At 32.2% G+C, this 72,089-nt stretch overlaps 4 protein-coding genes and 2 non-coding genes across 6 annotated transcripts; 1 reads left to right on the forward strand and 5 right to left on the reverse strand.

The window, feature by feature from the left end:
- Positions 1–4,632: 4,632 nt before the first annotated feature.
- Positions 4,633–4,738, forward strand: LOC121228743 (small nucleolar RNA R71). The gene has a single exon (XR_005926318.1). It is a non-coding gene; the product is annotated as a small nucleolar RNA R71 (small nucleolar RNA).
- Positions 4,739–23,008: 18,270 nt separating this feature from the next.
- On the reverse strand, positions 23,009–23,115 carry LOC121228792 (small nucleolar RNA R71). Its single transcript, XR_005926367.1, has one exon. It is a non-coding gene; the product is annotated as a small nucleolar RNA R71 (small nucleolar RNA).
- Positions 23,116–24,178: 1,063 nt separating this feature from the next.
- LOC107930134 (lactosylceramide 4-alpha-galactosyltransferase) lies at positions 24,179–25,944 on the reverse strand. Its single transcript, XM_016861705.2, has one exon. It carries the CDS (start codon positions 25,692–25,694, stop codon positions 24,420–24,422), a length of 1,275 nt encoding a protein of 424 aa, XP_016717194.1. The 5' UTR covers positions 25,695–25,944; the 3' UTR covers positions 24,179–24,419.
- A 3,290-nt stretch (positions 25,945–29,234) lies between these two features.
- LOC107930140 (bZIP transcription factor 60-like) lies at positions 29,235–29,858 on the reverse strand. Its single transcript, XM_016861709.1, has 2 exons — positions 29,653–29,858; positions 29,235–29,388 (listed from the first exon to the last, which is right to left on the reverse strand). Exons 1-2 carry the CDS (start codon positions 29,856–29,858, stop codon positions 29,235–29,237), a joined length of 360 nt encoding a protein of 119 aa, XP_016717198.1.
- An 8,824-nt stretch (positions 29,859–38,682) lies between these two features.
- Positions 38,683–40,858, reverse strand: LOC107930131 (lactosylceramide 4-alpha-galactosyltransferase). The gene has a single exon (XM_016861704.2). It carries the CDS (start codon positions 40,205–40,207, stop codon positions 38,975–38,977), a length of 1,233 nt encoding a protein of 410 aa, XP_016717193.2. The 5' UTR covers positions 40,208–40,858; the 3' UTR covers positions 38,683–38,974.
- Positions 40,859–50,080: 9,222 nt separating this feature from the next.
- Positions 50,081–53,742, reverse strand: LOC107930149 (putative GPI-anchored protein pfl2). Its single transcript, XM_016861723.2, has 5 exons — positions 53,316–53,742; positions 53,052–53,193; positions 52,153–52,267; positions 50,823–51,887; positions 50,081–50,735 (listed from the first exon to the last, which is right to left on the reverse strand). The coding sequence occupies exons 1-5, from the start codon at positions 53,443–53,445 to the stop codon at positions 50,475–50,477; spliced, it is 1,713 nt and encodes a 570-aa protein (XP_016717212.2). The 5' UTR covers positions 53,446–53,742; the 3' UTR covers positions 50,081–50,474.
- Positions 53,743–72,089: the final 18,347 nt, after the last annotated feature.

Consider the following 72,089-nt stretch of genomic DNA (forward strand, 5'->3'; position numbering starts at 1 on the left):
GTTGCCTCCCGAGAAGCGCTTATTTAAAGTTTAAGCTAGACTTTACCGTGTGAGTATACTTAAGGAGATTCGTGGAGTCGTAGCTCCTTCTTGTCATCTTTTAATTTCTCACCGTTGTAAGGTTTTAGGCAATGTCTTTTTACTTTGAAAGTACCTTGCGATGGGTGACTTATTTCTACGGTGTCGTATAGGAAAACTATTTTGACTATGAACGGACCTGACCATCGTGATTTAAGCTTCCCAGGGAACAATTTGAGTCTCGAGTTATATAATAGTACAAGATCTCCAACTTTAAATTGTTTATTTTGTTTTAACCGAGCATCATGGCGTCGTTTCGTTTCTTCCTTGTATAGTCTTGAATTTTCATATGTATAGGTTTGGGATCAACCTGTTTTCACCTGCAAGTTTGGGATCAAAGTTTAAAAATTTTATAGCCCAGAATGCTTTGTGTTCTAACTCAAATGGTAGATGACAACTTTTTCCGTAAACGAGTTTGTACGGTGATGTTCCTATGGGGGTTTTAAAAGTAGTTCTATAGGCCCATAGTGCGTCATCTACTTTTATTGCCCAATCTTTCCTGTTTAATCCTACCGTCTTTTCTAGGATATGTTTGAGTTCTCTATTTGTCACTTCGACTTGGCCACTAGTTTGAGGGTGGTAAGAAGTAGCTGTTCAGTGGTAAACTCCATATTTCTTGAGGGTCTTTTCAAATTGAGCGTTACAGAAATGAGTCCCCCTGTCACTGATGATTAATCTAGGTGTTCCAAATCGAGAGAAAAGTTTTTTAAGGAAACATACCACTACTCTAGCATCATTTGTAGGCAGAGCTTGGGCTTCAACCCATTTAGACATATAATCGACAGCTACTAAGATGTATTTATTTCCAAATGAACTAGGGAATGGACCCATGAAGTCGATACCCCAACATCAAATATTTCACATGAAAGCATATATGTCTGAGGCATTTCATCACGGTTAGAGATATTACCTATCATTTGGCATTTGTAACAAGAAATAACATACCTGTTGGCATCTTTGAATAAGGTAGGCCAATAAAAACCTGATTCAAGTATTTTATGTGCGGTCTTATTTCCACCGTAATGTCCTCCAGCTGGTCCTGAGTTGCAGTATTCCAAGATTTTTAATGCTTCTGTTCTTGTAACGCATCGCCAAATAACTTGATCTGAACATATACAGAAAAGAAAAGAATCTTCCCAAAAGTAGTTTTTCACATCAGTAAAGAATCGTTTCTATTGTTGATGTGTCAACCCTTTTGGGATAACGTTAGCGGCTAAAAAATTCGCGATGTCTGCAAACCAAGGTATCTCCAAAATTGGTTCTTCAGGGAACGAATCATTTATTTCCACTTCATCTAGCTCTTTAGTACTTGAATTCTCAAGCCTGGATAAATGATCAGTTGCGAGATTTTCTGCAAGTCGAATTCCTACAATAACAAAATCCATCGAATGAGTCGAGGTTTTGCATCAGTCTTAGTTAACAGGTAGCGAAGGGCAGAGTCGTCAGTATAAACGACAGCTTTAGATAATATTAGATATGACCTAAATTTATCAAATGCAAAAGCCACAGCTAACAATTCTTTCTCCATGGTGGTGTAGTTCTCCTGTACGGCTGTCAAAGTTTTCCTAGCATAATAAATAGGTTGAAAGTGCTTGTCCCTTCGTTGTCCCAAAACTGCACCTACTGCAAAGTCACTCGCATCACACATTAGTTCAAAAGGTAAATTCCAGTCAGGTGCTATTATAATTGGAGCATTAATCAATTTATCCTTTAGAGTATTAAATGCTTATAAACATTCCTGATCAAAATTAAAGAGCATATCTTTTTCTAGTAATTTGGTCAAAGGCTTAGCTATTTTAGAAAAATTTGTAATAAATCTTCTATAAAACCCAGCATGTCCTAAAAAACATCTAATAGCCTTAACCGAACTAGGAGGAGGTAATTTTTCAATGATTTCGACTTTAGATTTATTAACCTTAATCCATTTACTAGAAATTTTATGTCCTAGCACAATACCTTATTGAACCATAAAGTAACATTTTTCCCAGTTAAGTATAAGGTTCGTTTCCTCACATCTTATTAGAACTCGTTTTAAATTTTTAAGGCAAATATGGAAAGAGTTACCGAATACCGAGAAATCATCCATAAATACCTCCATGATATCTTCTACGAGTTCGTCAAAGATAGCCATCATGCAACGCTAGAACGTAGCAGGAGCATTACATAATCCAAAGGGCATTCTTTGATAAAAAAAATGTACCATATGGACATGTGAATTTCATTTTTTCCTGATCTTCAGGAGCTATTGGAATTTGAAAATAGCCAGATAGTCCGTCCAAGAAGCAGTAGTACATGTGCCTTGATAGTCTTTCCAACATTTGGTCAATGAATAGCAAGGGGAAGTGATCTTTTCTCGTGGCATCATTTAGCTTCCTATAGTCAATGCAAACTCTCCAACCTGTAATTGTCCTAGTTGGAATTAGTTCATTCTTCTCATTGGCTACCACAGTCATGCCTCCTTTCTTAGGAACAACCTGCACTGGACTTACCCAAGAACTGTCAGAAATAGGATAAATAATTCCAGCATCTAGAAGTTTAATTACCTCGGCTTTAACAACTTCCTTCATGTTAGGGTTCAGTCGTCTTTGAGCTTGCACAACTGGTTTATATTCACCTTTTATTAAAATTTTGTGGGTTAAAAAAGAAGGGCTGATCCCTTTAATGTTAGAAATTTTCCAAGCTATGTCCTTTTTACGTTCTTTTAATACTTGGATTAATTCCCCTTTCTCCTTAGGTTGCAAGTTATACGCAATAATAACTGGTAATATAGAATTATTTCCAAGGAATGTGTATTCTAAGTGATTTGGTAATTGTTTGAGTTCTAGTTTGGGAGGTTCTTCAATAGAGGGTTTTTGTTTAAAATCATCATTCCCTTTAATGTTCTCATATTCTGCTTGTCTTTGGGAAGATTCATTGTCATCTATCTCCTCTCCTTGGGCATGGCACAGTTCCAACATGTCTTTATGTGTGATTTCCTGAAAAGAATCTTGAGCAGCCTGATCAATAGTGTCAATAAAATAACATGAGTCATCTTGTTCCCTAGAAAATCTCATGGCATCATAAATTTTAAAAAAAAATCTTCGTCACCTACTTTAAGTACCATTTTACCATCACCCACATCAATAACAGCCCTAGCAATGGCTAAAAATGGACGCCTTAAGATTAAAGACACTTTAACATCTTCATCCATATCAAGCACAAAGAAGTCAACAGGGAATATAAATTTATTTACATTTACAAGTATGTCCTCTATAATACCCCTAGGATATTTAACAGATCTATCAGCTACTTGAATACTCATCCTAGTGGGTTTAGGTTCCCCAAGACCAAGTTGTTTAAACATTTTATATCGCATCAAATTAATGCTAGCACCTAAATCAGCTAGTACCTTATCGACATTAAAACTACCAATTAAGTAAGGTATAGTAAGACTTCCTAGATCTTTTAGTTTGGTTGGCAGTTTGTTTCAGAGTATAGCCAAACATTCCTCATTCAGTTCCACTGTAGATAAGTCTTCAAACTTCCTTTTGTTTGTTAGAAGTTCCTTTAAAAATTTTGCGTATGTAGGCATCTGCGATATAGCTTCAACAAAAGGTAAGTTAATATGTAGTTGTTTAAAGAGTTCAAGGAATTTACCAAATTGTGCATCCATGCGGTCTTTCTTCAACTTTTCTGGGTATGGAATTGGTGGTTTATATTCCTTCGGCATTGGATTGGCATTGCTTTCGGGTTTTACCTCCTTTCCTTTGCTTCTGTCAGCTTCTTGTTGTGGCTTATTTTCCGATTCAGCTAACACTTTCCCACTCCTTGCTTTTGGATCGGGTTCAGTGTTACTAGGTAGATTTCCAGGTACTCTTTCTGAAATCATCTTAGCCAACTGTCCAATTTGAGTTTCGAGCCCTTGGATCGATGCTTGTTGATTTTTGAGTGTCTTCTCGGTATTCTGAAAATGATTCTATGACACTGAGATAAATTTGGTTAGCATCTCCTCAAGGTTCAGCTTTTTCTCCTGCTGGTATGGTGGTTGCTGAAAGCCTGAAGGGGGTAGTGGTTTCTGATTTCATTGGCCTCCCCATGAAAAATTTGGGTGATTCATCCAACCTGCATTCTAAGTATTGCTATAAGGATTGTTTTGAGATCGAGGATTATTACCCATGTAATTTAATTATTCGTTCTCCATGCTGTGGCCATAGGATTGATATTCTGAATTACTTGATCCACCTCCACTGACTTCACAGTGCATTACTGGATGAAAACCTGCGAAGAACCAAGTAAACCATCAATCTTTTTATTTAGAAGTTCTACTTGGTTTGACACCATAGTAACCGAATCAACGTTATAAACACCTGCTGTTTTAGTTGGCTTAGTCCTCATGACTTGCCACTGATAGTTATTCAGTGATATCTCTTCAATAAATTCGTAAGCCTCTTCAGGTGTTTTGTTATTGATGGTTCCCCCGACTACTGCATAAATCATCTGTCTTGTCGAGGGGTTCACACCATTGTGGAATGTTTGAACTTGTAACCACCGAGGCAATCCATGGTGAGGACACGCAATCCATGGTGAAGACACCTTCGCAGTAGGTCTTTGTATCTCTCCCATGCATCGTAAAGAGTTTCTAAGTCCATCTGCACAAACGAAGAGATATCATTATGTAATTTGGCCGTTTTAGCCGATGGAAAATATTTTAATAAAAAATTTTCGGTCATTTGTTCCCAAGTAGTGATTAAACCTCGTGGTAACGAGTTCAACCATTGTTTAGCCTTATTTCTTAACAAAAAGGGAAACAACCGAAGACGTATGGCATCATCAGAAATGCCATTGATTTTAAATGTATCGCAAAATTCTAGTAAATTTGCCAAGTGAGCATTGGGATCCTCGTCCTGCAAACCATCAAACTGAACAAACTATTGTATCATTTGAATTGTGTTAGGTTTTAGTTCAAAATTATTTGCAACAATAGCAAGTCTAACTATACTTGACTCAGTTCCTGTTAAATTAGGTTTAGCATAATCATACATAGTGCGCGGAGTAGGATTCTGATTAACAGCAATCGTAGGGGGTAGTAGATTTTCTTGGTTTTTAGCCATCTCCTCAGTCGTGGTTGAAGTATCGTCCTCTTGCTCGTTTTCTGTGTATCTTAAGCTTTACCTTATTTCTCTTTGGTTTCTACGAACTGTGCGATTGATCTCACTATAAAAAAGTAATGGTCCTGATGGGTTTCTTCCAGTCATAAACTATAAAAACCTGCCAAGAGAAAGAAAAATTAAATTATTAAATAATAAAAAAATAAAATTAACTTGCAAGAAAAATAAATGGCTAAAGTAATAAAAATTGAGTGTTCCTAATATCTTAGTTCCCCGGCAACGGCGCCAAAAACTTGATCGTGATTTTGTGTGATAAGTTTTATAAATTTATAATTAATCGTTCTTGAAACTAACTATTATCACTATGTAGGCAAGTGTACCTATCGAAAAGTAGTATAGTTTTAGCAAGACCGGATTGTCGAACCCAAAGGAACTAAAAGTACTAGTAATGACTGTCTTTTTATTATCTAGCCTAAGAAAAAGGGAGTTTGCTTTGACTAACTAATTAACTAAACTAAGAACTCACAGAAAATAGAATTGAGAGATTACTTTTGGAAAACGATTGAATTAAGACAATACCTAAAGGAGAATCCACCTAGACTTCACTTGTTATTCTGACTCCGAATCAGACGATTTATTCATTTAACTTGTTCCGTAGAAATCCCTAAGTTATGTTATTATCCCTCTTGAGGTTAACAACATCTAACCCTAGGTTGAATAATTAAAATATCTTTCTAATTAACTCCCTAGGGTTGCATCAACTCGATCTATGGATCCCCTTATTAGGTTTTACCCTAATCCAAAAAAATCTTGTCACCCTATCTCTAGGCGCGCAACCAACTCCGTTTAATTATGACAAATGTACTACTAGACAGGGTCTATTCCTCCTCTGAATAAGAGCTTAACTTGAATCAATATCTTGGAATATCAAGACAAGAATTAAGAGCACATAATTAAGAACAAGCCAAATATTTATCAAACAATTTAGAAAATAATAACAAGATTCGTCTTAGGTTTCATTCCCCTTAGGTATTTAGGGGATTTAGTTTATAACTAAAAAGGAAAACATCTTAGAAGAATAGTGAATATAAAACATAAAGAAAACTCAAAACTCCTGAAGAGAAATTGAGGGGAGATCTTCAGTCATGATGATGAATCTGACTTCTGAGATGGATCAATCGGCTTCCTTCGAGTAATTCCTTCCTTCCTCCCTGGGCCTCCTCTTTTTCCTCCTCCTCTAGGGTGTATTTATAGGCTTTGGAATGCCTAAGAACCCTCAAAAGTGGCCTTTTCCGAATTGGACTAAACTTGGGCTCGACAGGGACACACCCGTGTAACATGCCCGTGTGCGATTACTTCAGGCCATGCTCGAGCCTATTAGAATGGCACGAGTGTGTGTTCTACCCGTGTTAGTCATGTGTCAATTTTGCCAAATTGATATAGCCGTGTGGTCTGCCCGTGTGAGGAAGTCCAGACCGTGTTGATTTCGTACGTTGGCCCATTTTCTCTGTTTTTGGCTTTTTTCTCGTTCATTTCGCTCTCCTATGCTCACCTAAGTATAAAACATGAAATTAAGGCATTAGGAGCATCGAATTCACAAATTCTAAGGAAAAAATCATCCATAAAATGTGTTAAGCATGGGGTAAAAATATGTATAAATCACGGTTTATTACAGAGTCATTGTCACAACGTTGGCTAATAGCTTGTGACATCCTAACATCAACTGGTTCGATGTCGTAACATGAATCATTGTCTAGCGACGTCACGACATGGGATTGGCTCATCCTGAAGTGGAGTCCAAATTTTCTAAATTTTACAATTTGGTCCTAATTCATACTCAGGTCATTAATAGAGCTTCCGTAAGCTCGATTTAGTCTCGATTTCTATTTAAATGACATCATATTATTATGATGAGATACGAGTGATTATTTCATGATTATTTTAATATTTTTAGTTTTGATTACAATAGTAACATCTTGTAGCTTGGTCCAACGATCGAATCGGGTAAATGGTGTAACACTAATAATAACATGCCTCATCATTCTTTTTAGATTGTATGAATAATATAGTATATCAAGCAACACCAAATTAACTCTTATGACTATATTTTAATTCTATTAAATAAAGAAACAAACAAATAAAATCAAATACTAAAAAGGGTTTGTCTATCCTCATCATCCATAAGTCCTAAGAGGAGTTACAACTAAATTTTAACCTAATATTTTTTTGGTGTAGTTTTTAAGATTGAAATTTAATAAAATTAATTTATTTCTTAATAAGATTCTAAAACCCCTAAAATCCTAGACCTGTGAATACAAAACCCTAAAACATATACTCTAAATATTAAATCTTAAATTTTATCCCTCATTAAATCTTAACCCCAACCTTAATCTAACATTTTTCTTAAAAACATAGTTCTTAAAATTCAAAATTCTAAAATATCATAAACCATAAATCTAGTTTAACATCAAAAAAAGTAAAAAATCTTGCATTATTATAATTATTTTTTATTTTATTTTTTTAGATAATATTGGGCTGGATAATTTATTAGCAAAATAAAACAAACAAAACATAAGGGCCCAAAACAACAGAACATGCCAAAAACTATAGAAACCCCAAACGATAACCAAAGTAGCATAAAAAATGCATAAAGGAAACCTTGAAAAGCAAAACAATTAATCATCCCAGCCTAGTTTGAAACCTATTAGATCATCTTCATTTCTATAACTCTCTTTTTGCTCTATAAACGAATCAGCTCCCCAAGCACAGGTTCCTTTTCAAATGAACTCCATTTCTGCACTCCTACACAGTTTCAAAAATAGTGACTCGCTTGTTTAGTCTAGTTCACGTTCCTAATGAGTCCTGAGGCCCCGTGACATCCTAGCAAAATTCGGCAACACATCCACTAGGTACACTGCTACTTTTTTTAAAACTTTCAGATGCAATATCATGAGCCAAATGATTAGATGATTTGGGTAGATATTTAAAATGTATTTCTTTGAAGACTCCCTTATTTTGTTGGATATCATTGATTATATTACTGATCTCAAATCTATCTACTTCATCTGATATGCATTTTTTAATAACTTCTAACGAATCCCTTTCTATCTCTACCTGCCCAACGCTACAGCTTGAGAGCATGCAAGTGTTTTTATCGCAAACGGAGATACAACTCCCCATGCAAAGTCAATTTAAACATAATAACTCCCCCTACCATTTCTGGCAACTACACCTGACACCGACCTATACTCTTTGGGGTCAAAAGAAGCGCCAAAATTTATCCGAATAAAAAGATCTAACAATGGAACCCATTCCAAAGTGAAACAATTCCTGGTAAGTACAAGATTTGCTAACCCATCTAACTCTAAAATGTATTTGTCTACAGCTTCTGTTGTCCATCGTCTGGAGTTTTTAGAACCCTCGTGAAGAGCTTTGTTTCTCTCGTTCCAAGTTACCCATAGCGCACAGCATGTCTTCCTACACACATTATTCGAACCGTTCTAGAAAACCTGGGTTAACCATTCCTTAATATTGAATTGTGATTGAGATAGAATCAATAAAATATTAAGCCTATTCCACAATTCCTTTGATACAGGGCAATCTTGAAACACATGATCAATCGTCTTTAGACCTTCTCCACATCTAGGACAAACTAACTTAACTCCAGTTCTTCTGTTGTAAAGATTGACTAAAGTAGGCAAGTAATTCCAAGAAATTTTCCATGTAATTTTCTATTTTGTAATTAAGTTTAAGTTCCAAAATTTTCTATAAAAGCCCTTCATGGAATTTTAAAAGTTGTAAAATGGGAATCTCGATTACAATCAAGAAGTAACATATAAGCGCTCTTTACCTAGAAGACTTCTAAAGGTTCCCCTCTCTGCACGATCATATCCTCGTGTTCCAACCTAGCTAAAGGAATTCTCAATATTTTTTCAGCAACACTTCCCTCAAAGGTACTCCTTATTAGATCCACATTCCAATTCCTACAAGAATGGTCAATCAAATCGTATACCTTAAATAAGTTACTATCACTAATATTCCCATAAAAATTGTAATTTGCAGCCCTAACCAACCACGTGCCCTCTCGAATTGAAATTCGGTTTCCTTTTCCACATGCCAACTAAGGTCATCTCGAAGTAAACCCTTTGCAGAGCATATACTGAGCCAGTATAAGAAGGAAGTCCCCCCTAACCTTGCCTCAAAAAAATCACAACTTGGATAGTGTTTTGCTTTTAAAACACGACTCAATAAAAATGCGGATTACTAGTAAGGTGCCAACCCTGTTTGGCTAACAAAGCAAGATTAAAAGAAGATAAACAGTGAAAACCCAAACCTTTATTCTCTTTGAGCTCACACAGCTTCACCTATTAACACCAATGAATACCTCTTTTACCATGACTTTTTTGCCACAAAAATCGTGCTATTATACTTTCCAACTCACTGCATAATGACTTAGGCAACAAAAAACAAAACATCGTATATGTTGGAATAGCTTGTAAAATTACTTTTATGAACACATCTTTACCTCTTTGCGACAAGAGCCGAGTACTCCAATTATCAATTCTCTGTTTGACCTTGTCCTTTAAAACTAAAAAAGAAATCTTCTTCCATTAGCCCACCATAATCGAAAACCCTAAGTACATTTCTATCTTATTGGATTGACGAACCCCCAACAAACATGAAGCTTGAATCCAATCCTCTTTAGAAGCATTTGGACTGAAACACAGTGAATTTTTCATAATTAATGCACTGACCAGAGTAGACTTCATATTCCTTCAAAATTTGTTTCATAGCAATAGCCCCTCTATCCGTAGCTTCACCAAAAAGAACACAATCATCTGTAAATAAAATGTGTGTTATTTACGAACCTCTTCTACTAGCCTTTACACCCTTAATCAATCCTTAATCTAAAGACAATCTCATAAGAGTAGATAAGCCCTCACTACAAATAAAAAAAATGAATTTAAAGGATTACCTTGTCGAAACCCCCTACTGGGCACAAACCTCTCCCCCATGATCCCATTTAATATCACCGAGTATGAGACTGATGAGATACACCTCATTATGGTTTCCAATCATCTACTAGCAAAACCCATACGTTTCATCATCTGCTTTAGAAAATTACATTCCATTCGATCATAAGCTTTACTCATGTCGAATTTAAGTTCCATAAAATTTTTCTTCCCTACCCTCTTCTGATGAAAATAATGTAAAATCTCATATGCCAATAAAACATTATTTGAAATTAAACGTATCGATATTAAAGCACTATGGGCCTCATCAATACAATCCTCTAACACCCTTTGGAATCGATTGGCTACCATCTTAGCAACGACCTTATAAAGAACCTTGCATAAACTAATAGGCCTAAAATTCACTATATTCATTGGGTAGAGAATTTTAAGAATAAGCATAATATTTGTAACATTTAAAGGAACTAAAGTTTTACCTTCATTTAGTACCTTCAAAAAATAAGAGGGAATATCATTCCCAACAATATGACAACATCTCTAATAGAATAAATCCGAAAGCTCATCTTCCACAGAAGCCTTCGTAGGACTCATACCATTCAATACCTCAAATACTTCTTTGTCTGTTAATTGTGCCGTCAACATAGTATTTGCGTCTTCAGAAATGCATTTTCTTGCCCCAAACAGAATATGGTCTATATTACCAATCCCTTTTTGACTAAAAAAGGGATTGAAAATAATTCCTACCAATGCATTCCATCTCAATCTCCCCTCTCATTAATCGACCATCCTCTCTAGTAATCCACCAATTCTATTTGTTCTCCTTCTGTGCGAAGCAAAATTATGGAAGAAAGTCGTGTTCTTATCCCTCAATCTCAGCCAATTTGCCCTTGCCCTTTGTTCCTAGAAAATTTCCTTTTCATCAATCTTCAAATTTAACTGAACTTTAGTATCAATCAACTCCACAATATTATTGTCATCTCTTTCCCTTTCCAACAAAACTCCCAGTTTCTTTGTTAATTCAGTTTTTATCCCCACTTTATTCCATCTAATTTCCATTACCTATCTTCCCAAGCCAACCCAAACCCTCTCCAACCTAGTAAGAATATCATCATCACCCCCTAAAGATTTTAAATCTCTTATTCAAAAGTTTCCTCCAACATCTACCATGCCTCGAAACGAAAATGTTTTGGTTGAAGATTGTATATTTCTTGCTTTAGCTGAATAAGAAGTGGAAAGTAATCAGAGAAAGAGTGTGGAAGCTAACATACCGTTGCATTAGAAAACAAAGCCATCCAACTTTTATTTGCTACCCCCTATCAATCTCTCTCTAATATTCGTTTACGAGAGATTACCTTTTTTCCCATGTAAACCACAGTCCAGAATATCCTACATCCACCAATTACAATCATTAAGAACCTCTCTAAAAGCCTCCTTTCGCCTTTCCTCCTTAGGTAGCCCATTTCTTTTCGAAAGAATATAAAATCTTATTCAAATCACCTCCCACAAACCAAGATAGATTTTGGGATTGACCTAAAGTCCTAAGTAAATTCCATATGCCATCAATACAATGCGAATTTAGAACCCCAATGAAACCTTTAAATCTCAATTTATTACCTTCCTTACCCTCCTGCACTTCAATATCAATATGATATTTCGAAAAGCTCCGTAGAATGATCGTGGCATTACCTTTCCAAGTAAGATTCAAAACCCGTCATGATCCATCAACTGCAACATCAATTCCATTCAAAAAATCACATCTCCTACGAAAATTCTCCATCTTTCTTGAATTTAGTTTTGTCTCTATTAATAAAGCAATTTAGGGATTATACACCTTTAGCATGTACCAAAGTCTCCAACAGCCCGTGACCTCCTCAAACCACGGATATTCCAATAGAATGTTTTCATTGTGACTGGTCAACTTGCCCTCTAGCAGTCGCTGATATAATATGATTACCTCCCAACCCCCTCTTACTCCTAATAACAAGAGATCCCAATTCCTCCCCATCAACAACTTTATCACCCTCTCTTTTAGGTCTCTTTTTCTCATCACTCCCTTCAATTATGCTCTCTTTCGAGTCATGCTCTATATCTGTCTGGTCATGTATTTTTGACAATCCCTCGCCAAAATGAGATGCTGGATTCAAATCCCCTTCCAAATTTACTCCTAACACAGGATCAATACATCTACCCAAATCGCAATCACCAAAAAAGTTCCCCATTTAACTACTTCCCCATCTTCTTGAAGCCACACGCTACTCATTGCAATGGCTCTTCTAGATTAGGCTTGTAGTGACAGATCCCAATCCATCTCAGCTACTTTAAACCCTAATGCCATTTTTTCTTGACAGAAGGAATCGATGTGTCCTAGTCGTCCACAAAAAAAAAAGAAAAAAAAGTGTCAAATGTTTGTATTTAAAACTAACATAGGAACAAACCCCAGTCGAAAACATAACTTTCTTCTTTCTTTTTAACGGTTTTCGAACATCCACTTATATCCTTATAGACAAATAAGAACATAACCATTTTCCCATATTTATGCCATCAAACTCAAAAAAATTCCCAAGAAAACCCCCGATTTGACATACTAAAATATCATTGTAAAAACCTGACGACACTCCATGAATTTCTACCAAGAAATACGCAAAAATTAATGGCACCTTAAGTGATGTTTCCTTCTTCTCCTACCGATGTAGCATCAAAAGATGATTATTGAAAGTCCATAGAGAACCCTTTAGTACTCTATCTAGAACCATCTTATGAAAAAAATTGAATAAAAACCTTTTATCCCCCAGGTCTGAGATTTGGACCCCTTTTACCAGATGCCATAAATTTTCCATTGTGCTTCTCATCGCCGAGAAGTGTATAACACTTGCCATAAAAAAATCCAACCAGACAGAGATAAATTTCCACAGGTACAAAGTCAAGATCCACCTATGCTTACAAAATCTCATCTTCCTCATCATCTAATGATAACTCTGCGAACTCTCTTTCCATATTCAAAAGATCAATAGGAACCAAAAAAGAAGACGAAAGAAAACCCAAAAAAACTAGCTCTGTAAAAAACCACCGATGAAAGATCACTAAAAAACAAACAAAACCTAAAAACACAAGAACATGTTAGAAAACAGTAGACAAAAGCGTGCTAGGAAAGTAGACTACTGATTGACTAATATTTTAAAATTTTTAATTTATTTAATTTATAAAAATTGATTAAGGTTAAAATATTGCTAAAGAGAATTAGTCTAGTATTAAAAAGTGAATGATATTAATTAAAAAAATTCAAAAAATACGAAGTAGCACATTTTTATTGAAGGCCTAAAAAATGACTTTTTAGGATCATCTCAATATAATTTAGATTTATAAAAAATATATTTACAAAGAAATTAAAAATTTTAAATATATATTTTTTAAAATAAACCGGGCTGGACTTTATAATAAAACAAATCAAAGTACAAGCTAAACCATTGAAGACTGGCCTACGAGGGTGAAGAAAAAAACATAATTAAAAACAAGAACCAAAATAATAAACAAAATGAAATTGAAAAAGAAAACAAATTAAAAGCCAGCCTAGACTTAACTGGCACCCACTCTTCAAAAGTAAACCCTAGAAGCTTGTGTTGGTGCCAGATTCTTAAAAGGCAAATGTTCCCAAAAAACTGATCTTTTACATTTATTTGCCTTTCCTTCTACCCAAACGTTCCCCTTTCTGCTATCAATTTTGTTCTCTTGGTCTGATGAGCAAAGATCCCACTCCGGTGTCATTCATTGTTCTTAAGTCCAGATAACTTTTTTTTTCCTATTTTTAGATATTTTGTTGCAAGGTTATGAGTGAAAATGTTTGCAGATCTAGGAACATAAGCAAACTTTAGTTGTTGAAATAATGTCTTTGTCTAATGTATATCATCAATGATAGCCCAAACCTTCGATCTGTCTCTAACACTTCTTTTTTTTTTGTTTATGATGGACTTTGCACCTCTTTCTATGACCACATGTTAGAGCTCCAACTAGATGTTTAACCATACTGCTAACAGACAGGCAAGGCTTTCTGCCGTGAACAGAGAAACTACACGATCATGTAGTTTCTATTTTGTGACTAGAACCACCCCTTGGGAGTCACAAATGACTAGTCCCGAAATAAATCTGTTCAAGTCTTGATGGAAAGTGGCGTCAAAGTTTACTTTAACTGACTGGGCGTTTGGAGGTACCCAGGCCTTTTCACTCGTAGATCTGGTAACATCCCTCTGTTCTAAACCATTTATTTCTGAAATATATATTTGGATCCAATTTACGATCTGTTTTCCCGTACAAAAGACTTATTCATGCTTTCTTATACTGTTCTTCAGTGTACTGGGAAAAAACCCAATTGAACCATTCTACATCAGGCATTTTAGGTAATGATAGTACCTACTGTAAGTTTAAGTTATTCCATATAGTTGCTGAAACTTGCCAATCTCTAAACACATGATGTAGGATTTTAGGACTACTACCATATTAAGGACAGAAACCATCCCCCCCCACTTGCCTATGCTACAAATTAACCATAATGGGAAGGAAGTTCCATGTTGCCTTCCACATATGAATTTTTGCTTTTGTGGGAATCTATAATTTCTATTATTTCGTATAGAGATCTTTAAGACCATAATCTATATAATTAGGGCTAAAGGTACCTTCACGTAATAGTTTATAGGCGATTTTGACTATAACTCGCCAAATGGGTCCCCTCGCCAAACCAGGACATCCTCCTTTCTCTCTTTCAGCAAAGGAATTTGCGAGATTCCGTTCGCAAGCTCATCAGGGAAGGTACTTCTGATCAGGTCTGCTTTCCATATCATGTTGTCATTATCAATATAATCTGTTACCACATTCAAACTCCTTAAATTAATATTTTCATAGATATGATAGGATGGTGAACCTGGTAACCATGCATCCTCCATTATGGAAATATTAGCCTCGGAGCCAATTCTCCAACAAAGCCCACTCACCAGTAGACCCTTCGCTGACCACATACTTTTCCAAGTAAACGAAGGTAAATTGCCCAAATTCGCATTGAGAAAACTAGAATTCGGATAATATTTTGGTTTTAAAACACAAGCTAATAACGAATTGGATGATTAATCAAATGTCAACCTTGTTTTGCGAGTAAAGTGACATCAAATTTAACTAGGCTGCAAAAACCCAAGCCTCCCAATTCCTTCGGCTCACTAAGATGCTCCCAAGAATACCAATGGATCCTACGTTTCCCTGGTCCTTTTTGCCACTAGAATTTAGCCATGATTCCTTACATCTCATTACAAAAAGGTTTTCGGAGTAAGAAATACACCATAGAATAAGTAGGAATCACCTGCAATACTAATTTAATGAATACTTCACGTCCCCCTTGGGATAAATAGCTAATACTCCATCTTTCGATACATTTTCTAAATTTGTCTATTAAAATCTGAAATGACTCCTTCTTGCATTGCCCCACCATGTTAGGGAGGCCAAGATACCTCTTTGAATCATCAAAATGTTGTACACTTAAAAGCCCAGAAACCAATTGCTTGTCATATGTAGAAGTGTAGGTACTGAAAAAACAGTAGACTTGTTGAAATTTATGAACTGATCCGAGCACTACTCATACTCTCGCAAAATAGTTTTTAGTACGTTTGTCCCTTGAGTTGATGCCTCACCAAACAAAATGGAATCATCAGCAAAAAGCAAATATGAAATCAAAAGTCCATTCCTACTGGCTCGTGCACCCTTTAACTAGCCGTCTCGAACAACAATTCTCATTAATGAAGATAATCCTTTACTACATAGTAGAAAAAGAAACGAATTCAAAGGGTCACATTGTCGGAGACCTCTACTAGGATGAAAACATTCCCCTACTCGACCATTTAGAAGAACTGAATATGATACGGTTGAGATACATCTCATTATAAGCTTCACTCAACGATTATCAAATCCCAACTGAATCATCATACCTTTTATGAAACCTCATTCAACGCTGTCATAAATTTTACTCATATCTAGCTTTAATGCCATAAATCCTTTCTTCCCTACTCGCTTTTGATGAAAAGTAAGTAGAATTTCGTAGACAAGTAATACATTATCAGATATTAATCTACCGGGCACAAACGCACTAAAGATTTTAAATATGAATAACTTTACACCACAAGAATAAAAAAGTTAAAAAAATTGTTAATAAAATGTCCACAATTTGAAAAAAAAATATCTAATCCAAATTTATTGGGCAACCATAATAAAAAAATAAAATTGAAAATTTTAGGGAAAAATCTTAAAATTATACATAACTTTGGTCCAATGTACAATGTTATACATGAATTTTGATTTGATCCATTTTCACAAATCACTACAATCATTATTGAGATAACACCATTTCGTGTTTACATGTTATATATACATATAATTATACTTATATAATATTAAAATGAATTTATGTATTAATTTTTTTAAATGTGTACAATTGAATCAAATCAAAGTTTTATGTGTATATTTCAACTAAAATCAAACTTTAATGTGTATAGTTGCACAAAATCAAAGATTATGTATCAAATTGCAAATTAAATCAAATTTTATATATAATATTAATATTTATCTCCAAATTTTATGATTGAAAAAAATTGAGAGAAATAAAATATTGGTAAAAAATTTAATGAGCAAAAAAAAATTACAATGAAATAAAACCGAGGGAAATTAAGATTGATTGTGTGAGGAAAGAGAAAATATTTTTATGAAAAGACTTATTGTTCTTGAAGTGTTTTTATAAGTTATTTTTACCTTGATTTTAATTTTATGGTGTCGTCTCTCTTCTTCTATGAATTTTTTTTTCCACTTTATGTATGAAAATAAATTAATAAAATTATTTAGGGATTTAAAATAATTTTAAATGTTTAATATTATATTTTTAAATTTATCTTGAAATTTCTAATTTAATAATCTAATTATTTAGATATAAAATATATTATTTGTGAAGTTGAAATTAATTCTTATTTAATAGATGTATATTTAAATTTTTTAAAAATAACAAATTTTTCCGCACACCACAACATGGATTATGAGAATATTCATGGCCAAATGGGCCTAACAAAAAATAAATAAAAAATGTATTTTACTTTCTAATACACATTTTCTTTCTTATCCAACTAATACAAATCTTTCTATATATAAAATAAAAATAAATATATCAAAGAATCAAAATAAACATTATACCTACACAAAAATACTCAAATGAGATAAAAAAAATTACCATGAAAAAATAAATATTGAAGAGGTAATGTTATATAACAATTTCCAAATAAAAATGACAGAAAATCTCAATTATTCATTTACGCATACCATAATTTCATGAGAAATTCATACATACAAAATTTTAGATGTGTTGATAAAACCACCTTGATAACTACTAACAAATAAGGGTCCAAAAACAGTGAAGAGTATAGGTTAAGGAGGGATAATGAAAAGCAGATAACAAGGGATAGCTGAAGTTGAATTAGGTTATTTCAAGCTGTCAGTCTTAACTTGTAAGCAAATTTTGGCCTTCACACCCTAAACATTTCACTGCTTCTAGTTGACCATATTCAAAACTTTTTTATATTTTTATTTTTGGTGTCCTGCTTTAGCCTGTTAAATAATAAACCAATTGTATCCTTACTTGGCAAGGTAAGTTGTTCATAGATTATAGTGCCATAATTCCTTCATTACCGTAGAAAGAAAGTAAGATTTAGGATTTAGAGCCACCAGTCTGCTGCAGCAAGGAACTGTATATAGAAAGAAACAAAAAAGAATAAAACTATGATTCTGATATAAGCAACCTTAACATGATGAGATTAGGGTTACTTTAAGGTTAAAGGAAGATTACCATAATAAAGCAAGTTGTTTGCTTACATTGGCATACTGTTTACATGTGAAAGCTGCCGTTTCATCAAATTTAGCTAGATCTAAGTCTTGGTATTTCAGGTTCGTCAGAAAGATAATAATAAAAGTAAGGAAGGCATTGGCTCTCTTGCAAAAGGGATAATTGCACCTTAACTTTGATCGTTTGGGCCAATTTTTTTAACTTGAAACTTTTTTTCTCAAACTGACCCAATATTTGAAGTGGGCTTGGACTGAAAAGACTGTTGGGATTGGTCCTAAAAACTTGAAGATTGTTATTATTAAACTTTGTTTCTTTTCTTTTGTAATCTTTCTTTGAGCCTTATATATATCCATAATTGGATGCTTAAATATGTTGTAACACATAAGTATGGGGTGGTTTGGTATTGCAGAGAGACGCTATTTTACTCTTAGAAGGGTCGAGGGACGCTTGTGTTGAATCAAGAGATGATGATAAAATCATGAAGCATCCCTTGGGGCTTGCTTTGAAGAGACTGTCTACGGCTCTTACCCCAAATGATTGTTTTGATAAAGCTTTAAGGGCTATTTGTGTTGCATTCAATCATCAATGAAGGGTTGTGGCACATTTTTCACTCACCATGAGAGTGGCCGATGAAAATTCCTTGATTTTTACAAGTTACTCGCATTATGTTGACATAATGGTGCATTTCACATCCAAAATTTCATGATTTTTACGGCATACTGAAAATTACATGATTATCCAATTGAAGAAGCTAAAAGCTTCTAAATATCAAATGTTGACAATCTTTCACTTCATATTGTCGTAAATTGTTAATGTCAGAACCATCCCAAATGCAAATCTCCAACGTCCAAAGACATGTCATAATCACCTTAACAATTTTTTATTTATTTTTTATTACATCAACTATTCTTCTGGTATACTTTTTGGTCAAAAATATTTAATGGTGTTCCATTGACTTTGACCAGCCAAAAAGTATTAAAAACATTAAAAGTGGTAAAAAATATTAAAATTAAATAATTATAAAATCATAAACATTATTAAACACTAAATTTTAAATAACACGAGTAAATATATGGTTAAAGTATCATGTATAAAAAGTTGAATTGAATTTTGTCCTGCCTATTTAAAAAATGTACAAATTAGGCCATATATGTTAAATCAAATATTAAACTGGTCTTTTTATTAAAAATTCTATCCATTTCTACAGTTAAAAACTAGTCTATGTACATCAACATGAGGTACAAGTGGCATGTCACATGTCTCTATTGGTTATTCCATTAGGCATGTTAGTTTTTAATAGTATAGATCAATGAAATTTTTAACAAAAATAATCAATTTACTATTTGTTTTAACATATAAAGATAAATTTATCTATTTTTTTAATAAAAAAATAAAATATTATCTAACAAGACTTCCATAATATTTTTACTGTAGAGAACATAAAAGTTAAACAACCTACTTAGAACCTTGAAACCATCCATTATATAAAACAGATTGAGATGACATATTCGGATTTTTTAGTGCAGGTATGATCTCTAATTTAGGGTTTAAGTCATAATTAAAATAAAATAATACAACAAAAGAACTAATTTCATATTCGTATCATGTTCTACAGCAGGTATGATCTCCAGCACAGGCAAAGATAGAAAAATATTTTAAGGTTAGAAATTAAATTTTAAATTTTAATATAACTTTTAAAGAATTAAATTAAAATTTTATTATTTTTAAGGCATAAAGTATAATTTTATTTTTATTAATTTAAAATTTTTAAATTTTTAAAGAGCATAAATAGATAAATTTTCATTTTAAAAGGAGGGGTTCCTACCAGCATGTAGATATCTCTAATAACATCTCTATGCATCAAATGAATTCTAAACACAAAAATGGGAAAGAAAATTTCCAGATTCCCGGTCTTCAAGCTTAAATTTCTGAAAGTTGAAATTATTTATGAAATTACTATCAGTAATTAAGAAAAGGAAAATCCCATTAAAATTAATTATGCATGCAAATGGGTTTTACGTTTCCAATTGAAGAGAACTTTATACTTTAAACGAATCCTAATTGTTTAATAAAAGGATGTTGAAGTGGTTGATGTGAAATAAGTGGCATTATTAAGAGATGAATTCCACCTTTTGCTCATTCATATCAATAGTGTCATCCATCAAACTTTTATTCCACCACATGAAATATATGCCCACTGTCTAATTCCTACTTTTTTGGGTATATGAATCTATTTCATATTCGGCCCAAAACCTACTCAATCCACACCCCGGTGAGGTCTCATTAAATTTTTTTTAAATTTAATTATTGTACAATTAAAATAAAATTAATATTTTTTATTTTAAACAATAATTTACAGAAAGCTTTTATGATTTTGTAAATAATTTTGCAATCTAATTATGGTGAACAAAATTATTGGTTATACATTAATATTTTATAATTATTAATTTTTATATTGTGAAATTTGCTATCACTATTTTCTTTCTCGTAGCTAAATTAAAAATATTATTTTTAAAATGCTTGCAATTCTAGAAACATGACTTGTGAATTAACTTGAAAGTGTAAAATTTATGTTACAATAATGATGACATTTGTTAATGCCACTTATGAAATTTATCCTTCTTATCCTATCTATCATCATTTACTACTTTGTAAAGAATTATTTATTATATTTTTAATTAATTACTAATATGTGACTACAATCTTCTTTTAATTATTTTTCAAGAAATTTTTTATTTACTTAATATTTTATTAATTTAAAAGTTTTAAATTAAATTGTGAATTAATTGGTTAGGTAACTTATACAAAAGTTATTTAACATCTGTAAATATAAATGTTTTTTTTTTATTTATTAATAGCTTAGGTAACTTATACAATTATAATATGAAGTTGACCATTACATTGTTAATTGCTTAATATTATTTTTATATCATTAATGAAGTTAAAATGCTTAATATTTGTCTCTTAAAAATATTATCTTCTTAAAACTCAATTTTTTTATCATTTACATTAATGAATAATATTTGATACACTATCAGTGGAATTCTTAAACTCTACAAATAAGATCAGGGGTTTGACAAGTGTTTTATAAGAGTATATGATAGGTGCTAAAAGTAACATGTTTTAGTCTCATTATTAATGTGTTTTTGGGTGATTATTCGATATTAATGGTGAATTTTATGCTTCTAATTCTTTAAATTCATGTTTTTATACTTAAGAGAGCATTTGACAACAAAATGAGCGAAAAATGGAAATTTGAAGTAAGGTACAAGAGCCACACGAGCTAACCCCTTCCACATGGCCTGTCCACTTTGCGATTTGCACTCTAAACTTGCAGTAAAACACGATTTTTTGGTTTTTTTTGGGCATTCTAAGACATATATGTGACAAAAATAAGAAGATACGAGTGAATCGTCATATAATACTCAAGAAAACAACTCGAAAAATACCATTGAAGCCTATTCTAAAACATATTTCCGTCAAGATTGAAGACTTCCAATTGATTTCTTAAGAGATTATTATGAGTTTCTTTATTTCTTTCGGTTATACTATCTTTGGGATGTTTTTATTTGCAAGTATGAACTAATTTTCTAAATACCTAGGGGAAACGAACCCTATGAGAGATTATGTCATTTGATTTTTATTTTACACAATAAATACTTAGATATTCTTCTCAATTATGTGTGTTTAATTCTTGGTTTGATATTTCTAAATTATTGATCCATGTTGATGTACTTAAATCAGAGGAGGAATAGACCATGTTTAAGAGTAGATCTTATGTAATTTAATGGAGTTGCATGCTATCATAGAAATAGGACAACTTAAATCAATCGGATTAGAGTCAAATCTAATAGAGGAATCCATAGCTTGAGTTAATGCGATAATAGAGGTTTTAATTAGAAAGAAATTTCAATTAATCAACCTAGAGTTAGTTGCTCTTACTCTCGAAAGATATATTAACATAATTTAGAGATTTCTAGAGATCAAGATATTAAGTAAAAAAATTGCGTAATTTAGATTGATAGTGCTAGATGAAATCTAGGTGAATTCTTTTCTAGGTATTATTTCGCTTCTTGGTTATTATTCGTTTATTTTCCTGATTTGTTCTTTGTTGTGTTTGTTATTTAATTAATTTTAGTTTTTAATCAATCACTCGAATTTATATGTTAAATGATAGAAATACGGTAATTACTAGTACTTTTAGTTTTTGGGAAGGGTATCTGTGCTCACCGTAGCTATACTATCAATTGATATGTGCACTTGTATTAGTGAGATTTTTAGTTAGCTTCGTGGACATCAATTTTTGGCACCATTGTTAAGGACTAAAATATTAAGAAAACTTTATTTCTATTAATTTAGTCATTTTTTATTTTTATTTTAATATTTTTGTTTTTAATTTAATATTATATTCTTTTTTTTGTTTGTTTAATTCTGAAAGGTTCTTTTGGTTTATGACTAAAGGCAACTCGTTGGAATTGTTAATTTTTTATAGTGAGATAGAAAAAACTGCTTGAAGAAGTCTGAGAGAAATTAGAGAAGCAAAGCAAGGTCAACAGGTTTTAGTAGACGATCAAGAGGAAAATGATATTATCGTGGAGATGGAAGATAATCAAATTAATCAGCAGCTTCTTGCAGCTCTTGCTCCTCAGACAATGTATGATTATCCTAAGCCCACTATGATTGGGGTTGAATCGAGTATTGTCAAACCGACTATTGCTGCAAAAAATTTTAAGTTGAAGCCGAATACAGTTCAGATGATACAACAGTATGTTAAGTTTGATGGGTTACAAGATAAAGATTCGAATGCTCATTTGGCTAACTTTCTAAATATTAGCGGCACATATAAGATTAATGGTGTTACTGATAATGTCATGCGCTTACGATTGTTCCCATTTTCTTTGTGGGGCAAAGCAAAATAGTGATTGAATTCACTTCCACGGGGTTTTATCACGACTTGGAATCAGATGATTGAGAAGTTTTTATTGAAATATTTTCCACTGGCTAAAACAACTAAGTTAAGGAACGACATCTATTCGTTTGCCTAAATTGAGCTTGAGACACTATATGATGCATGAGAGAAATTTAAGGATCTTTTGAGAAGGTGCCCTCATCATGGGTTTTCTTTGTGGTTACAAGTTCAAACCTTTTACAACGGTTTGAACCCATTAACTAGGTAGATGATTGATGCAACAACTGGAGGAACATTGAATAACAAAAGGCAACCCAAGAATTTATTGAAGAGATAGCACTGAATAATTATCAGTGGTAAGTCGTGAGAACAAAACCGATCAAGGCAGCCAGTGTTTTTAATATAGATGCAATTGCTATGTTGGCAAGGCAGGTGGAAGCACCGAGTAAAATCAATTCAGGAATTTATAATTTAATGATTTAATTGTAAGTTAACAAATTATATTTAAATTATTTTATTTTATTTTTTTAACATACTTAAATTGATAAATTATATAAATAAATTAAAATTTCATATTTAAATTTTATTAATCTTGAAGTAGGTTAACTTTCAAATCTATTTTTAAAAATTAATTTAAATTGAAATTGAAATAAATTAATAAAATTATACATTTAGATAACATAAATTTTATTAATTTAAAAAAACCCCAAATTATGATAAAATTAGTTCCTAAATTTCAAATCATTCTGGTTACATCCTTAAATTATTAGAGTTCTTTCATTAAGTTAACACATATCTATATTATATACTATTTAAGCTTTTGATACCAACTCAGTTGAGAAATGATGTAAAGATTATTCATTTTACAAAATTATATTGTCTAATGGTTTATTTGGTTCATAATAATTTTTAATAGATTTACTTTTTTTTTTTTACTCTAATACTTGGTGTGCCATATAAATATATTAATTTTATTTAAGGAATATAATAAACTTAAAATTTTTAATGCCTCAATCGTTCTCTAATTTTAAACCCCTGTTGAAACCAAAGTCAAGGTTCTTATGTCTCCCTTGTGCTTCTTCTCGATTATGATTTGGACTGCTTTGGTTCTCACCGCTAAACACACTACAAATGCACTCTCTTATTGCTCTTATCTCACTCGCATGTATGCTAAAACTCTTTCAACTATCATCGATTCATGCACTGATCATTTCTCACACTCTAATACACCATTAGGTGTGAAATGAAGTAAAAAAAAAAAAAAGTAGCATTGTTTATCAATAAAAACTGATTCCATAAATGAACCTTTGTTTCAACCAACATTCAAAACCAAAAAACAAAAGTCAACAATATTAAGTATTTCCTTCCTTTTTTATTTTATTTTTTGTATCCAATTAATCCACATTTAATTTACAATTTGAGGAAGGAAGACAGAGCACAGCTTTTGAATTCGGCCCTTTCAATGAACACACACTGTACAACATTTTGACACTAACAAGCCTTCACCATCTCTTCTAAGAGCTATATATATGTTTACACGAAACACAGTTCTGTGCCATTAATCTTTCCATTACACTTCCCTCTTCAACCACTAATTTGCTACTTTGCTTATTCCAGAGATGTACTCCATATGTTTGCCTCTTTAGCTGCTGCACCTTAACCTCTATCCATCTCGAGCCTGCCCTGTCTTTAGGCATCTTAAACAGACCTCCTATTTTAATCCAATCAACAGGATAAAAAGCCATAGGTGGTAAGATTGTAAAATTATAACCAGGTCTGCCTTCTACTCTGCGAACTACCCTGGAAACCATATAGGGCCCATTATGTCCCCATTTGTTCCCATCAAAAGTTAAAGCAAATTCCTCAATAAACTTGAGTACAAGTGGATGTTTCATATCAAAGACCAGTACTGCATTGTTCAATCTTGTCCAGTTCTTAGATACCACATCAATGCTTTGTGCTCCAATTGTGTTCTTCAACCCTTTAAAACTCCTCATCACTATGAAATCCGTATCCAAGTAAACACCTCCGTACTTGTATAACACAACAAGCCTCATCAAATTAGATAGATTCTGAGCCAACGGAATCACACCAGGGTCCTTTTTCCCACTCTTCATATCATCAAGCCAAGCTTCAGCAGGTGTATTCTTGACCAGAAATGGAAAGTCCGGTGCCACTGCTATAACTTTGAACCCAAGATCAAGCAACGGTTTAAGGATCCTGTAACCTTGCACTGAGTCCATCGTTCTCGATAGAATCATCAAGCAACCATTAGGGTGGGATTTGAAAACGCTTTCAGCAGCCAGGATTTCCCTTCTCCCAAAGGACGCTACCTTTGAAATCCATGTCATGAAGAAGTGAACCTCACACCCACGGTTGAAGAATTCAAGAACTCGGCCATGGAACTTCTTTGTCAACTCATCTGACATGAAAATCTCATGTTCTGGCAGTTTTCTCCTGAATTTCCCAATCCCATGTTTTTCTCTAACACCCAAGGAAGAAACTAGAGAATTCTGATGTTCACTATTACCATCAACGATGTTGTTTTTTGTGGAAACAGTCAGTGATAGAGGAAGAACAACATCCGACTTGATATTTCTTGTAACTGTTAGAGTCTGCAACGATTGGGAATCTTCTTTTTGAGTAAAGGCAGCCGATTCCAGCGATATATTAGAAACGATACTATCTGTTAACATAAGAAACATCAGAAGAGCAAATAAGATCATAAAAGCAACAGGGGATTTAGCTGGAATAACAACCGGGCAGACGAAAATTTTGGTTGTCATCATACTGAAATATGGGTTGTTGAAGAGCTTAAAGGTATCTAAATATTAAGAATTTCAGAAGTGTGGTAGAACTCCCAAGATAAAACTTTCATGGCGGTCAACGGGAAGACATTGTTTTTACAAGTTTAAAAAGAGACACGTTACAATAATATAATATATTAGGATGGTTCCTTGGCATTCATTGGTATTCACCTTTTAATTATTTTGGGTCTAAAACTTATGAAATAAAACTACTCTAAGAAAGCATTTTATTTGTTTAATATATTCGTATCTGGTAAGCTTGAAAAATGCCATAAACCAGTTGAAAACGAGTGATATGGTTAACAATTTCTACGGTCGTTTCTTCTCTTAGATGAAGCCATCATTTTACGGAGAAGGCCGAGTGTTATAATCTAGACACTTCCCTCTATTCATGCCGATTTATTTTATTTTTTATTCAATAATTAAAATTCAACCCACATCTCCAGTAACAAAATTACTCGCATACCTAATATTACATACATGAAAGGCTAAAAAAGCAAATAAAAATATTGCATATGAATTTATAAGGTTTTTCCTATTGTTTTTTTTTTTTACCCTTAATATAGTTTAGAGAACGTAAAGTAAAAAAATCAATCTTTTTTCTCACATGGCTTCCACTAGTTTTGAGTAAAATTTGTAATTTTAAAAAGGCTGCATGATCCATAATCCATTTGACAATCTTTAAATCAAAAAATAAATAAACAAAAAGGATTAAAATTTCAAATATACAAAAGTAGAATTAAACAATGTTGATATCCATTAGCGACGTGGGGATGTGGGTAGGGATTGTCGACGTATGACAGAGGCAACTTGCCCCATGTTCTAAAAACTGTTTATTGGCTTAACGTTTCTCGTGTCATTTTAAAGCAAAAATTGAAATTAAGAAGCCCTTGATTGAAACCTTAACAAATTTTGTTTATCATTGAATTTGAATGAGCATTCAGAATTGGTTCATCTCATTTCCATATTAAATTTGTTTGACTGCTTGTGTAGGTTTTTTATGCATTCTAAGAATCTATTGGTTTTAATTACAACAACTTGCTTTCATGTGCCTAAAACCATCCAGGGGATTTAGAAGAGGATTTTTTTTTTCTTTTAAAGAAATTACAAACACAATTACTCATATATTTTATAATTAAAGTATGATGGAATGGTGGTAATTAAAATAAGACCTACACATCTATATATGATTTATAGAGGGTAAAACTTGTGCTGTTAATATTGTCATTAACCTAAACACTCATCGACACCCATACACTCAGTTTTTTTTCTTATATTACTTTCGCCAATGTTTTGTTGTTTGCAAATCTTCAACTCATACTTTATTTGAATTATGTGTGAATTATTTCTAAATTTATTTTATCTTAAATTTTATCACATGTAAGTTCTCTCTAAAAGAATTCCGTATATTAATTTAATTATCCCATCTATAATATTTAATCTTAATTATAATTGATTTAGATATGTCTAACATGTATAATTTTATTTGTAAAAAGGAAAAACTTTTCCCTTATATTTCACAATAAAAACGTTGTCCATGATGAGTGACCAGATTTGGTTCAATTCTACTCATTAGTTGTTGAATTATTATTTAGTTTAATATTTATAATGGTTGTACCAATTAATATAATTGTAAATTAGGAATTTTTTTTTTAACTTGGATTGAATTTTAAAATTTTAATTCTAATCCGAAGACTAGCAATTAAATTCATTAGTTCAAATTTTGGTATTAGTCCCATATATGTTAAAATAGTAGATTTAGTTCATGTTCTCTAATTTGATTAATTTTAATATCTTTATACTTTTTGAATTTTAAGTCTAGACTCAAACAATAGGATTAAATTTATTAATTAAAATAATGTATTTTTTTTGTGAGTATAATGTGAAAATAATAAATTGTCATAACATTACATATGTAATAATATGTAATAACAAAATTTAACTTATTGAACTTAGAGCTTACTGTTTTGATGAGGATTAAAAATTGAAAATTTTAAAAATTTGAGCATAAGGAGTAGGAGAAATTGAGCAATTTTATATGATTCCTCGCCGACAAAACCAGTTAATAAAATTATTCCCATTTTCACATTAAAATCACAGGGTTTATATTGTTTGCAATCATGATAGAAGATGAAATTGTTAATTGTGGGAAACAAATCTGGGTTTTTGACTTTATAGGATTGGATCAACATTTGAAAATGAAAATCAAGAAATTTTGTAGAATAAATTATGAAATGAAAACACCGTCGGGAATGTCTTACCTATAATATTTAAGTCATATCCAAGTGGGAAATTTATGTTGCAATTCCATCAGCTCAGTAAATGGAAAATTCATTTGGAAACCAATACATCTAAAATAAAATATTATTTATTAATGAGCAGATGAGAAGTCACTTCCTATATCCTTTTAAGTGTTGTACTACGCAGGATTATTTTACGAAATAAATTATTAATTATTGTTAAAACTACTCACTCATCATGGCAATTAATATAATAATTACATCAATTATTCTTATGCTGTGATTTTTTTTAAAAATATTTGTAAGGTTATGTCACAGTACAAAATTATATTTATAAAAGATTCGGTTGTTAATTAAATTCTAAGTAAATATTAATTTTGGATTTCATCCTTACAATTTTTTATTTTTTTTATATATAAAAATAAGAAAAGACAAAAGCATCTATATAATATCATTTATTAATTTTTTAAAAATAATTTTTTTAATTCACATAAGTTCAATCAACCACATTACAGATATGCCAAATTTTATAAACAAAAGAGTTAATGTATATTTTTCCTTTGAAATTGGTCACTTGTATTTAACAGGCATTTACTTTTATTTTGAATTTAGTTCGTATTTAAATTTGAAATTTATCACACACATTATCTTAAATAGTTAGCACAATTAAATTTTTGATAGCGTGACAATTATACCCTATTATAAATCATCACTTGTATATATATAGATTTTAAATTTTTTTATTTTTCTGTTTCACATCTAAAATGAATCTAGACATCATTTATTTATATTCATTCTAGTTATGCACTTTTTCAATAATTTTATTTTTTATAATTTCAAAAAATTAGAAAAAAAATCAAGTATTTTTAGAAATTTTTTATTTTTTAAAATTTTTTATAACCTTACATTTTTTTAAAAGATTTTTACATTTTATATTTTTACTTTAAAAATCTAATAAAATTAAGGGTACATTATACCAATAGTCACTCAACTTTGGGGTAACTAACAAAATAGTCACATTGATTTCATTTCAGTTACTCAACTTTAGAACAATGACAAAACAGTAACTAACGTTATCAAAAAGTGACAAAATAATCACTTAGTAACATTTTCAGTTAGTGTCTTAACGAGACCGCTAATGTGGCCAGTTAACTTGCCACGCTGGTGAAGCAACTGAAGGGTCAAGGTTCGGGGTGGGTTTAGGGAAAAATCTAAAGGGTTGGGTCGGTTTAGGGAAAAACAACAGAAATTGGTTGTGATTAAGGGAGTAGGAAAAGAAAATCTAAAGAGCTTGACTCTCAGCAATGAAGCACTGAAGCACACGACTCAATCGTCTACACTCCTCTTCTAAATACCTACTTTTCATCTCAAGATCCTTGACATACATCTTCTTCCTCTCCCTTGATCTCACAGTTGCATCACCATTTCTCAGTTGCCTGAAAAAGAAACCATTCAGATCCATCAATTGCAGTAATACCCTTTATTATCTTCAGTTTTGGGTATTCGCAAAATACTTGGGTTTGTATGAAAATTGGGAAGATCAATCAAGCTTTAAAAGTAAAACTAGATTGAGCTTGAGTTCCTTAGGTAAGTCATTACACCTCTACCTCAAATTAGACATGCAACTAACAAAATTGAAACAAAATGAGGTTTCAAAGAACAATAGACAAAGATGATAAATTGGGAATATCAATTTATACCTACTCTGTTTCTTAGCAATGGGATCGTCTTTATTGACGTCAGTATGGGTCTGGCTATGTTTGTGCAAATCACCACTATCGGCGCCAACCACATCGTTGCTGCTACAAGGAGGTGAATCAACTAGTAAATCGGCCAAGAAATCATTATTGGGGACAAGCTGAGTCTCAACTCTATGATCAAAATTATCATCCTCCATCAAAACCATTTCAATCTCCCCAATCCACGAAGACACCGCCAATTCCTCAACGGGATTCTGGGTCAAACAAGGTTGAGGAGGAGGTTTTGTTACTTGTTCCGATTCATTATATAAGATATCCCGGAAATCGGGTAAGTCAACCTCGAGCAAAAGTTATCCCAATTGTTTTCCTCCATGAAAACCCAAAGATTTATGAAAGGGAAAATGAAGTCTAATAGGATTTACAAAGGAGGGGAGCATGTTTTTCATTTGTTTAATCTCTAGGCATCTTCATTTTCTCTTCTTCTTCTTCTTCTTCTTCTTCTTCTTCTTTTTCTTCTTCTTCTTCTTCTTCTTCTTCTTCTTCTTCTATTGTATAAACCCTAAATTGCTGTTGATATGACTATTTAAATTGGTGCTAACTAGCCAGCTGGACGGTTAATGACACCAAGCAAGCCATCATATGGCATGTCACTTTTTCGTTATGTTTGTAACAAAAAAGGCAAGAATGATTATTTTGTCATTTTTCTAAAATTGAGTGACTGAAATGAAACCAATGTGACTGTTTTTTCAACTATCTCAAAGTTGAGTGACTGTTGGTGTAATTTACCTTAAAATTAACTAAAAAAATATTTAATAATTTTCAAATTTAAATATCAATTAAATTTTTAAAAATAAGTAGTAAATGAATCCCAAAAAGCACTAGACTCCTCCGGTTAGAAGGTACTTTTAATTTGTTTTTTCAATTTGTTGGCTAAGAAATCTTCTTCTTTTTCTTGCCTTTTGTATGGAATGAAAAGAAAACATGGCAGGATTATTTTATTAGGAAACAAGCTCGTGTGATTAAATTATTGTATATCTAACTTGGAATTTATCCTGAAAATGGGCTCCATTCAATTTTCCTTTGCTTGCATGAGAATTACGGCGGCCTACGCAACCATTGCATTGACCCATTCAGCAACAAAAGGAGTAGGCTGCAAAACTAGATTTCAACTTTATTATTGCTGGACCCATGGCCGCTTCACAAAATAAATAAATTAGGAAATGGTTTAACCAAATTAATATCACAATATCAATTTTTTTTTTTTAAATGTTAATAAATTCATATCAAAATTTCTTGCATACCAATATTTTTAATAGACACCAAAATTGAAGACAAATTTATGGGGAAACACGCATCAACAAAAACAATGTGTATTAACCCCAACATTAATATCCCCTTACATATTTTGGTATTTGGTTAAAAATTTTGTATACAAATTAGTGCCATATTTTGATATCTCAAAATATGTTTTAGTATCACATTATATATTTAAATAATATTTAAATATGTTCAATCTTGTTTATTATATATTATCTTAATAACTTCTGTATCAAACAAATTTTGAATTTTGATATAATAATATTTGTTTATACTAAAATTTATTAATAGTCATCAAAATTTCTAAAAGATACCCAACTATCTAAAGAAATATCGAAATTTTTGAAGAGGTATCATAATTTCTAATAGCGATACCAAAATTCTTAACCAAGTATCAAAATTTCTAAAAGTATCTTGTTAGATGTTTTGGTATTCATTAAAAAAATTGGTATCATGTTAGAAATTTTAGTATACCAAAATATCTTATGAGATGTTAGTAAAAATTTTGGTATCGCATTAGAAATAAATGTAGTCATTTCAATATGACTTTATATTTTCTCTTCTAACAAACATTACTTTAATACTCCATTCTTTTTAAGATACCTCTAAATTATCAATGTCAATAATTTCCTTTATTTTTTTGTAATTTTCTTTAGATGATACTTGATCGAAAATGCTTAAGCGTTAGATGATATTTATATTATTAAATCTTAATTTTAATTAGTATGTAACTTTAACACTAATTAAGCAATAATTAATCTAAAATAATATCTATTATTAATAGTTAATATGATTTATTGTTAATAAGTTGAATCCAACTTCAACTCAATTATATAGATAAAAATTAATAACAACTCTAATATATTAATATAAAATAAAAAAATACTTTTTTAACTTTAATTTAATACTTTAATAAACAATAAAAGTTATTCTTTGTCGATTCAAAAGTTTCTCTCAAACTCATGCTTATATATATACTATTATTTAAGTCTCTATTTAAGTTGGTGTCATGAGTCAACCCGGCACCAACTAACATTTGTATTCTAAGTACATTGTTTCCACACACATACGCGTGTGATAGAATTTCTAATATCAATAATTTTGTTGATTGAGTTGATGTCACAAGTTAACTTGATATCAAGTCAAAATTGATGACAATACCATGATAAATAATTGTAGTGCATTTAGTATTCTTAATATAATTTATGCGTTTAAATTTCGTTGTACTCAAAATTTAATCTATTTTTTTCAATTTAATATTGTACATATTGCATGTGCTATTATTAATTAATTATAAATTTACATTTTAGTTATTTATTGAATATTATATTCTAAATAGATGATTTTCCCACGCATTCATATGTGATAGGTATACTAGTATATATTATAAATTTAATGTGAAAAAGAATGTTAACATATTGGATTACTATTTGTTCGGGTTTAGTTTTTCAATTTCACAAGTAGAATTAAAAATTCATTATGTGTCTCACATATTTTGTTTTTTAGATACTAATTAAAGATTATAATGGTTTCTTAATCTTATTAGTGGAGTTAGAATACTTCATCAACAGTGTTATAACATTCGTCACGGGTCCCAACGTGTACTATGGGTGAGAGGTACTATAGGAGCACTTTTAGACTTGAACAAAATAAATTATTTTATAAAAGTATACATTTCACAACATGTTAATGTTCCTTGAATCAAATTAACCAAGTTTAGAAGAATGCAAATTGATTATAAATAATTTTGGGTCATTGAATACTTGTGGAGACACATCAAAATTATAAAACAAATGTTTGTAGCTCATCAGCTGAAAACGATGTTATTCGGGTTGAGAAAAATAAGAGTTTTATCATGATTTAAAACCTTAAACAATTTATATAAAATCATAAAAAAATATTATAAAAATATTTTGAAGTCTTTAAAATCATCTTAAATGTAACACCCCTTATCCGACTCGATTGTTGGGTCCGAGATACGAGATGCCACATATGTTGCCCGAGTAATTACAATTTTTTTTAAACGTGTACTAAACAAATTACGCAATCACAATATGTTTTTCAATTGTATTTGGGTCTTATACGAGCTTACGAAAGTTTTTTTGCTAAACGGAGGTTGAATTAAGACTAAAATGTAAAGTTTGCAAATTATCGAGTTGACATCGTGACTTCGGGGGTTCCAGGTCGTGACACAACTCATTGTCGATTCCTAGTCACGACGTTAAGGTTCCAAAGTCACGACATGACCCAAATTGTGGAATATGTTTATATATATGAACCAAATTGGTGGTTACCAAATGATTAAGCTAATATTCTTTCTCGCTCGTAGGGGCTGCAAATCCAAACTAGCCAGGGTTGGGGGCTCACCCACAACACGTGGACAATGCAAAATGTCCGGGCCGATTGGGCCCTTCTAGGCCTGCGACAAATTGAAGTTAATGGCTCTTTTAATTCATACATTAATTTGGGTTTTAATAGCTCCATTAGTCAAAATTTCCAACCAAAATAATCAGAAGGAAGAAACACACTGAAATTTTTCTCTATTTTTTCTGCAAAAAATTCGAGATCTTTTCCCTACATATTTCGAACCTGTTTTCTGTGATAGAAGAAAGTTAGGCTACAGTTCGTTGATCACTGCAGTTGTGCCAATACCATGCTCATCTCGTTGTTGTATCCTAGGAGACAGTCGACCAACATTTCTCCAGCACCAAAGGAGTGACCAAATATGTCTTAAGAAAACTGTGAAAACAGGCCTCAACTACCAATTGATTTTCTACCTACCTACAAGTACAAAATTTCGATCCAATTTTATTTCCAATTTATGTTTTTCAGATTATATATATCTATATTGTTCTTGTTCGATCTTGTGATTTAAATCAATATTTTACATTACTATTTATTTCACTAACGTTTGTGCAACACTTCAATCCTCTAAAATCATAACATATACTATATCATTTGACCATATCAACTAAACCATTACTAGCTTAAATACCAATATGACCATACATTATACGAAACTGACTCAAAACCTAGGTACATGTCATATATCAAAATAAAAAAGGGCTGTCCAAACATTTTTTTAGTCGAGAACTACTAATTGGATGTTGAATTACGTCTCAAAATCTCGAGATCGACTATAAACTACGGATGGAAAGAATCAACTGTATACTAAGCGATAAAGCTCAGCAGTACTTTCATGATTCAAGTCAATGCAACATTAGTATTAGCAAATGAACACAATGAACTCAAGTTCAATGTTTAACCATTTCATATTCCATCATGCCAAGAGTTTCAATTATCATATATATATATATAGCAAATTTGCATACCAATTAATTTAATATTTGCAATAAAATTCACCATATAATACCATCAATAAATGTCAATCTATGTACCATTTGAAACATTCAATACCATGCCTTATAGTAATATGTATACAAACAATCCATTTAAGTTCCAAATACATGTACATTTAACAATATGCTACCCAATTTCCATTTTCAATCAATGTCATTTGATCTTTCAACTTATGGTTCAATGCTCTTTATGGAGTGTTAAATATGACTCCTATTTTCAGTCAAATTTGAAAAATAGTCTTTTAGTTAAGCTCTGTTTACTTGTTTCAATCAAACACTGATTAGTTTAGATTATTTTACTATTATTTGATCTATGAATTTAGCCTATAAATAGGCTTTTTTACAACCTTAGAAAATACACCTATTAGAGATTAGAACTCATAACACATTTAGAGAATTTTGTGTTTACGTTTTGTGGGTTCTTTGTTTTCGGGTTTTCGGGGTTTAGTTTTTTATCTCCATCTTTTGTACTCTTCGTTCTTTTGCCATTATAGTAAAATTATCTTTGCCTGTAGTTTTTTATCCTCTTTGGAAGGGTTTTTTCACGTTAAAGTTGTGTGTTCAATTTCTCAATTTATTCTGCTATTTTCTTGTTCGTTACTTAATCGGGTTAAAATCCTAACAAGTGGTATCAGAGCTAGTTCAATTTTCATAGATCAGCCCGTTCAGATATGGCAACAACAAGATTTGAAATTGAGAAGTTCGATTGTGACACATTTCAATCTGTGGCAAGTTCGGATGATGGCAATTCTAGTTCAATCAGGCTTGAAAAAGGTTGTTATCGAGAAAAAACCTGAGAATCTAAATAAAACAGAATGGGAAGAGCTTGATGAAAAGGCTTTATCTGCAATCAGTTGTGCCTCACGAATACGGTATTGTAGGAGGTATTGATGGAGAAGACCTCATCTGCTTTGTGGAAAAGGTTAGAAACTCTTTATGCGACTAAGTTTCTGGCTAACCGTTTTGTGTTGAAACAACGTCTATTTACGTTTCGCATGAACGAATGTGAGCTTCTTAGAGATCACATCAGTCAATTCATTACTCTTTAAAATGATTTAAAGAATGTTGAGGTTCATATTGACGATGAAGATCAAGCTATGCTATTATTGTGCTCTTTACCCCCTTCATACAAGTCTTTCAAGGAAACCCTGATTTATGGTAGAGACAAACTCTCGTTCAAATATGTGAAGGGTCATTTGTTAAGTAGAGACAAACTCGAAAATGAGCTTCATTTGGATAGCAAGACAGATAGGCATGCTTCCGTTTTGGTAGCATCAAAGAAACGAGATAAAAGGTGTCGCTATTGTAAAAAGTTAGGTCACGTTAAAGCAGATTATTATAAACTGCGAAATAAAAAAGCTGCTGAGAGTAACGAGGAAGATGTAGCTGGTGTTAATTTGGCCAATGAAAATAAGGATGATTTCTTGTTAGTGTCAACAAGTGATAACACCAAGCTCACGTCCGAGTGGATCCTAGATTCAGGATGTTCTTTCCACATGTGTCCCAAATAGAGAATGGTTCTCCACATACAGTTCGATTGAAGGTAGAGTTGTGCGCATGGGAAACGATTCATCTAGTAAGGTAATTGGTATTGGTACTGTTAAAATTAAGATGCACGATGGGACGATTAGGACACTCTCAGATGTCAGGTATGTATCTTATTTACGAAAGAATCTCATCTCCTTAAGTATTTTAGACTTGAAAGGATGCAAAATCAACATCGAGTCGAGTGGTATTAAAGTATCTCGTGGAGCTCTCGTTTTGTTAAAAGGTAAAAGAACCGGCAGTCTTTATATTCTGGAAAGTTATACAGTGACCGGTAAAATCGGACGTCCCTCGTCCGTTACGGAGTTGAAGTCAACTTGTTCGGAGCGGAGGCAACTTGGTCATAGGAGGGAAAAAGGTATGACTATTTCGTTGAAGAGAGGTTCTCTTTTGGATGCAGGTTTTGAAAAGTTAGGGCACTGTGTTCGTGAAAATCAGACCCGGGTTAGTTTTGATTTGGCAGTGTACAAGTCGAAGGCTCGAAGTCTTCCATTTTCTAAGCACAAATACGACTCAGTTAATTCCCTTCATAGTTCAAGATAGGCTCGTGGCGGGCTTTGGCAAAGATGGCGTTGTGGAAATATGAGTCAAGGTGGAGATTTGTTAAATATGACTCCTATTTTCAGTCAAATTTGAAAAATAGTCTTTTAGTTAAACTCTGTTTACTTGTTTCAATCAAACACTGATTAGTTTAGATTATTTTATTATTATTTGATCTATGAATTTAGCCTATAAATAGGCTCTTTTACAACCTTAGAAAATACACCCATTAGAGATTAGAACTCATAACACATTTAGAGAATTTTGTGTTTACGTTTTGTGGGTTCTTTGTTTTCGGGTTTTCGGGGTTTAGTTTTTTATCTCCATCTTTTGTACTCTTCGTTCTTTTGCCATTATAGTAAAATTATCTTTGCCCGTAGTTTTTATCCTCTTTGGAGGGGTTTTTCCACGTTAAATTTGTGTGTTCAATTTCTCAATTTATTCTGCTATTTTCTTGTTTGTTACTTAATCGGGTTAAAATCCTAACATGGAGTCTACTGACTCATTCACATTTGATTTGGTCCCCACGACTCGTTTCTAACCTGTTCGCATAATATTTTATATGCTTTCTCTATCATGAATTACTTATAAGCACTTATGGTTCCATATCATCATATCATTTCAATTCAATATCATTTATCAAGCTTATGTATTATAATCTCTACTAATCTGACTCGGATTTAGACGGATACATAGATCGTTCAACCAACACACCAATCTGGCACTAAAGTGCATCATCGAAGAAATTGAAGTAGGGGAAACTGGCACACATAATGCATACTAGCACACGAAGTGTATCCTAGCATACAAAGTGCATCCTAGCACAAGAAGTGCATATTGACGCATGAAGCACATCTTAACACACAAAGTGCATACTGGGAAAATCAGTTGTATTTGACATGTTTAGTTGAAGTTTTTTTGTATATAAGTCATGTATTACAATTTACAAGAAAGCTTACTAGGGAGTAGTTGTATTAGGTAAATTAATTTACAAGAAAATTTAGTTTTTCTCTCTCTTCTAGCTATTTTACATTCATTTTTGCACCAACAAGCCAAGACAAACTAGGACTCTTCAAGCATGGAACTCATGTAGAAGACACGAAGGCCAACTAAGATTCTTCAAGACTTTGCTGCACATACTTCCTTCTTGATAAAAGACTCTTTTAAGGACGTACTACATACATTCCTCGTTGAAAACCTTATCTCATTTTTATCATAATATCCAAAAAAATCAACTTGGAATAGGACTCATCTCTTCAACTGAAACAATGTCATGATTGCATAAGACTCTTCTCCTTTGTTGATTTATGCTTACTTAAATAAGGATAAATGTCTTCTTTAGTTTGCGGATAATAAAATCACTTCCTCTTTTTCTTTTTTCTTTTTTTTTTTGCTGAAATCATAAACGATAAATTACATAAGTTAATTTTAATATTATGTTGACTTTATCATATTAAAATTTATATGTAAATTTATTTAATTATCTAAATAATATTCAATTAAGATAATTACTTAATTTATTTTTTATTTTAGAGTCAATTATTTTATTTATTCATCCAATTAAATAATAATCTAAAAATTAAATAAACTCCAACCCATCCCTTATTTTACCTAAAAAATGTGATTATTGCAGATAATAATTCATGAGATTTGTAAATTTATCTATTAATTCTAAGCTTGTCCAAAATTATAATCATCAAGCTGATATGTAAATTGGACATTATACCATGACTCTACACTACAAACAACACCGTAGCAAGAACATTTGGAGAGATTAGCAATGACAAATGAAGCATGTCCCAAGAGAAGAGAATTTGTTGCCCATTGGCTCGTCAAGTAGAGTTTGTCGATCAATAGGAATTTATTTGTGTATAATGAGCCATTGCCAATTGATATCTATTTGTGTTGGTGTTTTTGGAAGAGGAGTAGAGGAAGAAAACAGGACAGAACAAGGCAGTATCTTGCTCACAAATGTGCAGCAAGGGAGCTATGGCTTCAGCTCATTTAACTCAAATTTTTAATAAGAAAAACAATACATATACAGTCAACTACATCCCCTAAACATCCACCTAACACCACTAAGTTACATTGGAATTTATGAAAACATTACTTGCACACATAGGTAATTAAGCTGATTTATCAGTCTATCAGCACCTAATTACATTAAATGCTATACCAACTTAGTTCATTTTGAACTAAAAAACTAAAGTAGTGCTTGAAGTAACAAAATGAACACCAACTTGAACTTTAGCCAACATAAAAAAAAAAAGAAAAAAAGAGTTAGCTATAATTTATTTGAGGTGTCCCAACAAGAGAGTATCATGAGCTTTAACTAGACCATTTCATTAAGAGAGAGATTAAAGATCACAAAATCAACAAAGGATACCTTAGTCCTATGCCCATGTCTCAACTATATTTACTACTTTCTATAACTTACCCTTACCCGGTCTCGATTCACATTTAATTTATAATGAGAGGCCCTTGAATTGGGGCACAACATTTTGACGCTTAACTATAGGACAATCTGTTTTGATTGAATAAGCTTCACCATCACTTTCTTTTTAAGAACTATACACATGTTTACACAAAACACAATTTTCTGCCATTAATCTTCCCATTACACTTCCCTCTTCAACCATTAATTTGCTACTTTGCTTATTCCAGAGATGTACTCCATATGTTTGCCTCTTTAGCTGCCACACTTTAGCTTCTATCCATCTCCACTCAGCGCTATCTTTAGGCAGCTTAAAGAGGCTCCCTATTTTCATCCAATCAACAGGATAAAAAGCCATAGGTGGTAAGATCGTAAAATTATAACCAGCTCTCCCTTCTACTCCACGAACCACCCTGGAAACCATATAGGGCCCATTGTGTCCCCATTTGTTCCCATCAAATGTCAAAGCAAATTCCTCAATGAACTTGAGTACGAGTGGATGGTTCATATCAAAGACCAGCACTGCATTGTTCAATCTTGTCCAGTTCTTAGACACCACATCAATGCTTTGTGCTCCAATTGTGTTCTTCAACCCTTTAAAACTCCTCAGCACTATGAAGTCCGTGTCTAAGTAAACACCACCGTACTTGTATAGAACAGCAAGCCTCAATAAATTAGATAGATTCTGAGCCAATGGAATCTCACCAGGGTCCTTTTTCCCACTCTTCATATCATCAAGCCAAGCTTCAGCGGGTGTGTTCTTCACCAGAAATGGGAAGTCTGGGGCCACTGCTAGAACTTTGAAACCACGATCAAGCAACGGTTTCAGGATCCTGTAACCTTGTACTGAGTCCATGGTTCTGGATAGAATCATCAAGCAACCATTAGGATGAGCTTTAAAAACGCTTTCCACTGCCATGATTTCCCTTCTTCCAAAGGACCCTACCTTGGCAATCCATGTCATGAAGAAGTGAACCTCGCACCCATGGTTGAAGAATTCAAGAACTCGGCCATGGAACTTCTTTGTCAACTCATCTGACATGAAAACCTCATGCTCTGGCAGTCTTCTTCTCCTGAATTTCCCAATCCCATGTTCATTATCGACCCTGATGATCTTGTTTTGTGTAGAAACAGTCAATGGCAGAGGAAAAACAACATTCCTCTTGAAATTTCTTACAACTTTCGGACTCTGCAACACCTGGTAATCACGTTTCTGATTGAAAGCAGCCGATTCAAGTGATATTTTAGAAACAATACTATCTGCCAGCATCGAAAACATTAGAAGAGCAAACAAGATCATAAAAACAACAGGCGATTTGGATCGATTAACAACCCGGCAGCCAAAACTTTTGGCTGCCATCAATATGGGGTGTTGAAGAGGGTGAAGCTATCTAGATATTCAGAATTTCAAAGGCTTGTTAGAGCTGAAGATAAACCTGTCTGGAGGTCAATGGGAAGAGATATTTTATAAGTTTACAAAAGAGACACATCCCAAAGGAAGCGAGTCCAATAATATAATATACGAAGCATCGTGTGTTTCTTCACTTTCATTTGTATTACCTTTTTGTTATTTTTTGGGTCTAAAAGAGATGGAAGAAACAAGTGTAGGAGTAATTTTAATTGATAAAAAATTGACATATGGTATGCCTGAAAAAATGCCATAAACCAGTTGAAAAGAACCAAGTGAGATGGTTAACAATTTCTTTGGTCTTTTTCTTCTTTTACGGGAGGCATCATTTTACGGAGAAAGATGGGTGTGATAGTGTTGGGACCTTCTTTATGATGTATGACTACAAATTTTAGATAAAAAAGTCTAAACTGGAACGGTCTTTATATCAATTAGCGACGTGGGGGCGGTGTGGCTAGAGATTCTCGACGTAAGGTAGAGGTCAATTATTGACAACTTGCCCATGTTCTCAACACTCTTTATTGGCTTAATGTCTCATGTGTTATTTTGAAGCAAATGTTGAAATATGCAGGCCCTTGATTGAAACCTTAATAAAATTTGGATGAGCTTCTGAACAGTTAAATTTTAAAATCATATTTGGTAAAAGTTGAAATGTGTGGGTTAAAGTTTCATTATATATAAGAAATCATATATTGTGTCTTCGGTCCATATTTATTCTAATATAGATATAGTTATATTCTATCTATTTATTTATTTATGTATTGTAATAGTTTGATTTTTGTCATATAGATATATCGATATATTAATTATAATTGTAATTTTATTGGTGCTTCCTACTTATTCATCATTCTAATATAAATAATATGTGTGCTCCTAATTTAATTTGATGTCATTTGGATATTAGTTTGACTGTGTACAGAAAGTTTTCAAAAGGAAATATACAGAAGCATCATATATTTTATTATTATATGAAATAAAAATATTACATAATAATTAATTATAAACCAACACTAATAACTTTCAAGTTTTGAATTTAAAATTTAAAGATGAAATTTATTAATATTTATTTATAATCAAGTATTATTTAATTATAAATTATCCATATAAAATATCAAGTTAAAACAAAGAAGGCAGCCAAGGATTTAGAAGATTGCATGCATGCGACCAAAGGTTTATGTGTACCTTTTTTTTATTTTTTTTTTAAAAAAAAGGCCCTGTATTTGACCCCCACAATTATCATAACATAATTAGGAATTAGGATGTTGGGTTGGTGGATTTTACAGCACAATTTTTTTTTCTCACCGACAAAACCAGATAATAGTTATTCCTAACAAGCCAAGCAAACCTTTTTCACATAAAAGGAAACCTAAGGCCCTGCCTTCCCTATCATTGCCTCTCTTTCATTTTATTTTTTTTCTTCTTAATATTGTTTCTAACTCAAAATGGATAATTTTTTGACTTTTTAAGTCTTTTTGAGGTTTTCTTTTATAATCAAATTTTAATTCTGGACTTTTATATTATACCCAAACTTGAGATTTATGTCATATATTTTGTTTTTCTTTTTTTAATATAATTATTTTCTATACATTTTTAAAGTCATTAGCTAATTTAAATAGTGAATATCTTTAATTATTTTAATTAAAATGTTGACATCAATTTTTAAAAAACATCATTCCAACAAAAAAATTTATTTTATCATTACAAGTTCAAATATGTGTTTTTAAGGAAAAAGTCCACATTGGCATTTTTAATTTTTTTTTTTTGTTGCTTCATGACCAAGTGATTTTTTTTTAATTCAAAATATCTTACTAATGAATTTAATTAATGATATTTAACAGTGGTAACAATCAGATGTGTTTTTTGAGAAAAAAAAATATTTACTAAAATTTATAATATTATTAGCTAGTACAAATACTAAGATTTCATTAGGATGGCAATTTAATATAGGTTAGCACAAAGCTGCGGCCGAACCAATTAGAGCAATTTAGAAGATGAATCTAGGTTAGAAAATTTTAAGAATAATAAGATTAGTGTATGAGACTTTTAGGTATTTAGTTTAATTAGGTTCTTTTTAAAAAAAATTTGTGGCATGAATTTAAAAAAAAATTATTTTGACATGATAAGTTGAAATAAGTGTTTTTTTTTTTAAAGGTCCGTGCCTCCTGTTGAAATTATTAAGGATGCTAATTAATTAGAATAACGAATGACTCAATTCCTTTTTTTCATTTCTTCTTTTAGTCATTATAAGATAATGGTAAAACCACAGTTTCAATTTCTCTATTTTACTCACATTTGTGATTTAATCTTTATATTTAATTTGACAAAACTTGGTCCTCCACTTTTACTGTGGCAATAGTTAAACCAATTAATTAGCATCCTTACCTATTCCAATTAAAATGATGATGTGAATTCCTTTTAAAAACATCTCTATATATATGCATGAAGTTGGAATAGATACTTTTAGGAAAAAAAAATGTGACATCAATATTTTAACTGAAATAATTAAGGGTATGAACTATTTAGATTAATTAATGATATTATGTAGAAGAATCAAAATATATAAAAGTAGTATAAATACCAATCCTAAAGTTCATTTTTTAGAAAAAAAAAACTTTCATAGTTTAATTTAATTAAATTGGTATAAGTGATTTTATTTATATATCTATATATAATAAAAACACCCTTGTGGCCTTCCTTTTGATGACTCGTATATGATTATCTTCTTTTCTTTACATTATAAGAAAATATCAAATTTCAGTTCTGACATAATTAAGTCTTTTTATTTTATAATGTTATTAATTAATCTAAATAGTTAATAATTATAACCAATTTGAATTATGTTATAAATGTCTTAAAGACTTTGACACATCTTTTAGGTTTGCTTTTTTCTTTTTTCTTTTTTTAACATTATAAGACTATAGGAAATTTTCAATTTTGGCCCTTATATTATGCTAAAACTTGGTTTTAAACTATATACTTAAATTTTTTATATTATTTGATCCATCTATTTTTTATAATATAATTGGTTAGTCTAAATAGTTAATATTATTAACTTTTTTAATTACAATGCCTACGTCTTCTTCTTTTTTTCAAAACACTATTCCAACAACAAAAAAAATATTTTATAATAATGAGTTCCAATGAATGTTTTTAAGAAAAAAAAATCTATATTAGTATTTTCAACGTTATTTTTTTTATCACATCACTATCAAGTGAATTTTTGTTATTTTAAAATGTCGCACTATTGAATTTAATAGAAGAAGCTTAATGGTGATAACAAATATACAAAATATATAGATTTCCCCTCCTTTGCAATCAGTTTTGCAACAACATCCACTACTCTAGTTAATTGTCTACCCCTTCCAAGTGTGATTTCTATGTTATGTATAGCCGTGCCTAAGGGCATATCGATTGAAGTAGATTCTTCTTTTTGATCGATCAATCAAAACCCCTTTTGAAACTTTAATATAAATATAATAGTATTTTGTATAACAAATTTTATATGTAAATTATTTTTTCTTATGTTTCTACTATAAAAAATATATATATATATCAAACGTATTCTTGTTTTCATTATTGAAAATATTTTAATTTATTTACCAAACTTATATTATAATTTTCAAAATATAAATAGAAAAGCCAAAGGGTTAACAATATAATAATTGATATTGGTCCCTAATCTTATTCAAGGTAGATGAGAAGTCACTTGGTATATATAACATTTATGTATCATACAATTATTGTACTATAAATTATAATAAAAACTAGTGAGGGATGATTGCAAAATAACATATATTTGGTACCAAAATTATTGGCATGCAATCATTTTTTTTCCTCCTCCATTACTTTATCATATATATGTATATGAAGTTGAGTTGTCCCTTTAGTAATTATGATCAACCCATGCCTCTAATCTCTAATTTTATAGACCAAAAAACACAAGCTTTTCCATTAGTAGGTGTTGATGAGTTTGGTGGTGCTAAAATGTGAATTAAACCAATGTTTGGATTTCAGGTTATCTTTTGAGGTAGATGGATATCCGGTTAATAAATTATAATTTGAGATATCTTTAAACAATTGTTAATGCATTTTTTCTTTTATTTTCCCTAATTGGTAGGGATGGATATGACTTGGTTCGATTAAAATTTTTTGAATTAATTGAATCAAGTTGTTTAATTTTTTCAAAATTATTTTGAATAATTAATTCTATTTTTTTAGTTTAAATCAAATTGAATTTTTAAGATCAAAAGAAACTAAAAAAAAAAACAAATAAAAAATTGATCTGTATACCTCTTGAGTTCCTATCAATTTCAAAAATGAATGAATTGGTATATCTAAAAAAATTATAAAATAATTCAAATGAATTTGTTTGATTAAATTTAATTCAAATTTCATTAATAAAAATTAAAAATTAAATTAAATAATTAAAATCAACATTATTGAGAGTAATTCAATATTTTGATTCAATATCAACCCCAGTATAGTGTTTTGGTAGGATAAGCCCACACCTCACTGCACATTCACGATGAATAGCTTTTACAATTTGTCATCTTTTCCAATTATCTTGTAGAATGGGAGGGATGTTGGGTTGTTTTATTAGGAAACTAGGTCGTATGATTAAATTATAGTGTATCTAACATGGAAATTATCCTGAAAATGGGGCTCACACAAATTCCTTTTGCCTGCACCTTTCTTACTTACGGCCACCCACAAAATATATATAATGATACCACACATTCATCAACAAAAGGAGTTGCCTACAAAACTTCAATGTAGATGATGAAAAAACCCTAAAATTACGGAATAAAAAATATAATTTTTCGTAAGTGTAGTTTGTAGGAACGATAAAAAGATGGGTAGATTTGAAAATGTATAATTTTGAATTAATATACAGATCTCTCTCATTTTCTTTCTTTTCGTCATTTCAATTGTGAATGATTGATTTTTATGCATTAGGATAGAAAATTATCTTCTCTCTTATTTTCTTTCATCGCTCTTTTTTTCTCTACCAAGCACATTTCAAATTTATTTTCTTTCCATTTTCTCCTCTCATCCTTTTAGTTTTTCACCCAACCAAACACACCAAAAAAAAAAAAGAGTATGAATTTAAAAGTATTTACCATGGAAAAGAATGTTGAGAACCATATATATATATATTACAATGAATTTTTTTAAAGAAATAAAAGTTAATTGAACCAAACATCTAAACTGTGACCTTCATTTTAAATAGATCTTTAAACTTCAAATCATTCTAATTACATTGCAAACTATTGAGATTATATTAATTAGTTCATTTCATTACTAAAATAGCTAATTTAACTCTTAAATGGTATTAAACTTTAAGAAAAAAATGAATATTGTAAAAAAAAAGGATTTTTAAAAATTTTAATTTATGTGGTTTTCAAAACTTTTATATAAGTTTTATCATTATTTTTTTTCTTTTTTTGTCAGTTTTGTTTTATTTTCAGTTTTTTTACTTTTAAAATTATTTGTCAACATTTTAATTTTTTAAAATTTAGTTATATAATATTTGACATGTCATTTAACAGTTGAATTACTAATTTCAATAACGAAAGGACTTAATTGATATAATATCAATAGTTTACATTTTTTTGTCTTAAATAGAATTAAATTAGATTGTGTTTAATTTTAGTTTCAATTAATTTGAATTTTTTTAATTTAATTTAATTTTTAAAATTTTGTATTGATTTATCCACTCATGTTTGGTTTTGAATAATAATAATAAATTTTTTATTTGAAGTAAAATTAGAATTTTTTTTTTAGACAAATAAAAAATCAGCTTTAAGTAAGAATCAGTTTGGAGTAAAAGGCTTAATGTAAAAAATTCAAAGCTCAAATAGATTATTTGTTTTAAAAGCCCAAATTGATTTGTTTTTGAAGCCCAATATTTAATCTTAAACCCAATTGGTTTTAGTCCAGTCCAAGGCCCATTTTTGAGTTATATTGAGCCCAAAGGCCCATCTTTTGTTGAATTTGGAGCTAGGGTTCTAAACCCTAATTTAATGTGGGCATCCATGTGGGGAGACATAATGAACCAGTCTTCATGTAAAACAGAAAGTGGAAGTAGTTAAAATGGACAAACAGAATATGAAGGTTCCTAACAGATAAACAACATCAAAATTGACTAATCAACTCCAATATTTTACAGACCATATGACATGAATTAACTTCATGGAAAGCAAGTTGCGAATCCATTAAGTCAAGATGGCATCATAGAGTTATGCAAATGTTGGCTGAGAGTCAACAGAAGTTAGTAGTTGTTGTTGAGATTATTAGAGTAACAAATTATTCATTTATGTTAGATTAATATAATTTGATTGTGTTTTATTCAAAAAAAAATTATTGACTAAACAAAAAATTTGCATTTTAGAAGTTAATAATAAATTTTTAATAGTTGGCCGTTAAATTTAACTGTATCTAATTTTTTTCAATTAAAGCCACCTCATATCACAACCACGGTGTGACATGTGGTAAAAAATTATAAAAAATAAAAATCAATAAAAGTTATAAAAATTATTATTTTTAACAAAAGAGTTAAAAATTATAAAAAAATTGTAAAATCTTATAAAAATCATAAAATATATATATAAACTGCATCAAAAAGATCCTTTAATCATTGACTATTAAAGTTAACTACCACCAATTTTTATTTAACTAAAGCCATCATGCATTATAGCACAGTGTGACATGTGGTGAAAATTGATAAAAAAATTAAAAAACAATAGAAGTTATAAATTTTTATAAATTTTTATAATTTTTTATGAATTTTATATTTTTTTCTTTACATTTTTTTATACTTTTCTTACAAATTTATAAAATTTTTTATATATTTTTTTATATTTCTATTTATTTCTATAATTTTTTATAATTTTTATAATTTTAAAAAAAATTAATTATTTTTATAACTTTTATTGATTTTTACTTTTTATCTCTTTTTTTGCCACATGTCACATTATGGTTGTGACCGTAGTGGCTTTAACTAAAAAAAGTTAAGGGCGATTCAAGTACCCAATTGAGTGCAAAAAAAAAAAGAGCAAGGGCTTAATTATTTTTTTTGAAAAAGTTTGAGGGTCTTTTTGATACATTTTGAAAGCTTAGATATCCAATTGAGTGTAAAAAAAAAGCAAGAGTTTAATCAGGGGCGTAGCTGGGGGCTGGCAAGGGCTTGACCCTCTAAAATGAAAAATTTTCCATTTAGGCCTTTTAAATTTTTTAAAATTTTAAATTAGTAAAGGTAAAATTACACTTTGGCCCCCTAAAAATGATTTAAAAAATTTGATTCAATCTTTTAAAAATTATAAAGATATAGGCTATTCAAATGGTAAAATTGCATTTTTTATAATGTAAAAGTTAAAATTTAATTTCGGCCCCCCAAATTTTTTTGCCTTCACCCTTGGGTTTAATTGTTTTTTTTTGAAAAAGTTTGAGGGTCTTTTTGATGCATTGTGAATGGTTAAGTACTCAAGTGAGTGCAAAAAAAAAAAATAGAGGCTTAATTGCTTTTTTTTTAAAAAAGTTTGAGGACTTTTTACACAATTAAGTCTTTTTTCTTTAATTTTTCATATCAATTTTATGATTCATATTTGAGATTTGTGATTCTTTCTCAATAATATTATTTTCTTAAATTTGAACAAATAAATTATTTTATTATAAGGATTAAATCAAATTAATTAAAATCAGAATTAAAATTTATTATAAAAATTTACATGAAAATTATTATTTTTAATTAAAATTCAATTCCAAATAAAAAAAAATTAATTTACACAACCATAAAAACTTTAAAAAACCTCTTACCTAATTAAACAATTGATTTTTCTTTGAAATGAATGGGAAAAAGTTAAATGAATGATGTCTTAAGCATTGACGTAGGGGTTAGGTAGAGCTGTTTAGGGGCTTGGTGGCCCATTTAGCCTGGTCCAATATTGGAACCTGCTTAGATGAAAGGCTAGGTTGATGTGATCCGAATATAAATAAAATGGTTTTTAAGTATTTTATTTAATTTTAGCTATAAAAGTATATTATCATTTTAAACAGTAATATAGTTTTTTTTTTGCATGTTAAGCTAGCCTCAACTCAGTAAGAGTGTACAAATTTCGGGTAAAATCGAATTGATTCGGTTAATTGATCGAATTTGGTTAATCGGTAATAAATAATATTATAATATATAAGTATTATGTTAGTAGAGGTGTGCATGAGCCGGGCCGGGTTCGGGCCGGGACCATTAAAAAATTTTGGCCCATTTTCAAGGCCCGGACCAGCCCGGCCCGAGAAAAAAATGGTAGGCCCGAGCCCGGCCCGATCATATTATTTTTTTTGCTTTTTTTATTAAATAAAAAACTTTAAAATATAATAAATCAAATACATTTAAAACATAAAAATAAATAATAAAACAAAAAATAAATAAATAATGGGACTAAAATAATTATTAAAATAATACATAAATTAAAAATATAATAAAAAGTAATTATATTAAAATTGAAAAATTGAAACAAATTAAAACTAAATTAAGAATTAAATTATATTAATAACAAAAGTTTTACAATATCAAAATAACATCAAAACAACAAAAAAAGTAAAGTAAAGTACTAAAGTTATTTAAAATTAAAAATAAAAAAATTTTTAAAATAATTTAATATTAAAATCGGGCCGGGCCCGGGCCAAAAAAATCTTACCCGAGGCCCGGCCCGTTTTTAAACGGGCCTCGTTTTTTGTCCAAGCCCGTTTTTCGGGCCTATATTTTTACCCAAACCCTCCCATTTTTAGGGCGGGCCTTCGGGCCGGGCCGGGCCGCCCGGCCCATGCACACCTCTATACGTTAGTCAGTTCGGTTAATTTTTTTAAAATATAAATTAATCTATCGGTTAAGTCGGTTAATTTTTTATATGTTTTATACTTGTTTTAACCAAAAATAAAAAATATATATATATAAATTTTGGTTAATTCGAATGCCTGACCGGATTAACCGAAAAAGTTCGATTCGGTTAATTTTTTTAAAAAAATTTTGATTCGATTAACGGTTAATAGTTTAAAAGGATTGATTAATTCGGTTAATGATAGTTCGGGTCAGTTAACCGGTCGGTTAACCAATTAAAACCCCTACAACTCAGCCCCAAACATGGCATTCTTTTTTTAAAGTTAAGTTTTGATCAGGTCGAGGGTAAAGATAAATTTCATAAGTAAAACTATAAAATTTTAAGGCTAAAATTAAATAATTTCATGTTAAAATATCTTAAAATAAATTATTAATTTTCTAAAGGAGTCAAATATAATTTTCCATTTAATCAACAATTAGAAGAATAAAAATAAACGATTGCTAAAAGAACAGGTGAAGTGATTAAATAACCTATACAAAATAGAATAGCATTTTACGAGGTAGTTAATATTTTATTTCGGTGGATATATATAGTTATCAATATGTATTAATATTCATCTATTTCAATGTATGATTTTGAATTTATCCTATTTTTGAAAAATATTATAAGAGCCTTTGTTCAAATTAATGGGTTTGAGAAAGATTATTTATTTTGTAAATCCTTTTAATATTACTTATTTGTTAGTTAATCCCTCTAACTTTGTTACTTAAAAATTTTAAATAAAAAAATTTATAAAGGTCATATATCTCTATTGAAATTGTAAAAGACTTTTTAATAATAATGTCTCACCTTTCTCTTTGCACATTAATATTTATAGTTAATTTTCATTTAGATTCAAACTTAATAACATTATTAAAAAGAGGACAAGTTCAAACCTCGAATATGAACTATAAAGCATAAAAGATACCAAAAAAAAAAAAATGTTTCAAGGTGAATGGAAGTTCATATTTTTTTATAGCAAAACTTCCATTGATCATATAACATAGACAATAAATTGGATGATCCAATTCGGAAGAAAGATTTTAAGTTCTGAGTTGGGATTTGGGAGAATAATTCCTTTTTATACCTTGAGCAAGGTAGGAGCAGCATATCTAGTACCAGGAATCAAAGTTTTACTATAAAATAGTGGTTCTTTTTTCCCCCTCAAAATCTAAGCTCATTCTTACATTAATGTACTGAAGTACTATCCCTGCACTAACAGATTACATAAATTTGAAATGCTCCATTAACCATCAGCTTCTTTAAGAAACAGGTTGTTTCTTCATCATCATGCTGCCTGAGCTTCCCCCGACATATATTAATTTGGATGGAAGTGTTTCCCTTGCTCAGCTAACATGCTGGCTGGTTGGAGAGGAGATTCCTCTCTCGCTACTGATATCATTGTCTTCCATTTCACTCCCATCCATAAACAATGAATTATTGTTGACACTTGGCTCAGAGCTGGCAGTGCTGCTCGTGGCAAGAGGAGAATCACAAACACTTAAAGTCCTGCTCTTTGTGGATCCCGATCTCACACTATATATGGAGGAAGCTGGAACATTTGTCATAAGCGGACGCTGATGACCTGAAATACTTCGCCTGATATCCTGCACGAGAAAAGATCGATATAAAAAATCTTACTATCAACAAGAATCAAGTAAACAAAATGCATTGATGTAATGCAAGAGATCTACCATGTGTCTCATAGCCATATCCAGAGACTTTTTGGAGAGTGTTCTCCCGAATCCTGAGCTATCGAGAGAAGTAGATAATTTTGCGGTAGGGTTGTTTCGATGATTGTCATCTTGTTTTGGGGGTACCAGTTTCCTCATATTTACCACTCTCTCAACCATCTTTGTCCCAATCACTACTGGACTTTCGTTGTCACTGCCATTGGCATCTGCTCTACGCACAGAACGAATGGAGCTCCCATTACCAAAACTGCCACTTGATGCCCTACTTCTAGCAGGCGAGCAGGACTGGCGTCTTGGTCTTCCACTAGAATTGGCCTCAACAGAAGATGATCTGGCACCAGGTGCTGCTGGCCTCCCCCGTGAGGCTGATACCGGTCTTTCTGGCAATGATGTCCTTAAATTTGGTGGTGTTTCAAGCGAAAATCCAGGCATCTCAGATGCTTTCCAAGGCCTAGACTTCACGGTTGGAGATGTGCCCCGTGATTGTACTGAGCTTTTTGATGTAGTGGCAGCTGATGGTTTTGTTATGGAAGACGCAGCAGTACCTGATTTTGTAACAGAAGATGTAGCAGGAGCTGATTTCATAAGTGAAGAAGTAAGGGAAGCTGATTTTGGTATTGAAGATGTAGTGGGAGCTGATCTTGTTACTGAAGAGGATCGACCAGAAGGTGCAGATGCAATAGGCGTGGTAGATGAGGAAGCTGGTCGACGTGTTGGCGTAGATGATCTTGATGTCGACTTGGAAGCATGCAAAGAGGGCCTAGCAGTTGGCGTTAAAGAACGTGGAGCAGATCTAGTTGGAGTTGAGGATCTTGCTGTAGAAGCAGCAGGCTTTATGGAAGGCAAGTTGGCTCGTGATGTAGGAGTAGAAGACCTTGAAGGCTTGGTTGTCATGGGAAGAGTGGGCCGACCAGTAGGTGTTGCAGGTCTACTAGCAGATTTTGAACCCCCGGAAGAAGATGGCCTTCTATTTAGAGTACTGGAAGAGATTACTCCGGCTGACGGAGCTTGTTGCTTTAAGGCAAGAGTGCTCTTCAAAGCAGGTTCCTCCGGGAGATTTGCCAGCTGAAACCCCAAGGCAAGATAAATTTGCAAGATATGACAAATAGGGAAGTAGCAAAATCTCTAACAACCAAAGAGCAAAAAAATCCAGTAAATTGTCAAAACTTGACAACCATAACACATGCCAAAGAGATTTAGTGCCCCAGTATGACATGATAGAAACTGAAACTCCTATTACAACTCAATTTTGGCAATCTGGACAGGCTCATCACAGCAGAAGGAAAAGGGTTGAAAGCATTCAGAACTCAAATCACATAAGAGTTCTTACCCTTGTTTTCAGTGCAACTGGACGAGCATTAGACATCCCAATCTGGCTCATTAGAGTCTTCTGTGATTCCATTTCCAAAGAGGGAAATAGTGGTGTACCAGGTGGAGTAAGAAGCCTGAAGACAGAAGATATCTCCCATTAGTACTGACTACAGAGCAAAAGAAACAAATCAACATTGAACCACAGAATTCATACGGCAACCATAAGGAAATGTAGACTGTCACAGCATTAAAATATAATTATCAAGTTTTGAAATGTCTGTTTCTCTTTCAGGGAAAAATATCTTAAACAAATTATGTTGCCAAAAGGTAAAAGCAAATTTGAAAGAGGGAATAGATCATATGGATGCCAATAGAGTTATTAGTATTGCAGAAACAACAAATTTAACATTAGGCCACATCCTTCACCTAAAAACTTCAGCCACTGGATTTTGGGATATTTACCATATCTAATCTTTTGCACTCTCACAACTTACTACCTCATGTATGATTGATATGGAGACTATAAAATAAAATCAAATAATAAATTTTAATTTTCCATTAAAAAAACCTTTTTCATGTCAAAATCCAAATTTTACAAAAAGCAAATGAATGCTTTCTTTTAAAGATTTAGAATGATGTCAAGTACTTCTCTTTATGGCTTAATTGGTACCCACACCTTTCCCCCTTAAAAGGAAGCTTTAAGATAAAATTCAAATTATTGCTCAATACAAACTTCATATTCTTTCTTTTGGTTAAAAAAAGCAAGAAAGGATATTTGATGAGCACGTAGATTCAATTATCCAAAACCTAGAGCTCCATAATAAACATCTCACTGCTCAAAGCAGAGATCGATCGTAAATTATAAGGTTAAAATGAACCAAAGCAGCTAGAGAGATATAGGATATCTTTAGCATTTACCAATCATAATCAGACTTTTCGTTCTCCGAATTCAAAAAATTATCTGCTGCAGTCTTTCGTACAGGCAAGGCCGAGACGATCTTCGATACCGGAGAACCTCCGCCACCGACGTTTCCGTTTCCGTTTACTTTTACGTTAGATCCTATTTCAAATCCAAGAACATCACTTTAGTCAACAGTCAACAAACATACAACCACTTCAAAAAAATAAAATAATCTTCCACAAGGAAGAACCTGAAAATGAAGTTAAAATCATTTAGTTTACCTAAAGGAACATTGAGTTGTTGTTCAGAGTTGTGAATGGAGAGAAGATTGTTGCTCTTCTCTTTCTCCTTCTCTCGTCTCCGCATTTCCAGGAACAAAGCTAGTTCTTCGTCTCTCTCCTTCATCACCATTATCGATCTCTAAAAACTGATCAAACACACCATAAAAGTCACCACCAAATCCTTTCTTCTTAGATCCAAACCTGAACTCCAAATTCCAAAAATTTTATAAAAAAAAAAGGGTTTGGTTCAACGAAGGAGGAACTTATTAGTATTACAACGTCATTTCCGTGTGAAAGAGGGAAATGTTTAATTTTTAAAGAAAAAATATTATTTCTTTTGTTATTTCTTTAAATTTTATTTTAGTGAATGATCTGACAACCAACAGGTGCTTGTCTGGGTTTTAGCTCAGAAGAAATTTGAAAATTTGACGGAGGGTGTTTAGCCATTGTGAGATGTTTATATAAATTACCCTTAATTATAGAGATAATCACTAAAATGCCATACATCTTGTAATAAACCCCTTTTCATCTATATTTATACCTTAAATCTTTAAATTTAAAATTTCTATCTATTTAAGACAAAACAAATTTCTACTGGTTTTTTACATAAATAAATTAAAAAAATTTATATTTTAAAATAGGTTGTGAGCTCTTTCTTTTATATTAAAATATTTTTTTTGTTTTTTAAAATAAAATTTTATTTTTTATTAAAAATATTTAAATTTATATACAAGTAAAAATACGATTAATAGATCAAAATACAAATAAAAAAACCCGAAACAGGTCGCACCTGTCAAATAGGAGCGATTGCTCCTGCACTGCGTTGCCTGCATAGTCGCAAACATAATGGCATTAGCATGCAAACATAAGATTAGTTGAATAAATTTGGACAAATGATTTACCAAATCCACTAGAAAAAAAAATGAAAAAGAAAGGCCGCTGTAAATGTAAAACAAAGTATTTCAGTCGACCATCTTTGATATTACCATCAACCAAACTGGTACAGAAAACAAAGCAAAGAGATCATAAGCATCACTATTACAGGGGGCATGCAGCAGCAGATGGCGTGGGGGTGGGGGGTGTGCGATTGTGTGGGCAACGTGGGGGGCAAGAGCATTCGTGCCTACTTAACAGGCACGACTCTGACAGACGCGACCTGTTTCGGGTATTTTTTACTCATATTATGACTCGTTGGCTGTATTTTTACTTGTATATAAATTTAAATATTTTTTATAAAAATAAAAAATAATATTTTATTTAAAAAATATAAATAGTTGCGCCTGTCAAATAGGCGCGATGAAAACAACATACTATTTTCGTAAATAATTTAATTAACAACCTATTTCAGTATATAATTTTTTTAAAAATTTTATTTATGTAAAAAATCTTCTTTTTACTTTGTTCAAGATTTTTTTGGGTAAAATATAAGGTTTTTTTTAAGATTTAATGGAGGTTTGGATGGGTAGTGAAATGTATTTAATTTGTTTTTTATTTTACGCTAGAGTATCATTATAGTATTTAATTTTATCACTATCCTTATTTTTACACTAATTATAGCTAAATGTACCCATTCATTTAAACTCACCCAGAGTAAATTTTTAGTGAGGGATTATATATATATAAATTGGTTGAATTAGAAAAAAGGATTTTGATACCTTCATTTGAATTCTAGTTGGGATAAACTTTTTCCTATTTTAAGATTAAGTAGGGTTAGGGATAATGAATGTAGACTTTATATCTAACCTAAATAATAAATATATATCATATTACTTCACCTAATGAGTTGGGTAGAGATGCATTTTTATTAAAAAGCTATGATTGCCCATTTTTGTTATAGGATTTAAAATTTATTATTAGGCTGTTTTTGTAATTTGTCATAAGATAAATAAAAATATATTTAAAATTTTATTTATGTATTTTAAATATGCTCCTTATCATACTCGAATTAACATATAATGTTTAAAATGACATTAAAATTGAATTGATTCACAATTGAAGTAATAATTCAAAGATGGCTGAGTGGCAATTTAAGTAATTATGTGATAGAAAGAAGTCGAATTATGAATCATTTGAATAGAACATTCTTGAGGCAGCAGCATGGCACATGGTGGAGGATTGAGTAAAGCCAACACTAAATAAATAAATAAAAAGGGGGAAAAGAATAGGTAAAAACCGCCGCAAGGTAGCGGATACTTTCCTCTCAACTTAAAATTCAAAAATAACTGGGGCATTCAAAAAATGCTTGAGTTATTAAACTCGGACAATCTCGAGATGAACAAACGATTGGCAATCCAACGGCCGTGATTTAAATTAGGGAGACGCTGGGCAACGAGCCTCGTGAATCGAGAGGCGCCGGTTGCTGCCATGCATTTTGGTTTTGTTGTTGAGCGGGCCCAACTAACCAGTCAAACTGCCTTTGATGTCCATTCTTTGGAAATTAGGACCATTTCCAAATGTTTTTTTTATGTGAATTTGTTGAGCTATGCATTTAATCATTAACCGGCTCCCACTTTGTTTTTTTTTTTTTGTTTTTCAAGTGTGACTACAAAATTCATTCAGATGCAGGGGTAGCTAAGATCGCAGGGTCTCTTATACATAAAAATTACTTTTTTAAAAATCTAAAATTAATAAAAAATTTAAAAATAATAAAAATTTAATTTATTTTTTTAGAAAAATATAAAGATATAATATATAAAAATAGTAAAATTGTAGTCTAAAATGATGAATCTAAAATAATGAAAAAAAAGAGAGTAAAAGTTCCAAACCATTAAAGAATAGTAATCTAGTAAAAAAGAAACCATAGTTACTTCCAAGGCAATCCCAATCCTAAATCCAACTTCATCGCCTTTAAGATCATCTCTTCAAAGTTGCTTTATTATCTCATGGGTTTTAGAACCTAAGGTAAAAAGAAAAAAAAAATCTCTGATCGATTACTTTAAATAATTAAAAAAATTTATCTAAATATAATAATAGAGCAGAGCGAATAGGAATGCTGTTAAATTTATTATTGTTTCATAGTGGATAAATTTTGTCTTTATCATTTGTTTTGTTTCATGATGAATGTGTAATTCTAAAAACCACTATCACCCCATGCATATTCAAAGCTTTCATCATTGTTTTAATTTAATTTTTGGTATTTATTTATAGTAGACTAAATTCTAGTGTTGCTCTTTGTATTTAGTAAAAGTCATAGATTTAATTCTTCTACTTTTATTTAGTTATTTTTAGTGTTTATACTTTTTTAAATCTTAAAATTTCAGTCATAACCAAATAATAATTATTAAATTTATTAAGCAACGTTAGGTTATTTTTAAAATCTGATTTATCTAACGTATTATTATATATATAATATCATTTCAATTTATTATTTTTATATATTACTCACTAAAAATCTAATTAATGAATTAACGAGTATCATTTGTGTTAAGGTTAAAAGTTTAAAATTTTAAAAAAGTACATAAGCTTAGAATAATCTAATTGGAGAAAATGAACTAAATCTACAACTATATGTACAAGACCAGTAATTAAATTTAATCAAATAAATTTAATTATCAAGATTAAAAATTTAAATATTAAAAAGAACATAAACCAAATTTAATAAATTCAAAAATTACATAAACTAAAACTATGAAATAAAAATAACAACTTAAAAGAGAGTAATAACAACATTTAATGTTTAAAATTCATGATTGGAATTTTAGAATTGTAGATTTATGTTGCCTCGTTGTAATGATATTTTCTTATTTATTTGTTACTTGACTCTACCGAGCTCTACATTATTTTACGTCACTGTCAAGCAAATATATAAAATTTAACAAACTGCTACTAATCTGCAGGAATGGATAGCGGATGGTTTCTTGCCTCTTCATCATTCCTATTCGAATTATTTTGACGGAAAATCTTTGGATCCAATGCTTTGAGTCCCACATCTCTATAATCTTCCTCAGGCCCCATACTTTCATAAATAAGCTTAAATTCAAATAGCAAACAGTTCTCTGTAAACAAAATTACTGAAACTAAACTAAAAGAATTTGATATTATTTTGAGTTGATGGGTATTGAATAAAACTGGGGTCATTCTTTAAACTGCTAGATTAAACTGGATAAGAGGTGGTACTTGGTTGCGGGTGTGATGGGAATTTTTACAAAGGGTTGGGGCATAGCTGCACATGGTTCATGTGGCGGTCATTCACTCTTTTTCAATTGAACGTTTTTCCATGATTGAATGGTCGGTGTCAAAGAGTATTGAAGGAGAAGGATGTTTTATGAACCGAAACCACGTGTGGAGATTCATACAAGCTTTGAAATTTTTCTCAATTCCATCGCTATGGGTGAAAAGTATTTGTCAATATTAACAAAACCAAGCTTACAAATCAACCAGATGATATGCTGTCTCAAAATCTTCTTCATTATGATTCAATACATTGAATCAAAACCCCCAAATAAATTCACAAAGAAAAAAAAAAAGAAAGTGGATATTGACAGATGTCTCATTTGTTCTTACTGTCCACGGATCTACTTTCCCATATTTGAACTATGGGTCAAGCGCAGGTTGCTATTGGATGGGGTTTGCTTTGGATAGTTTAGGTTTCTCTAGCTCTAAGCCCATTATTCGCTCACCATTTCAAGTTGGGTAAACTGTAATACAATTATTCTTTTTTTTCTCATTTAATTATGGAAATTACAAAAGGATTATATAACTATTTAATTGTCTTTTTCTTTTTTGTCATCAGTTGACTAATAGTGGCAACTTTTATAAATTAGTGGTAACTTTAACCCTCAACATTTATAAATTACGTCAATTTAATTTTAATTCTAAAAAGAATTTAACTCTCAACATTTACATATTGTGTAATTTGGTCTCCTCTCTCTCTTTTCTTTTTTTGTAAAATTGAGGGTTAATTTTTTTAATCAAATAATCAGATTGGGATGATATATAAAACATAATCAAAGTCCACAGGAAAACCAAACCAAACTAAGGGCCCAGAACAGCAGCCCGGGCAAAACAAAATATCTATCTTTAAAGAAAAATAAAATCCTGCCTAAATAAACTAAAAGAGAATTCTAGAATCTCATTTATTACCACCGTACAAATGCCCAATCAGAGACTTCAATCGCCTGCTATTACCATCATTTCTGTCAATTCATCTTTAATGGTGATATAAGATTTCAAAGGAAGCATTTACCACTGAGACTATTGATTTAGCCATTTGAAACTTCCCTCTAACTTTTCATTTCTTTTCTTCTTCAATCCGGCTCTCTCTCCAAGTCATTTTTCCTCTGGTTTTCGGCATAAACGGGCACGCTTTCAACCAGGTAAGTTCATTCCTGCCTTCTTAGAGATTCTTTAGCTAATATGTGGGCTAAACTATTCGCTGATCTAGGGGTATATTCAAACTTAAGATTGCCCGATCTGGATTTTAACTGATGGATATCATGTATAAAGGCCCCTATCTTCGATTTATCTTCCCCTTTAGCATTACATCTTTTAATAATGGATAAAGAATCACCTCCAATGATGATTTCCTTCCCTTGCATGTCGAAACCTATCCTGGTTGCTGTCCTGCAAGCTAACGCTTTGGCAGCGAAGGCAGAGGGCACTCCAAAATGAAGCTTTGTGCATGACAGGAGAACAAATCCTTCACTGTTTCTGGCTACTATCACTGTTTTTGGCTACTATCCCAGAGGCCGATTGTTGATTACACTAGTCAAACGCTTCATCGAAATTTATTTTTATTAACTGCCCAGGTGGGGGTTTCCACTTTTTAACTTCCTTAACGATATTAGGCTTGTTGCTCTTAACACCTTCCAGTTCTTCTAAATAGCTAAGAACAAAGCTTGCAATCTCCTGACTCGATCTTTTTGTTTTGTCACGTACATGAGTATTTATGTTACCCCAGATGGCCCAAAGCGTGCAACAAAATAGTTTGCAGAGGGGTTGAGGTTGGAGAACAAGGGTCTTGGTAAGCCACTGTTTGAAATCTAAGTTTGTTACCTTTTATACTGTTTAAAGTTGATAAAGTTCTCTATACTCCTACTGATACAGGACAATGACGGAAAAGATGGTTCATCGTTTCTAGTTCTTCCCCACATCGAGGGCATAATGTACTGTTTGTCAGTTTCCTACAAAGAATGTTCACTCGAGTAGGCAGATAATGTTAACATTAATGGGAGACAATATTAATGGCAAACAATACAAAGTGGTGCAAGTTTAGCACCTTAAAATTGACTTTGAAAAAGTGGCATGTGATAATTTTTTTGGTCCTTGAGATAATGGGCTATTTATTGTTTGGACCTTAAACCTCAACTATAAATAGGCCTTCTCATTTCTTATTTCAATTCATCTCAATCAATCTTTCTCTCTTAGTTTTCTCTCTTTTCTTATTTGAGAATTTTTAAAGAATTCTATTTGTTTGTAATACTTTGGAGATAGTAAAGTTATCATCTTGTGTTAGTGCCCGAGGACGTAGGTATAATTTACCGAACCTCGTTAAATCTCTTGTGTTCTTTATTGTTCTATTTTTTTTTCAATATTTGAGGGTATAATAGTAGTATTTAATTGTGCTATTAAATTACTATAGAAGGGATATTTTGTCTAAGGAAAGACTTGGTATTTAAGAGATCTATGTGATCCACCTCTCTTCCCTAAGAATTGAACTTTGTGTAATTTTTTAGTACAATAATTTACACGCTTCCGACCTTATTGGAACAAGTGGTATTAGAGCCGAAAGTTAATCGTAGCATGCTCTGTGGTTGCAGTTTAAACTGATCTTCCACATCAGAAAAGATTTCCTTAGGTATATTGAAAGATTATGGAGAAAACGGTCGGTGTAGGAGCTTCAATATCGTTCATGTGGACAAGACCGACAATTGCAAATGTAAGATTGGCCGTGGAGATTTTTGATGGCACGAGCCATTTTGGTATGTGGCAAAGTGAGGTTCTAGATGCTTTTTTTCAGCAGGGTCTAGATATTGCAATTGATGAAGAGAAACCAGATGATGTACAGGAGAAAGATTGGAAGGCGATCAATCGGTTGGCATGTGGCACAATTCGATCATGCCTTTCTCGAGAGCAGAGGTATGCTTTTTTAAAGGAGACTTCTGCAAATAAGTTGTGGGTGGCACTTGAAGAAAAACAGTCAAAATAAGCTCCACTTGAAGAAAAGACTGTTTCGCTTCACATACGTCCCAAGTACCACAATGAATGATCATATCACCAAATTTAATCAGTTAGTCACTGATTTGCTGAATATGGATGAGACATTCAAAGATGAAGATTTGGCTTTGATGCTGTTGGGGTCACTTCCTGAGGAGTTTGAGTTCCTAAAAATTACTCTATTTCATGGCAGGAGTGATATATCTCTAAGCGAAGTCTGTGCGGCCTTATACAGTTATGAACAGAGAAAGAAGGACAAACAGAAAAACTCAATCAGAGATACAGAAGCTTTAGTAGTCCGAGGTCGTTCATACACTCGGAAGAAAACTCAAAAGGGGAGATCAAAGTCAAAGTCCAGACTCGGGAAAGATGAATGTGCCTTTTGTCATGAGAAAGGCCACTGGAAGAAAAATTGTCCAAAGATGAAGAATAAGGGAAAAGCTGCTGTAGATGTTTGTGTTGTAAAGCATGATACTAGTGACTCTGAACTATCACTGGTTGTATCATCATCGTCGTTCCATTCAGATGAGTGGATATTGGATTCGGGTTGTACCTATCATATGTCCCCTAACCGGGAGTAGTTCTCTGATTTAGTAGAACTAAATGGAGGAGTTGTTTATATGGGCAATGACAATGCCTGTAAAACTGTTGGGATAGGTTCAATCTAATTAAAGAATAAATATGGATCAACCAGAGTTCTGACTGATGTTCGGTACGTGCCCAGTTTGAAGAAAAATCTCATCTCATTGGGAGTCTTGGAATCCAATGGTTCAGTTGTTACTATGAGAGATGGGGTTTTAAAAGTGACATCTGGCGCACTTGTGATATTGAAGGGCATCAGGAAAAATAACTTGTATTACTACCAAGGTAGTACAGTTATTGAAGCAGTCGCTGCAGCTTCCGGTAACAAAGACTTGGACTCAATGCAGATGTGGCATATGAAGTTGGGACATGCCAGCGAAAAATCCTTGCAAATTCTGGCAAAGCAATGATTGTTGAAAGGTGCAAAGGCTTGCAAATTAAAATTTTGTGAGCATTGTGTTCTGGAAAAGCAAAAGAGAGTGAAATTCGGCACTGCTATCCATAATACAAAAGGTATTTTGGAATATATTCACTCAGATGTGTGGGGGCCTTCCAAAACACCTTCGTTGGGAGGAAAACACTTTGTTACTTTTGTTGATGACTTTTCCAGAAGAGTTTGAGTGTATACCATGAGAACTAAGGATGAAGTGCTTAGAGTTTTTCTTAAATGGAAAACTATGATCGAAAACCAGACTGGCAAGAAAATCAAGCGGCTTAGGACGGACAATTGAGGGGAATATAAAAGTGATCTGTTCTTCGATGTGTGCCAAGAGTATGGTATTGTTCGACACTTCACAGTTAGGGATACACCACAGCAGAATGGAGTGGCAGAGCGTATGAATCGAACATTGTTGGAGAAAGTTCGATGTATGTTGTCCAATGCTGGGTTGGGCAAGCAATTTTGGGCTGAGGCTGTGACATACGCTGGCCATCTTGTTAATCGTTTGCCATCATCTGCATTAGAAAGAAAAACTCCTATGGAGGTATGGTCTGGAAAACCAGCTACAGATTATGATTCCTTACATGTGTTTGGAACCACTGCATATTACCATGTGAAGGAGTCAAAGTTAGATCCGAGGGCAAAGAAAGCTCTCTTTATGGGAATCACTTCTGGAGTGAAGGGATTTCGTCTTTGGTGCTTAAGCACAAAAAAAATGATCTGTAGCAGAGATGTTACCTTTGATGAATCTGCCACATTGAAAAAGGTAGCAGATAAAGATATTCAGACGAGCAATACTCCACAGCAGGTGGAGTGTACTCCAAAACAGGTGGAGTTTGAGCAGATGGGGATTTGCCCAGTTAATAAGTCTAATTCTCCAGCCACAATGGAGGAATTAGAGGTTAAAGAGGTTCTGACCCAAGAAGCACTAAGTACACCAGAACCAGTTGCAGTTGCAAGGCCACGGAGAGAAATTCGTAAATCTGCTCGATTTATTGATATGGTGGCCTACGCCCTTCCCGTTGTTGATGATATTCCTATCACTTATCAAGAAGCAATGCAAAGCTTAGAAAGTGATAAATGGAAAAGCACCATGGATGAAGAAATGCAGTCTCTCCGGAAGAACAATACTTGGGAGTTGGCGCAATTACCGAAAGGTAAAAGGGCAATCGGATGCAAGTGGGTATTCGCAAAGAAAGATGGATCTCCTAGCAAGAAGGATATTCGCTACAAGGCAAGATTGGTAGCTAAAGGCTACGCTCAGAAGGAGGGAATTGACTACAATGATGTATTTTCCCCTGTTGTGAAGCATTCCTCCATTAAAATTTTGTTGGCCTTGGTAGCACAGTCGAATTTGGAGCTAGCTCAACTTGATGTTAAGACAGCTTTCTTGCATGGTGAGTTAGAAGAGGAGATCTATATGACTCAGCCCGAAGGATACACAGATGCTAGTGGTAGAAATTGGGTTTGTAAGCTGAACAAATCGCTATATGGATTGAAGCAATCCCCGAGGCAGTGGTACAAGCGATTTGATAGCTTTATGAGAAGGCAGAAGTACACAAGAAGCAAATATGACAATTGTGTATATTTGCAGAAGCTGCATGACGGATCTTTCATTTATCTACTCTTGTATGTTGATGATATGTTAATCGCTTCGAAGAGCCAAAATGAGATAGATAAGCTGAAGGCTCAGTTGAATCAAGAGTTCGAGATGAAAGATCTAGGTGAGGCCAAGAAGATTCTCGGCATGGAGATAAGTAGAGATAGACCGAGAGGCAAGCTCTGTTTAAATCAGAAGCAATATCTGAAAAAGGTATTATAATGTTTTGGTGTAAATGAAAACACAAAACATGTAAGTACCCCACTTGCTTCTTATTTGAAACTTAGTGCTCTATTATCTCCGAAGACTGAAGATGAAAGAGAATATATGGCGAAAGTCCCATATGCTAATGCAGTTGGGAGTTTGATGTATGCGATGGTGTGTACGAGACCTGACATTTCACAAGCTGTTGGAGTTGTGAGCAGGTATGTGCATGATCCTGGAAAAGGACATTGGCAAGCTGTGAAATGTATTCTACGGTATCTTCGAAAAACCGTAGATGTTGGTTTAATTTTTGAACAGGATGAAGCACTTGGTCAGTTTGTAGTTGGATATGTTGATTCCGACTTTGCTGGTGATTTAGATAAACATCGTTCAACTACGGGGTATCTGTTTACTCTTGCGAAAGCCCCAGTGAGTTGGAAGTCTACCTTACAGTCTACAATAGCTGTGTCTACTACAGAGGCAGAATATATGGCAGTTACAGAAGCTGTTAAGGAGGCTATTTGGCTTAATGGATTGTTGAAAGACTTAGGAGTTGTTCAAAGTCACATAAGTTTATATTGTGACAGTCAGAGCGCTATTCATTTAGCGAAAAATCAAGTCTGTCATTCAAGAACCAAGCATATCGACGTAAGATATCACTTTGTGCGGGAAGTCTTTGAAAAAGAAAAAATTCTACTTCAGAAGATTCCGACAGCAGATAATCCCGCAGATATGATGACCAATGTGGTAACAACAATCAAGTTTAATCATTGTTTGAACTTGATTAACATCCTGAGAATTTGAGCACCTTCAGGTGTATGGCGCTCGAGAGTGCATTTGTAGGCACTACAAAAGATAGCTTTATCGAATTTGGGGAGTTGAAGGATGTGTGTGAAGATGTGATTATCCTAATCAAATTTTCAAGGTGGAGATTGTTAACATTAATGGGAGACAACATTAATGACAAACAATACAAAGTGGTGCAAGTTTAGCACCCTAAAGTTGACTTTGAAAAAGTGGCATGGGATAATTTTTTTGGTCCTTGAGATAATGGGCTATTTATTGTTTGGTCCTTAAACCTTAACTATAAATAGGCCTTCTCATTTCTTATTTCAATTCATCCTAACCAATCTTTCTCTCTTAGTTTTCTCTCTTCTTCCATTTGAGAATTCTTAAGGAATTCTATTTGTTTGTAATACTTTGGAGATAGTAAAGTTATCATCTTGTGTTAGTGCCCGAGGACGTAGGTATAATTTATCGAACCTCGTTAAATCTCTTGTGTTCTTTCTTGTCCTATTTTTCTTTCAATATTTGAGGGTATAATAGTAGTATTTAATTGTGCTATTAAATTATTATAGAAGGGATATTCTGTCTAAGGAAAGACTTGGTATTTAAGAGATCCATGTGATCCACCTCTCTTCCCTGGGAATTGAACTTTGTGTGATTTTTTAGTACAATAATTTACACGCTTCCGACCCTATTGGAACAACAGATAATTCCATGAAATCTTTCAGATGGTGATTAAAATTTTATGTGGTAGATCGAGGCTCCATAATTTTTTATAAAATTCCTTGTAGTTGGTTTGTAAAGCGTATGCTCTAGGATCTAAGCTTTGTAATAGTTTATAGGCACTACGAACTGAAAATTCACCCAAAGGTTCATCGCTCCAAGCCTGAAAGTCCTCATGAGGTTCTTTTGCCAGTGGGATACCGAGGATCTTACCTGCTGCTTCTTCTGAGAAGTTATTGACAATTAACTCCCTGTTCCATTCTCTTACGTTATTATTGATTAACTCAGCAACCTTAAAATCCTGTGAATTGACCTCACCAGAATAAAAACTAGCATTTCTAAAATTTGGAATCCAATTATCATTAAAAACTGATATGCTCGTGCCCGTACCGACCTTCCAGTAAAGTCCATCTAATAATGCCTCTTTGTCGCCCATATAGTTCTCCATACGTATGAACAATTATTCCCTAAACGTGAGTTTAAAAAATCAACTTTCGGAAAATATTTCGCCTTAAGTACTCTCGCTACTAATGAATCTGGATTAGTTAAAATTCTTCAACCCTGTTTTGCTAAGAGAGCTTTATTAAACTGAGCCATACTTCTGAACCCCATACTGCCTTCTTCTTTGGCACGACACAAATATCTCCATAGGCACCAATGAATTCCTCTTCTCCCATGGCCTTTTTGCCACTAGAACTTCGAAAAAATGTTTTCCAACTCCCTACACAGTGAATTTGGTAAAAGAAAGCAAGTAATTGCATAAATAGGGATAGCCTGGAGTACCGATTTAATAAAGACTTCCTTTCCCCCTTGGGATAAAAATCTTGTACTCCAACCTTCGATTCTCATAGAGACCTTTTCTTTTAGATTTTGAAAAGACTCTTTTTTCCTTCTTCCGACAACATTAGGTAGTCCCAAGTACTTTTCAATATTTGTTGAACTTCTAACTCCAAGTAGAGACAAAAATTCATCTTTTTTTGTCTCTAAGTATATTTGAGCTGTAAAAAATTGTAGATTTGTCCAAATTCACGCATTGGCGTGAGCAGTATTCATATTTTTAAGTATTTCTTTCAGAATAGTCGCACCCTTAATTGTTGCTTTGCCAAATAAAATGCAATCATCCGCAAAAAATAAATGAGAAATTTCTGGCCCTCTTCGGCTTGCCTTTGCACCTTTTAGCAAACCTTCCCCCATTGCTAATCTCATCAATGACAAAAGCCCCTCGCTGCAAATAAGAAAAAGGAATGGACTAAGTGGATCGCCTTGACGAAGCCACCTAGAAGGTAGAAAGGTTCTCCCATTCATTCCATTTATATTAATAGTATAAGAAACTGTAGTAATGCATTTCATAATCAAGCCAACCCATTCTCTAGAAAACTCCATTTGTAACATAACTGCCTTTAGGAAATCCCATTCAACTCTATCGTAGGCTTTTTTTCTTGTGTGTTTTTTTCGAAACGTATGTAAGATTTCATATGCTAGAAGCACATTATCAGAAATAATACGTCCTGGAACAAATGCACTTTGGACAGTATCGATACAACTGTCAATGACTCCTTGAAGGCGGTTTGCTATTGTTTTTGCCACAATTTTATAAATGACCGTTCATAAGCTAATAGGCCTAAAGTTAACTAGTTTAGTAGGACTTGGGACCTTAGGAATGAGCACAATATATGTATTATTAAGGCCCTCAAAATTCTGTTCATTATTTAAGATATCTAAACAGAAAATTTCGATATCTTTACCAATGATATGCCAGTATTTCTGAAAGAATAATGCTGGGAAGCAATTAAGGCTAGGTGCTTTGGTGGGCCCCATTCCTTTTAAAGCAATTTGGATTTCTTCTACTGTGAAGGGAGACGATAGAGCTATACCTTGCTCATGCGAAATTCTATTAATAATACCCATTAATCAAATAAGATGAATCCCCAACTCCATTCGTCATAAACAGCCTTTGAAAGAACATAGTAGCTACCTCATAAATCTCTGCATCATCTGTAATCTCCCTTCCTTTATCTGATTCCAGTCGAATTATTGTGTTGGTTCGTTTACGGGCTGAAGCACACTTGTGAAAAAACCTGTATTCTTATCTCCAAGCCGAAACCAATTTACTCTTGCCCTTTGTTCCCAATATAATTCATCTTTATCGATTTCCATATTAAGATGGATTTTTGTGTCAATGATCTGTGCTATCGTTTCATCGTCCCTTTCTTTCTCTAGCAAAATTTCAAGATCTTTAGAAAGCATTCATTTTAATCCTTCCCTCTTCTTTTTGATAGTTCTTGCCCAGCTCTGCAATCGAACTTGTAACTTCTCCAATTTCTCTGATAACGTGCCATTAGATGCTTCCCAAGTAACCTTAGTTTCTTATTCTAGAGATTCCTCTAACGTCCACCATGCCTTAAATTTGAATTTATGACTCCTAGTATATACCTCATCACTGTTTGTGTTTAAAAGTAGTGGACAATGATCCGATGTAGAATATGGTAGATGACGAATACTGCCCAACGGGAACAAAGTCATATATTTTTCATTTGCAACTCCTCTATCTAGTCTCTCTTTGATATTTGTCTCCAGCAGATTTCCCCTTTCCCAAGTGAACCAATTCCCCAAGTACCCAATATCCACTAGTTGGGATTCCTCTAGAACGTCCCTGAAATTCTCCATTCTCCCTTTCTCCTTTTGAATTCCTCTACTTTTCTCGAAAGAATACATAATTTCATTGAAGTCCCCACACACTATCCATAGGAGGTCATGATCTTGACCCAATTTTCTTAGTAGATCCCATGAAATACTTTTATTATTAGAATAAGGGGAGCCATAAAACCCCGTAAACCTCCAAGCTTCTTGGGCATCTCCTTCCTTAATCATTACGTCAATATGCCACTTGGAAAAACTCTTCAGAACAACTGTTAACTCTCCTTTCCATGCTAGACTTAGTCTACCCTTTGAACCTTCAGCTTCAATGTCGATTCTATTCATAAATCGCAACTCCTCCTAGCTTTTTCTATGCGTTTTTTATCGATTTTAGTCTCCATTAAGAAGACCATTTGAGGATTCTGTTGCTTTAACAAATGTCCCAGCCTCCTGTTTGCCCGTGGACTCCCCAAACCACGAACATTCCAACTAATGCTTTTCATTGCGCCCGGTCGGCTTACCTTTTGGCAGTCGCTGATCCATAATTATTTGAGGCAAAAATGTGTTCTGGGTTTTCAATAATTGCATCCACTGAAACTTCTTGATTCACAACTTCTTCATATTTCAATCTTTTTACACCGTCTTCATGTGATAAATCTGTAATAATTTGTCCAACATCAACTTTTGGACTCTTCCTCTTTCCCATAATACTTTCCTCCTTACTACTATCTGCCATCTTCAATGTAGTTTTCCTTTTCCTGCTGGAGTTTGTGGCTTTTGTTGAAACTTTCCCCATCGTACTACTTATTTCATTCAATTCACCCTTCGTAAACAAATCAGAGACTGCCGCTTGTTTATTTAATAAACCCTCCATACTAAACAATTGAAGTCCTTCTTGAGGCTTTCTTTTCAGAATGCTCCCTTCTCCTATATTTCCCCCAAAACCATCAGTCGTAGGTTGATCTTTACGCCCTGTATAGGAGTATTGGACTTCTATCTTTTTTGAAAAAGCATTTAATTTTAAACTCTCTTTACCAACTACGTTTGAATCAGCTTTTAATGCTATAGAAAATGGGGGATCATCTCTGACTTTATCTTTTTTCGCAAGACCCAACACAATGCAATCATTAAGGCCATGCCCCATTCTTCCGCATCCAAAATAAAAGAGCAGTAACTTCTCATATTTAAAAGAAACCTATGATTTAAAATTGTTATCACTAGTAACAAAAATTCTTCTTCTGAGTGGTTTTTGAACATCTAAATTAATTATTAATCGGCATACATCATTACTGATTTCAGATCTGATTAATCCTCCAAAAGAAACCCCAATAGCATGTAGTAAATCTTTTTTATCGAATTCAGAGAACATAAACCTATTTTGATCCAAAACGGTGACGAGATTAACCTAGTTTGACTTCTTTCCACTGGTTTGTTTAAATGCTCAAATAAAATAAGTTGTTTGCGGAACAGCCATGGTCGTCCTTCCATGACTGTCTCCAAATCTTCTTCAGAGTAAAAAACAATTAAAAAGAGATTCTGTCCTGCACTCTGGATCTCAAATCTTTTCCTTGTTTTACATGTGCTCTTCATCTGAGCCCTAAAACCATTTGGATTGTAAGATTTTTTTGTCCAAAGAGAACAAATCAAAGTAGGTTTTACATTCGGCACCACCATTGAACTTTTAACAGATAATTGGATGAGCTCTTCTGCCAACAAGGAGATCTCGTCGCTACTCTCCCTATCATCGCCACCACTCCCTCCATCCCAAGCTGCAGCAGTTACTACTCTCTCTAGGACTCTAAAAGAAGCACTCTTGGTTTTTTTTCAACATTAAGGGTTAATTTTAAAGAATAAGAACAAATGAAAATTTTATATTGGATTGTTGGTTGTTTCTATTTTTGTATTTTTTTAGTCAAGTTTATCTAATAAATTTACTTTAATAGGTTTTTAGACGAAAGGGTCAAAGAAAAGAAAAATTGCAAAAAAGACCAAATTACATAATATGTAAATGTTGAGGGTTAAATTTTTTAGAATAAAGACTAAATAGACACAATGTATTTAAATGTTAAGGGTTACAGTTGCTATTATGCCAATTTTAAAAGCTGCCACCGTTAGCCAACTGGTGACAAAAAAAGACAAAATTGAATAGTTGGGTGATCATTTTGTAACTTTTCATAGTTGGGTGATCAAAAAGGAAATTTACTAATAGTTACTAGTGTATTTTACCCTAAAAATTTTGATTAACATTGTGTCACCTAATCCAAAAGAGCACAAGAAAAGTAAATGAATGGCCATAATAAAGATGGGTATATCTTATCTCAATGAGAAATGTGCAAAGGTTGCATGAAGATTTTGTATCATCGTCTAACATGACAAACACTATGAACATAGAATAATTTAAATTTGCAAGAAGTTGTTGTTTATAAAAATAAAAGCAATGGACAAAAAAATCTTAAAGTGAGAGGAATAATACAAGACCACTTGTTGCTTTCTAAACTTAAATCTCTTTGCCTTCTCCCTAGGTTTTCCAAGCAACCTTTTTTACCTTTGTGTTAGTCTCGTACTAGCCATCATCCAACTTCTTTCCTTTTCCTTTTAGGCTTTTCTTTTCTTTCTTTTCGAGCAAAATAAGTTTAGACCTTGCCTCTTCTTTGTCATCAGCCTTTGATTGGTGACCAGTAAAGACTTTTCTTTGGTCATTTTATAGTGGCATCGAGCCTAGTTCCTCTAACTTACCCAATGCTTTTAGGTAACATCTCTTCCTCCTTCGCTTCCTTGGGTTTGAAATGTAAAGAAGATCAAAATCGTCACACCAAATCTGATTATTTCGTTATTGAAGGTTGAGTAGAGCCCACGGTTTCTCCCCTTTCATAGCCAACTCTCCCCAGTCCAAGGTGGCTGAAGGTGTTTGTAACACTCTTTACTTGTCCTGTAACAGCCTAATTTTCAGTGGTGTCGGAAACAGTGGTTCAAGACCACTAAATTCAATGAGTAAGCTCGTAAATTTTATTATTTAGTATTTACGAGTCAAATATAGTTATAGAAAGATTTTTGAATTAGTGATTTGTATTTAATAAAAATAATTAGGTCAAGTGGTTTTAGAAAATGAGATATCGAGACCTCAATTCTATAAACCAATCCATAAATATTTTCATAAATATTTACAAAGTGTCATTAAGGTAGTATTAAAGTTTCGTTAGAAAATATTAACATTTTGATAGTTAATTAATTAAAAAGGACTAAATTGAAAAAGGTAGAAAACTTGTGAATTATAAGAAATACTGATTAAATGGCTTGATAAATAAATAAGGACTTAAGGATAAATTAAGCCCAAAATAAAGGCATGGGACGGCAGCTAAGTGTGAAATAATAAAATAAATTAAATGGATGGTAAAATGGTAATTTATATGAAAGTAAAACTACAAATTGAAATTATAAGAGAATTCTAGACATTTTTCTTCTTCAACTTCAATAAACCGACATGGTAGAGAATTTCTAAGCTGGTACTTCATATTTTGCTGCATGCGTGTCTAATTCTTTCCCTTTTCTTGTATTTTTTACATTTTTGAGACTTTTACAATTAAGTCCAACTTAATATTACCTTAGTTTTTGATTTTATTGAAAATTTTGAAAGTTTTCATTAATGAGTATTAGATGTTTTAGATGAATAAGATGGATTTAGAGCTTTAATTTTGTTGTATGATGATTTTATAAAGTGATTTTGTTAAATATTGATTTTAGGATGAAATTGTGAAGAATTAAAGAATTAGGGTTTGGTATTAAATTTTTGTTTTATCAAGGGTTGTATGATAGCCTAAAATATTTAGATAAATTATTAATTGAGAAAAATTAGTTAATTTGATAAGATTAATTAGTTAAGGACTAAATTGTAAAAATTGTGAAAGTTTGGGGTAATTGTGTAAATTTGAGAATTGAAGGGTACTAACTGTGAAATGAATTAGAACTGAAATATATGCTAATGAATGAGTAATTTTATATTTTAGATCAAGATCCTATAAATACTCATGAAAAAGGAAAATTAACAGAATACGACTGCAAATATTACAATTTAACTCAGGTAAGTTCGTACGGTTAAACTTTAATATTTATATTGAATTGATGAATGGTATTATCCATTTTTTATTGTTGAAAATGAAATATTGTTAAAGTTATAAGTTTGAATTGAACATTCGGATTAAATGGAACGCGGGATTTGAGTACATTCGGCATTTGGAGAATTGACGATATTGGAGGAAAATGATAGTAAATTACCCAAGTAATCCGAGGTTCAGCATTTGTTACGAACTTTTGTGTTTACTTTTTATTTAGTTCTCATGAACTTCTGTTTAACTCTTATGAGTTTCTGTTTAGCCTTCGGGCTTCTGAAAACAATGTACTCTTATCCGTAAGCCATTCTCTGATTTGGGAAGATTTGTTAAGTGACTTATGAAATTGAAATTGAAAAACATATTGTTTGTTATTAGTATTGATTTGAAATAAGTGTATTCATCGATTGAAGTTGTGATCGGCAAGGAGTTTATATTAAATGAATTTATTTAAATTGATTTGTTATAGTAGGTTCGGTAAGATTTATGTTTAAACCATCGAACTTACTAAGCTTCATTAAGCTTACTCGTGTTATTTAACG

This window comes from Gossypium hirsutum, chromosome A04, assembly GCF_007990345.1.
Source record: "Gossypium hirsutum isolate 1008001.06 chromosome A04, Gossypium_hirsutum_v2.1, whole genome shotgun sequence".
Classification (NCBI taxonomy): domain Eukaryota; kingdom Viridiplantae; phylum Streptophyta; class Magnoliopsida; order Malvales; family Malvaceae; genus Gossypium; species Gossypium hirsutum.

Excerpts from the sequence above, each read along its gene's own strand:
- LOC107930134 (XM_016861705.2), bottom strand. The coding sequence starts at position 25,694 with ATGATGACAACCAAAATTTTCGTCTGCCCGGTTGTTATTCCAGCTAAA.
- LOC107930140 (XM_016861709.1), bottom strand. The coding sequence starts at position 29,858 with ATGGTTTTGATGGAGGATGATAATTTTGATCATAGAGTTGAGACTCAG. Across the intron at positions 29,389-29,652 it reads ATTGCTAAGAAACAGAGTAG|GCAACTGAGAAATGGTGATG; the intron begins GTATAAATTGAT and ends TTTCTTTTTCAG.
- LOC107930131 (XM_016861704.2), bottom strand. The coding sequence starts at position 40,207 with ATGGCAGCCAAAAGTTTTGGCTGCCGGGTTGTTAATCGATCCAAATCG.
- LOC107930149 (XM_016861723.2), bottom strand. The coding sequence starts at position 53,445 with ATGGTGATGAAGGAGAGAGACGAAGAACTAGCTTTGTTCCTGGAAATG. Across the intron at positions 53,194-53,315 it reads ACAACTCAATGTTCCTTTAG|GATCTAACGTAAAAGTAAAC; the intron begins GTAAACTAAATG and ends GATTTGAAATAG. Across the intron at positions 52,268-53,051 it reads GAAAAGTCTGATTATGATTG|GCTTCTTACTCCACCTGGTA; the intron begins GTAAATGCTAAA and ends TTCTGTCTTCAG.